Source organism: Pseudoliparis swirei, chromosome 5 (genome assembly GCF_029220125.1).
Source record: "Pseudoliparis swirei isolate HS2019 ecotype Mariana Trench chromosome 5, NWPU_hadal_v1, whole genome shotgun sequence".
Classification (NCBI taxonomy): Eukaryota; Metazoa; Chordata; class Actinopteri; order Perciformes; family Liparidae; genus Pseudoliparis; species Pseudoliparis swirei.
The window spans coordinates 19,528,279-19,600,367 of NC_079392.1; the positions used below are offsets into that span (position 1 = coordinate 19,528,279).

The window sequence follows — 72,089 nt, forward strand, 5'->3', positions numbered from 1 at the left end:
TGTTCTGAAACTTCCAGCTGCTCTTCTATCTTTCGAAATGCAGAAACTGAATTTGGCGGAGACTCATTAAATGTTCTTATGGCTCCTCTGCATCATAATCGTGGGTTTCACAGATTTATATCAACATTTGGATTTATATCGACAGAATCAGAGCAAAAGAAATACAATTTGAAGATACAATGATTTGGGACATGAGCATGAATGTACACAATATTCTCTTAAAATCGGGGTGTTGAAATTGTATCATGCTTTATAATGAATAAATCAGGACCAGTACAGGTTATTTTCAAACTGGTGACATCTGACAGATTACTGATGCATCTTTTATCATCCCCACTTTCATCGCCGTGGTGAGATTTTTGGTTGCAGCGTTATCACTGTGAAAAGAGGCATCTGGCTCCCATCTGGGCTTAGTTGTCTTTCTGCTGCACAAAACATTTTAAAAAAGCAATCAAAAATTGCACAGCTCTCTGCTTGTTTTTACGCATCTGCTTAGCATAGAACTCTGTCAAAACAATCCACACAAACACATTCAAGAGAATATTAAAGAAGACACATCCATTTAGTATGCACATCCAATTAAGCGTAATCAAACTGGTTTCATGTCGCTCACATGTTTTCATGCACGTCCAAAGCTGTCTATTGTGTTTCTGATGTCATGTTGAAACTCCTGAAAGAGGCAGGTGGCAGTGGAAATGGAATAGCCTGGCGGGAGACTGTATACTAATGACGAGACAGAAGAAATGACACATTCATGTTAATACTGCATTCAATAAAAATGTTCAATATAACTGTAGGTGGTGAATGTTTCCACCAATACCTCTGGGAATTTAATGATCACATCGATGCTGTCTGCTGAGGTGGCAATGAATGATGCAGAAATCTCCTGCTTGGCATTTGTCTCATGTTTCTCGTAGAAGTGCAGAAGGAGAGCCATACCTGGGATGTATCTTTCAAATCTGGGAGAGATAAAAAACATCATTGTAACATCATTGTAAACACAGAACATGTTCCCACCATGCTCTGTAAAGCACAGTAAGTGAATCTAAGTCATTCTTCAGCTCAATCTCCTCTTCCTCCTCACATTTAATATTCCTTGATACACACTTCACCTTAATTCCTCTGAGACTCACCTTGTGCAAACCTCTGCCAAACTGTCTGGGACCCTGGTCCACTGTATTTTTGCCTTGATTTTTGGCCGAGCGCCAGGAAAACGGGCAGTATCGGATTTTATTGACATTCCATAGGTCTGACATTCAGCTCCCCATCTAACGTTTGCCTAGACCAAAGACAAGAGATCAATCATGAAGGGAGTGTCTACAATCAAAAGATTTGGTTTCGGCCTCGGTATGCAATATAATAAAAAGAAGAAGTATCATTTTAAAAGTATTTATAACAGTGTATTTGAACTGATTTACTGGGCTAAATGTGTAGTATGCACATGCTACACGATACTGTTCCTTACAATGCTGCCACGAGAAGGACATTGTGTATAGCGGAATATAAAGCACAAGTAATATGTTTGTCAGCATAAATGTAGCCACATGACAGTTAACTAGAGGAACCCGAACAAACAGAAAGAGACATTAAATATGTGAGATTGTATAACTTTGGTGTACAAGTGTATTTTGAGGACTGGATGGATGGATGTAATATATGTAGTTTGTTCATGTTTCTTAAATATTTTTTTAATGGCTAATGCTGATTGTAGTCTTCTCAGGGTATTTGCTGTTCATAGTATAATAATGATATGATAATAATAGTGATATTTGTTCAAGTTCCTTACCATGGCCTCAACATGGGGCTTCACGGACGTGTTGATGCACATCTTCCAGTTGATGTTTTCTCCAACCTGGGACACAATCAGCTGGGTGCTTTTATTTGTTGCATCAGGTGTGTAGTAGAAAACTGCATCGTAACCCTGGGGCTTCTGGTTGGTACTCATGGCAAAGGCATTGACATTGAACACAGCTTCAGGTGTTGAATTCCAGCCCTATTGAATAAGAAAGAAAGCAATCCATTTAGCTGTTATGGGTTTGTGTGCATCGTGTGCAACAGGTGCAGAGAATTGATTTCATGTGTAGACCTAAAGAAACTGTATCTGCTGTATATATGGAGGGTTTTTATGCACCCAAATAGCTGCAGTCTTAAAACATGGACCACTATTTTTTCTGGGGGATGGAATCACGAATCACTAGCACAGCTGAACGATTTGACATAATGACACTGCTCAGTGCACACTGTGCATATTGTTTTGCAGTGTAACACATTATGGGTCAATGGATCTCTGTGCAACAGGTTTAACATACTTCCATTAAGTTCTCATCAGGGCTCTCTTTAGATTCTCCTGAATCAAAGGACAGGCGTACTTTCTGGTTGACTTCCTGTAAACAGGAGAATTTGAATTGATAAAACATGAGAGCAGGTGCACAGATAATAACATTGCAAGGGTAGCCAAATACCTTGGGAAGCCACCTCAGGGCCTCAAGCATGATGACTGAATGTCCGCTCGGGCTGGCATTCACCTCAAAGTGGATTTTGTCAACAGGGTTGATTCCCTGGACTGATACAAGTGCACACGTTACAATAGCAAAGAGTAATACAAACAATGCTTTTACAGGCTGACACAAAAGCATCGTGAAATATTGTGCAAAATGCTGGACCTGTTGTGCATACCTGGTACTACTTTGAATGTCATGTGGGTGTATCCCAGGAAATAGTACAGGGGGTATTCATCATGATAATATTCTCTCCTGAACTCAGACTCCACACACAGACCAACTCCGTAAATGTTACTCTCAGCACACATTTTGGCTTTTTCATTCCAGTTGTTTGTTGTCCAGATCTGTTGGATTGGATGAAAATCCCAAATACATCAATCTGCTTTGAGTTCTGTAAATGTTGATGAGTTAATTAGTTCAATCTGCCAAAGGTTTAGAACTGTACCTGATCTGAGTCAGGTCTCAATGTGACTCTGACTTCAGCATTGGAGTCAATAGGATTTGGTATGATTGGAGTCATTTTAGCCAAATCTGGCTCTTCAATGTTCCTGGTGACTGCGTACACATTGGAGCTGTTGGTTGCAAAGGAAAATAAGAACATCTGGGCTTGGCACGCTGGCTGCATTGTTAAAGGAGCAGTGTGTAGGATTAAGGGGGACTAATTGGCAGAAATGGAATATATTTCCATAACTTTAGTTTTATTAGTCTATAGTCACCTGAAAATAAGTAATATTGTGTTTTTGTTACAGAATACTTCAAGCATTTATATTTACATACAGAGTCCACTGTGTTGCACCAGCATGTTTATACAGTAGCCCAGAATGGACAAACCAAACACCGGTTTTTAGTAAGGACCTGTCAAGCTTTTACATTACCTCAGGGCCACCGTAGTCCTTTAACATGCTTGGAAAGGGAGCGGTGAGAGAAGGGGTAGTCATCACTCGATGCCACTAAGTCTTACACACTGCTGCTTCAATAGCTAAATTGTAGAACAACTTGAACTTTATTTTGACGTTGGTTCGTGAGTCGAGACATAGGTGAGGAGAACTATTTTAACTCCTGCGCAGTGCAACACAGATCATTTATTCATATTTTCAGTCTACTGTTTTGCAGTATGTAAAATGACTGTAAGCAATAAGTCTTGATGTCGTGCTAATGCAGAACTGTCACAGTGCCTTGTTAGGAGGAGGAGCCATGATTTCATGATTGACATTCGAAAATTGCATTAAGAAATTTGACATACTTGACTGAATAGATAGCAATCTCTTTTTTGCATGGAGGGAAGTCAAGTTCAAACTTCTTTTCTGCGATGTTGAGCTTGGTAGCAAACTTCCACGGGACTGCAAGAGGTGCTTTGGCTTTGAACTCGGAACCGCATTGGAACAGCTCCGTGTTGATTCCGTAGTAAACCCATAAATCCTTTGTAAAACTAAAAAGGAAGTGGTTAATTCAGTAGTTGTAAAGCCACATAAGAAATTTAGATAGGCAGTTTGGTTTGCTTTCTATGATAATTACTAAACATGATAGAAGTGTGTGTTCTTTAAATTAAAGGAACATTAAATATTTTACCCAATAACACCATCAGTCTCCAGGGAAATGTCAGAAGTAAGCAGTCGGCTAAGCTGTCCATTCAGTGGTGGAGTTACTGTGCCTTTGGCTATGGAAGAAAAACTGAGTTTAATGATGGTTAAGATAAAAAAAAACACATTATTATCGTCATTCATCAATACTAATATGATTGTGATGTAAGGTGTCATACGCAGTATGGTTTGACTCCTCACCATTTACATTGATTCCATTGAGGGTATGATAATATTTGCTTATTTCCAGTGGGAGACCCAGGATCATAGCTTGGAAGTAGCGAACCTCAGCGATTAGGTAAGGCTTTGTCCAATGCCATGACAGTCCGCTCTGTAGTCTCTCAATCAGGGCCAACATAGGACTGTCTTTCCCTGGAGAAGGACTCATACTCTACAAGTGGGATCGCAAGAGAACAGTATGTAAAAGGCTTTGTACACACATGGTCCGTTTTCTTGACTGAACTGTTTTCACTCATTCTCTCACCTTGATGAGGTCATCGATGGTCTGTTTCTTGAGATCAGCATAGAACCACTCTTGTCCAGAGACCCGTGAATAGGCTGCCACGATGGACTTATCATCGGGCAGAACTTTCCAGTTTTTAAGCTGAAAATGATACAGCACAATGGTCACCCAAACAAATAAAGCCCACACATCAAAGTACAGTTACGATGCTGCCGTTATACTCACCATTTTGAGAACTGCCTGCAAGTCACTGAAACTGAGATCTCCATTAAAACCAGGGATGCCGCTACCAAGCAGCTCGCTGAGTCCCTCGGCACGTATACCCAACTGCGGAACAGCAAGAAGAGATGATTACTGTTCGACACCTAATCTTTAATTAAATCTTCGATGTAAAACACTGTACCTCCAGGAGCTGCACAATTCTACCAATAAAGTAAAATTGTCCTTTCATCATGATGTCAGTCGGAAAGATGTTCGTTGCACTTCTCAGCATGAAGACTTCTGCGGCCGTACCAATTAAGAAATCATCTGTATCGTGGAGAAAAATCAAACTGTCATGAAACAGTCTCAGGGAAACCCAAAGTCTATATTCGGAGCATACCATTGAACCAGTCCATGCGCATTGCTTTGCTGTAGTGATAGCTGAGACGGCCAAATTTAGGGGCCAGGATTTTCACGGCTACATTGCAGGCAGTTGAGCTATTTTAGAGAATAAAAAAAAAAATTATGTTGAAAGCTGGAGATCATTGGAAATGATGTGACTCAAACAATCCCACCCAAGTGGTCCTTATTACATTGTTTTACTCACAGGAAGTGGTTGTTTGGAGTACTGGATCTGGAAAAGCTTTTCAAGTAGGAGTATGCAAAACTAATGACATGGAGGTCGTTTTCCTCCTGTAGATGTACAGTCACTATGGACACCACAGCCATTGAGGGTTTAGTGTCAAACAGGATCATGAATGCCATCATGCGAATCTCAGTGGGAAGCTTCTTCTGCAGGAACAGACTTATGGTGATGTCTTGGACCTGAAAACACAAGTATTATATTAATTAGGACTTTAGAAAGATTGTGTGTTTAACTGCCAACTGTTCAGAGTCTCGTCACATTATTTTCTGAAGCGACGAAGAACTTTAAAAAGGCTGAGGACTGTAATTGTTGTAGATATACATATGGAGAAGTATAATGTGACAATAGCATGATTCACTTGCAATGTTCACATGATGGTTAAAGCTAATATTACCTGCCAAAATAAGGACAATTAAATATGCATTAGAATAGTCTGATGTTCTGAGTAAATGGATAATTAATCTGACTTCCTCAGAAAATGAAATGTTGAACTTGACTATGGAGAGCAGCGCATATACAGTAATGACCAGAAACACAATTTATATAAAAACCTAGTACATCGCTGGTAAAAAAAAGTCTTATTGCTGCATGTTGTATATTATTACCCTCTGAGGTTCCCTGGCAGCTATGAGTCTCATAGACTGCACAGCGGCACTCAGCACAGCGGCACTCAGCACACTAGGTGGCAGATCCACAGGTGTGGCAGCAACTCCGGGGAGGAAGCGCATGATGGTTTTAAGGCTGCCTGGATGACCTGCGTTCCCCAGAGCCTTCAGAACGACGACCATGTCGGTGTCGTTTCCAGAGCTCAGACTTTCCCTGGCCATGTCCAGCAGTGGCTAGAACAGATTAGGATTTTTCCACACAGATAATATGTTGATGCTACCTGACAGCCTTCCTGTTTCTCATCACGTACCAAATTAATTCATGGGATAAAGTGATTTGATTACCTGGACAGCCGCCACAGGACAAGGTGTATAATAGGCACAGTGCTTGTAAACCAGAGAGCCATAGGAAAGCATCACAGTTTGCCACAAATAGACGTTGGATTTACTGAAAGGCATTTTCAGGAATTTCTGTAAAAAAGAGAGACATATTTTGAGATGATCTGGTATCATTGTGTGGTATTGTCATTTGTGCATTATGAGCTAATGGGCCCCTGGGCACAGACATCCCAAAGGCCCCACCACCTCTCTCACGACACAAACATTTTATAGGTGTTTAGCTTTTTTATGTTTAGTGTCTCTTTGTCGTCATTTCTCACGCAAATAATTTATCTCTCTTTATCATTAACTCACTTGAGCCATCTCAACCAGATCAGGGACAGCCTGAAGATGGTCAAATGCCAGCATCAGGGTCTGCAGAGCTTCATTTGCAGACACGTCTTCAGCCTGGAACCTCTTTTCCAGGAACTTCAGGATTCTGCCATCATTGACTTCAACAATCATGTCCAAAAACCAACGTCTGATTATTAGAAAAATGGGAGAAAATGGATAAATCAGACCATACTAAAGATAACAATTAATTGTAATAAAGAGCAAAAAATGCAAGGATAAAAGTGTAAAGGACAAGTTCAGATGTCGCATTTAACTGAACTTGAAATAGGTGTCGACAATGACCTTAATCTCAACGAGCCAGGCATCACCTTCCTGTCACCGTGACTCACATGATGACACGTCGTGTATCATTCATCGATGTTAATGTGCCAGACTAAATCCCTTCTGAACTAAGTAGAAGGAAGCTCTGCAATTAGCTATTCAGTTGAGGGGATTAGTATCATATTTGAGAGATGGTCAAGGACTATTTTCTTCCTATAATAGTACAAAGAAAAGTTTGGTTAAAGGTTATCTACAAAGGCATTTCCCTTTCAAACCTTTCTGCGGTGTTCTCACTGGGCACAAAGACACGCTGAATTAAATCATGTTTGAATTAATGCCTTTCTGGCAAGAGCCATGTTTGAGTAACTGAAATAATTTAGTCAAGGTTAGAGAAGAATCACACGTCTGAGGCGACACTTATAAGCTCCATCTACCACCCAACCTTCCCAGCATGACCTTGTGCTGTACTCCACGACCTTCACATTACTTCCTGAACTAAACCTTTAAATTTCTCGCTCAATGACATCACATTGATGTGATCTGGCTAGAAATTGGTCTCTTCATATATGTTTTGAATTTCCATTTGACAAGTGCTTATTGAATCCCTGTTTACATCTTTGTTATTCATCATTGGTAACCCACTAACCAAGTACTCACCGCTGCTCTTCATTTCCTGCAAATTGCTTCCACAAGACGTCTAATCCTTCATACGGTATCGCTCGTAAGATCTGATACAGCTTTATAGTGTCCTCTGATGTTGTGCTGTCGATCTGGTAGCGATTGACCTCAGCCAGATGCTTGATCAGCTCAGCAGCCTGTAAAGAGGAACAAACGTGATGATTCTTTCATTCGTGTTTGTCTCTCATATTAGCTTCTCTGTGCACACATTATTCTATTTCTTTTGATTTACTTAACTTCTTGAGAAATAGTTTATGCTTTTTATTTCACTTGATTTTCACATCAGGATACATAACAAATACGAATTGTACCAATCTTGTTGAATTGTTTCCTGTTATTTCAATACTTATTATTATTTTATTTTTTTACTTTGTTTTTTTACAGAGCTTCCTGCTACTTCCTGGAGATATTTGATCAACTATGTAGTAGCAGTGTATGCTTATTACCTTTTCTATCGGGTTGTCCAGGTTCTGCATCATAATGGGAACATTGACTTCGGCATCGACAAACTTAAAAACAAGGTCTCCCTTGCTTTCCATTGACGTGGGCGGGAGGGCTCTCGCTGTGTTATTCACGCTGAGCAGCAATATTTCGGTCCTGCAGGCGAGTTTATGCAAATCAGACGATTTGTATAGCAGACAAGCATTGTGGGTAAGCGGGCGTGATGTGCAGTTATTCCCTTGTCTTACGTCGCTTCCATCTTCATGTTGCCTCCCTTCACGTTGAAGGGGCTGAAGTTCTGTTGCTCCAGGCCACGAGCCTTGGTGATGAGACCTCCCTCTGCTGTCGGCTCGACTGTGTAAATACTTCTTACTGTTGAAACGACAGACTCCCCTCTCTAGATCGGTCGACACACAAACACAATTTTCACTGACTTTGGTCTGTTTCAATTCTAATTGTCAGACCAGATGCTGAGGAGCTAAACCGACCTGTCTGGAGATGGGGTCGAGCACAGCGGTGGCCAGTCCTCTGTAGAGAGCTGCCCTCTCCCTGCAGTTATTGACATCCACGACCTGAGTGACGCTCATGTCCTTGGTTTCCCCGTTGATTTCATTCGCATAATTACTCTGACACTTGCCATGGATGCCAGCCTACAAACAAAATCAAACATTATTGTATCTCATTTGTTTTGCAGAAATTAGCTTATTTGTCGGAGGTGACTGACCTCTTCGAGCTCATAGATCCTTTGTGTGGTCTTCACAGTGACTTGGAACGAACCCAGTATCCCTCTCACGATGTTGACGGTAGTGTCAGAAATCTCAGCAGAGGAGCGGATGTTGTCCACGTGTCCGGCGACATAGTCAAACATGAAGGGTTTGACGAGCTGGGAAGCAATACGCTTGGTGAGCTTTGCGGACACGTGAAATTCGTCTCTCCCATCGAAGCCGTTGAACTCTTCAAAGGAAAAATCTGAAACCTTTGAACCAGAGAAGGAAATAGGAAGTTTTATTGCTCATATGCAGCACATTTTCTGGCGAGTTAAAAAGAAATCTCTCTACTTATCAATGTCAGATTAAACATTTTTAACCCACTAGAAAAGGACAAGAACTAGTACACGTCTGCATTGCTCTGCTAAATTGTTAAAGCTAACTTTATTATAATTACAACAATGTTTGCAGCATCTGTTTGTGACTAAAAGCTGACAGAAATTCGGCCAACAAGATGTCTTTGCATTCTGAATGCACAAACAGTCATCTGTGGGTATGCAAAAATGTGTCGCTGACCTGATTTTCAGCACTTTCATTAAGATTCACAAAAGTTCAGCCTCATTAAGTGGTTTACAAAGAACTCTTCATTATTTATGCAATGAAAAGTTATTTTCCCACAGATGCTCATTAAATTGGCCTCAAAAGGATTAATGAGACCTCAATTACTGATTGATATATTTATTTAACTTGATGGATGAATCAGAAATTAATCATTGTTGTTGTTGTTGTTGTTGTTGCTGCTGCTACTCAGTAATAGGTTGCATAACCTTCTGTTGTCAGTCTCACCTGAAGGAGGAAAGTTTGCTCGGACACACCTCGGATCTGGATCTTGCACGAGATTCTCGTACCAGACTGCGCCAGGTTTGCAATACCGAGTCCAAAATTCACGGTTCCCACATATTTGTATTCATATGTTTTGTCCGGATTCAGGCTGAGCTCTGTAAGATTTTTCCAACATGAAATGTTATTTCATTCATTTCTTACGGAAGGTTTTGGGAAAATATGATTTGTAATTTTCTGATGATTAATAAAAGACTCACCATAACGAACACTTTGACTTGCTAAAGGAATACAATTAAAAACATAGCATCACCACCTTTGTGAATATATCAGCACAATTTTGTTATTTATGATTTACAAAGCACTAATACAGCAGGCAGCATGTTACACAGCTAAATTTGCAGATTTTAAAAAAAGAAAAAAATTACCAGCAGAACGGTAAAAATATGACAAAAACGTCAAAAGTAAAATTCCCCTTACTCTATAAGTTATCATAACTCCCCTCTAAAAGTCATTCATGATTGACCAACAACAAGTATATTCATATATATTTTTTCCTGTTCTCCATATTTAAAAACATATTTGTCATTTAATCGTGGAATAAATCACAATTGTAAAAATGTATTTAAAAAATCTGAAGTAATAATAATTAGGAGGCTGGATTGTGAAATTCTATTACAAGTAAATTAAGATGAATGAATCAATGAGAACTTACTGGCCAGAGCCACAAGGCAGCAGAGGAGGAGCCCCTTCATGTCGAAACTGAGGAGGTGAAAGCAATATTTCACCGTTGAACTGTATTTATATCCCATTGAGGGTTTTGGTTGTGGGAACTGGTTGCAGGGAGAGTTTGAGGTTTAGAAGTCAAATCACGCTGTCTGCAATAGAGCCATGTTGACCTGCAACATTGTCACAGCGACACGAGTAACATGTGTTGGATAACTGTTCCGTGTGTATTTTTGAAGGACGAGATTGTTGCATGAACCAATGTTACACAACAAACTGTCGCGCCAAAGATAAAAAGATTGCAGCTGCTGTGATACTACAACATTGGAAATGGAGACATTCCTTATATAAACACAGAACCAGCAGTGGAAGAAGTATTCAGATCCTTTAGATACTATTCAGATACTAATAGCACAATGTGAAAACACTCAACTGCAACAAACCTTACTTAAGTCTCTTCAGTACATAAGTATATGAGTCAAATCTGCTTAATGTATCAAAGGTAAATGTACTTTTTGTGCAGTAAAATGCTCAGTGTCAGTATTTTACTTTTTGTGAGGCATTGAGATTAATATTGCTGCTACATTATTAATGGGTTTGTTGCATTTTGTTGCTGTAGACGTTTAACCCTTGTGTTGCCTTCGGGTCAATCTGACCCGATTCAATGTTTCACCCTCCTGTCGCCTTCGGGTCAATATGACCCGATTCAATGTTTAACCCTCCTGTTACCTTTATATTTACTAACATATTTTACCCTTGAGGTCAATATGACCCCAGCTATGAAAATCTCCAGAAAATTATTAGAATTAATATTGTTTTCCAAGTTTAAGTGTGAGGTACTTTATGTTTGTTTGTTGACTCCCGAAAGAACACCGACATTAAACATTGAATCGGGTCAAATTGACCCGAAGGCAACACAAGGGTTAAGGTTTGTGTGCTCATTGCATCTACTTCATGTGCTGTTGGGTAGTGCAATTTACAGCAATGCATCATATTCTATAAGATCAACATGTATAAACAGCCATGTTTTCATTTTCCAGCTGATCCAAGAGGATACATTATTTATCTTAAAAAGCAGGATAATTGTCTCAACACATAGAGGAACACTTAAACCTTTGATGTATCAGGAAAACTCTAAATCACCACATTTTGAGATACATGTTTTTCAGCAAGGTGATGATACATTTTAACCTGAAAAGTAACTAAAGCTGTCAGACAAATATTTGCCCGAGACATGGAGTACAACTATTAAGTTCTATAAAACGGAAATACTCAAGTAAAGTAAGAGTACCTTGAATGTGTACTTCAGTAAATGAACAATGTCACATTCCACCCATGGACAGAACCCAAAACATGGCTTATTTTGAATAAAAATAAATAAATAACTACGCTGAAAACTTATTTTGAAGGAAATTAAGTAAACAAAGTGTTTTCAAAGCTGAATGATGGGATAAACATCTGTGAAACTCAGCCCTGTGGAGGGATGGCAGAGCAGATGCAGGCCGGTTTACTCTTTTACTCCTTGAATATCTGGAGCAACGTGTAGTATTAACATGTATAAACTGTCCCCTGGCATCACAAGACTCTCCACCCGGATCCAACACAGTCAAAAGTGTGGCAAATCGCTGCTCTTCGTGCCGATTCGACAATCTGCCGCAGCCTTAAGGTCTCCACAAACCACCTTCTTTATACGTGCAGTTTGAGGGTGATGACACCGAGCAGCAATCAGCCAAGAGGGTCTATTCTATCGTATTTTGGGGTTATGTACGGATTGCACAACACAGGAGAGACCCTGGTGTAATCTCACGAAAACCATCCCTCTTGCTTCCCCAGGCTTCACTTTACCTGAACGTCTGCTTTTCCTGTTCTTTATTGAAACTATAGCCAGCAGAGGTCTCCAACATCACATTTTATTTTATCCCTCAATTGAATCGAGAAACTTGTTTCTGAGGACAAACAGGAAAAAAAGCATCCAAAATGCCCTTGAGGATGAGTTGGGTTTAGATCTGAGTGTCAGGAGCACCCTTGTCAGCCAAACCGAGTTATTGCTTGTGAGGAGGGATTTTAGGATCCAGGAGATCTCGTTAATTAGGAGAAACAGATGAGGGAAACTTCTTTGTGTGTGGAAACTTCTTTGTCTTTAACATCTGTCAGTGAATGGGGATAAGTTTTGGGTCCTGATGGGCAGGTGGCACTTTGCATGGTGGCCTCTGCTGCCAGTGTATGAGTGTGTTAGTCTGTGAATTCTGACATGTAGTGTAACGCGCACACATTTTTAATTGACCACAGAGTTTAATATTACCTCCTGATATTTTTTTATGGCTATAAATCAGACGATGTGTAACTGGAATTGTGTTTGCGTCTGTTAATGATGCCTGTTTAAAAAAATATTTTTCAGATGCTACTAACGGTGGTCCCTCTGGAGCGTTTCTTGGTGGCAGCTGCTGTGTGCACTGGGGAATGTTTCATGTGGCGTGGCACCTGCATTTGCAGTGGAGTGGTACATGCTGGTTGTTTGTGTGTGTGGTCGCCTTCTGTTAGGTGAGAAGTGTATTGGGGTTTTAGTAATAATACTTTTAGAATCTCTCTTTGGTGCCAACCTGCTGCACAACTGTCCTCTCTCTCTTCAGGCTCTCCTTGAGAAAGACCAGCAGATAGTTTTGTCAATTTTAATAAAACTGCTTGTGACAGCACTTGAACTCGTTATTTTGACTGTCGTTTAATCAGAACTAGATACAGCTGTATTCACTGTTATGTTTTGTCGCCATACCTCAGGCTACAAGAGTGCATTCTGTATCCCTGTATTGTGTTTGCGAAAACCAGACATTCAAAACTACGACGATACAAAACTATACATTACTTTTACTACTTAAAAGATTTATGAAAATACGCCTATAGTATTTGCAAGCATTTTTGCACATAATTTATTCAGAATATGTCTTTGTGCATTTTTCGATTCAGAAAATTTATGAATAAAATGTAACAAACACATTTAGTGTCGATAGTAAGATTGATACCATAGTTTGTTGTCAACACTAGACAACACTCTGCAGCCCAGAAAACTGCTCGGTGATCACAATCTGGCAAAAAACACTGCAGAAAAGAAAAAAATCAACCACAATATTTATTTCTGTACATCCCAGTATAAAAAGGCCTTAAAGGGCTACAACATAGCTCATATGGACCAACATGCTACACACATTAACTAATACACAACGAGGAGCTAGTGCAGCGGAATCAAAGCTTTGCCAGCTTTGGGTCATATGTGGTTCCTCATTGTGTCCAGTAGAGGGGGCTAGTGACCTTCGGCAATGCCCTCGTGTGAAACCATCCTGTCAATTCAACTGAAATATACTGTGTGATCTTCATAAAAGGGAGGTGGAGAATGCATTAAACAAGGCTTTTGATTTTGCGCATACAAGTGAGCAGCAGAGATGCCAGAGTTTGCCACATTCATTTTAAATAATTTACAGATCAATTTAAAACACCAGAAAGGAACAGAGCCAACACACTGTGTTATTTGAAGTGTAATGCCAGAAACCGCAGAGGCGTTAAATTAAACAGGAACAAAAAACTTTTGCTTTACACTCAGTAGTATGTATAATGTGAAAATGTTGATACAGAAGTCTAGTTCTATTGTATGTATTACAAATGTATAGAGCAGTCTTTAAAAGAGGCAAAAAGACCATTACGAATTACAAGTGCTCATTTGTAAGACATCTGTTCTAAATTCCTCCCGTACTGTTTTTTTAAACTGAAAGCGTCGACTATTATTGTACAGTATAAGGGATCAGGCTTCGGTCGCGGTCCTTCATCTCAGGCATTCAAAACAACACGGCACGTTTTTGAAAAGTCTGTAGTACTCCTCCTGAATCTGCAATGACACATTCAAGAAGGTCAGAATTGAATAAAAAATGGAGAATTTAAATACCATGAGTTACTTGAGTATTGACATTTTATCAATCTATATTCCTGTTCCTAATTTTTAGTGGGGAAATTGTGTTTTATTCTGCTCAAAATGTAACAATACAGAAACTATAACACATCACAATGGGTCAATTTCGCATGAGTAATTTTGTTTAAATTAATTCAGTAATTTAATAAGACACATGTAGTTTTAAATACTAGAGAATTTTTTTTCTTTCTGGTATTGATACTTTAACAAACCATACAGTATCTTCATGCTTCTTCTTTTACCTACTGTTATACAATAACATATTAAAATGTAATTTTCTACATGGTAAATTGATGTTTTATTTCCTCTATCAACATCATATCATGATGCTCATTAGCAACTCATTTACCTTCCATTGTCTTGGTGTAAACCGCTTACTGTCCAACGATAGCCACACGAATAATATTGAATAGATACATCTTATAAAACACAATTCAAGGGACCAAAGGGTTATTACCTTTCTAGACAAGACACAGAGGAAGATGAAGATGAACATGCCCTGGAAGGTGTTGGCGATGGTGAACAGATAGGCAGTGAGGGTGGTCTCATTGAGGATGTGAAGGACTCCTAAAGTCCAGGTGGCTCCCAGCACAAACAGCAGAGCCAAGCCACCACGGGCACAGGACCTGAGTGGGATGACACTGATTTTAGCTGAGAGATTGCAAAAAACACATCTTCATTTTAAGTCAACAAACGACTCATTGGTATAAGATGCTACAAGGGCACAACATGAAACCATTCTAATCCCCTAGAAGAGTAAATTACTGTTTGATTTTCAATATTCTTTCACTTTCTCAACAAGAGTACGGATTATCCTACCTGATATTTTCGTAGTGGCTGATTTCTGGCTTTTTCACAGCAGTATGCCGGTACACTTTGTAGATGATCACTCCAAAAGCCAAGAGATTAACCTGTGGGGGAGAGCGACCAAAACAAACATGACAACAAGCTCGACAAACCAGTCGGACTAAATGGATATCAATCTTTAAAACGATCCCTATTTGATGATTGTAATGAATACTCCAACAGTTGTTATATTACCAGAATGATCAAACACGCCGGCCCAATGAAGCTCCATATGAAGTGGTTTTCTGTGCTCAGCCAACACCTGTAACACAAATCCTGTTATTGAACAAACACTTTTATGTGTGTGTTTTAGATGCAATAATCCCTCCTCCTACAGCAGCAATGCCCTCCATCGCTTCACTTCAGTCCAATCTAGCCTCATCTTAATTATGATGCACTATTGTATGGGCTACATAATGTTCTTATCTTCCAAGCACACAAACAATTGGTTCGAAAAAGCTACCTCTGCTCATGGGAATGAACAATCAGCACTTATTTTTTGCATAACCTCAATCTTTTAATTATATTTTACATTAATAAACAAAAGATTTTCTTGTATTTATGTATTTTTTATTTAAACTCTCCATGGTACCCAACACCTCTCAGCATTTTTTTATAATACTTATTACCTAACAGGGCATTTCGAGCATCTTCTACTTCCTTTATGTCCCCGCAGGCCAACTTTAATCTCTGCCCCAATGTATATATAATTAATGTAATTTGCTTTTCTTTCTTCCAAGACAAATGCTGAATGAGATAGGAAAAAGAGATATTTGTATAAAAACATGTGTCTCCCCCTTCATCTCTCTTTACACTTACACTTTGTCAGTGCCGTAATACTTGGAGCCGAGTGTTGCCGAGATGGCCACCACCACCGCGGGGCTCCCATAGCCGAAGATGTAGAAGTTGCGGTGCAGGAAGCCTTTGTTGTAGATGACGCCGACCACGATTAAGTACAGATGGATGCCCTCGATGCACATCCAGGCAAAGGCGGCGAGGAAGAAATAGTGCAGCAACCCGGCAATAACCGAGCAGAAAAGCTGCCATGAGACAGACGGAAGAGGAGAGATAAAGATTCATTTAAAAAGTAAGATGTGTAAAAGAACAGCTATTTTATACCTTGACGTAAGAATGGTCTTATGCGTTTCTCTTTTGCCTGATTCATGACATGTATTGCAAATATGTAAGCAGTTTCACGTCAAAGAGATGAACCGATATTATTCTGTTGTGGTTCTGTTAACCCAAAAGGCAAGTGAAAGTAGGCGGAGTCGAATGAGAAGTGTTTTAATCAATGACATGACAGAATAGTGTCTCTCACGCCTCGGTTTCACCGCCTTAATTTACCTGGAAGCTCACCTTATGTGTGTTCATGTTGATCCCCACCAGGAAGATGAACTCGGCCATGAAGAGGCTGCAGCACAGGTTCTTGTGGATGGTGGTTCTGGTGCTCTGGATCTCACTGAAGAACCAGAAGGTGAAGATGCACATGGACAGACAGATGAGGGAGATGATCATCCCCAGCTGGGTGATCCGGGTCAGGATGGTGTAGTGGGCCACCAGCTGAGAAGCAAATGGAAAGAGAGGCGTTTCATTCACGGTGTCATGGTACGCTGAAGTGGAATTCTTTGTGTTTTCCGCTTGGAGTCATTCGATATATAACATGAGGGGGTAGGCTGGGGTTACACCAATATGTTGGGTTGCAGATATTTTCGGTTCTGGTCCTGCTGTATCAGATGATATCTTACAGAAATAGGGTCGTAAAAAAGTTCATTTTAATTTACTTTATTTACAAAATTATTTTATATTTATAGATACACTCTGTGTTTTTGTTAAAGCAGTGCTCTGACATCCCTACAGAACATGTACACATTTGAGGGCACTATTAAGCGCTCTAAAACAACAGGGAGTGTATCTTTACAGGGAGTGTATCTTTAAAGAGTGTGGGTGGAAATCGCCGACATTTCTTTTTGCCTTTTTTAATATGTAGTGAGTCACATTGCCTTTAGAAGCTTCATTGTTTTTTGGATTGGACATTTTGTGTCTTGCAACTTATCAAAAAATTTATGCTGAGTGGAAATGAATAAAATAGCAATAAGTGGTTGTATTTTATTACAAGCTAGTAACATTGTGTTGACAATCAGCATCTCCTCCACAAAATAATGGTGTTCAGAAACAGATCAGAAAGTGTTTGATAAAACAACAAAGATTTTACATTTGAAGACCATAAGATTCTGAACTGAGAACATTGTTATCCTCTGCTTGATCAATCTTCTTCCTTTCAACTAATTTGATAAATAATGTAAAACCGCTGTGTAGAAATGTGAAAAAATAAGAAAAGAAAATGCATGCACAGTTGTATTTTTAGTGTATGATTACTCACATTGGCTCGCCCAGAGGACATGAGGATGGCAAAGTGTGTGAGGTGATTGCAGGAGCAGGTGGTTGCATTGCTGTTGACGTGGACGGTCTTGCAGCCGTGAGTGGCCCAGTGGCCCCGCAGGCTCTCCGGCTCGTACTCCCAGAAAGCACACATAGTCACATCAGCTGTCGTGTCGACGGGCTTCAGGAGAGAGAGAGGAACAAAACGCTGATAACTGTTCATGGCGCTGTTCGGTATTCCTTTGTGTTCTACGCTGTGCGGTGACATCACAACGGGGGGGTTGAAAACAGATTATACATAAATTACCATACATGCAAAGTTCAAATGCATCAGACATGATATTTAGAAGGTTACTTTAGTGTTATTTTCATGTTTAAAAAATCAAAACAAATGTTTTGCTTTGTTTGCATTGGCTTTTCGTACAATTCTTATTGTTTCACAATTCTATGACTTATTATTAGAACTATATCATGTCATATAATTATCATGCACCACTTTGGCTCAAAACTCCACAGGGGGCAGGTCGTTAAGTGCAGTCATGTGCTGCAGCTCACTGTTTTTATGAAATAAAAATTTACATGAACACATTGAAAACAGGGGTAAAACTATTTCCATAAATTGCTGTTGTTTAATTTAAATTGAATTACAAAAATCCAGACTTCACTATCTTGCATAAATGAATAAAATGCAAATGTGTTTTAGTTTTAGTATTTTTAGGTTACTTTTTATTTTCTAAATCTATGCTGCCATTCAATTCGATCTGTATTCAGACCAGTTGGTGTAGTCTTTATTTTTTTATAATATATATTTTTTCTTCAGCAATTAGTAATGTATTTAAATGACAAAAATGGTCTATCAAATGAATATGTGCAGTATGTCCCAAGAACAGGTGGAAGCAATGAAAATAAAAATACTACAAGCAGAAAGAATCTGCATGAAAATGGAGCCCAAATTATTGATTGTTGCTCTTTAAAGGCAATTTAAAGAAGATTTTCATTGCTCAACATAAATCATCACCTCCTTTGTTAGGCTTAACCCTCAAGGGTACAACAAAAATAATGATTTCACTTTCTCATACATTTTAATTATCTGAAAAGAAAGAAATACCAGTACATTAACTTTTAGGGTTATTTCCCTCATTACTCCGCTTTCCTCCATCCTCTATTCACCTTTCCTCTTCAATTTCTTCTTAACTGAGAGGTCATTGGAAGAAATATATTACAATTTCATAAAAACCTAACACAAAGCGCTAACTATTCCTCCCGTTTGAGTTTGTTTGAATTGAACTTTTATGGAAACTATTATCAAGTTTCTTTGACATCAGATAGAAATAGAAATAGAAATACATATTTGTAATAAGAACGATGCTACTTTGGTCTCACGATGAATTTTAAAAAGCTGCTTTTATGAATCTAGTCGATAATAGACTGCATAGGGAAGAACAAAGATCCAACATAAATACATTTGGGAGGTCTATGCTGTCGAGTCTTTACCTCGCTGTGCCTCAGAGTGAAGGAGACGTGGTCGAGCTGGTAAACGTTGGCAGGTTTGACGGCAGCAGCGATGACTTGGGAGTTGACAGTGATTTCCCCAGCCTCTGCATAGCGAGAGTAGTCGGTGACACCCGGGTCGCTGCTCGGCTTCAGGATGTCACCGATGCTGTCGTATCGCACAAACACCACTGACACACTTCCTGATGGACAACAAAAGTTGAACAAAAAAGTATGTTACTGTATTTTGTATCAAACTCTGTCAGTCAATTACAACTTTGTTATAGATCCCGCAGAGCAGCAAGCTGATTTGGAAATATCATGCAATACGTTTTCTGATCTGACCAACTGTGTCAAGCTCAATGTGTATATTCAACCAATTTACTGACAGTAACTTGAATGTACAAGAAAGAAAAGAAAAACATAGAAAAATGAGTTTGATTGTTTGATCTGTTTTTGCATGTAACCATCTACCTGATGAAGAATCGTTGTTTCTGTTATGCTGCATGTTTAACTGTTGCCATAAGACAGATTTTGAGATTGGTGTTTATACTTGCTCAGATGTTATTGTAGCAAATTCTAACATGTGCACCTGAAGGCATCAGCAACAAAATCACAAAGATAATATGATGATGCTGTACAGCCAAGGCGCAGATAGTGATATATGTGACCTTCCATTAAACATGTAAAGTCAGCTACTTTACCATTTCTATCCTCCTCTGGTCTTAGTTTTGGAGTTAGCTGTATATGATCGCCACCCATTGACGCGGACAGTTTGGCTTTTATGTGAAGAGCATCAAAGGTAAAGAGTTTCAGTTCTGTGGTTGAGGAGAAAAAAAGAATTGATATGAAAAATGTAAAAGTATTAAAATGACAATTATCCGAAAACTCACTGCACACAGGTGGTAATGAATGGCAGGACAATTTAATATAATTGGAGTGTCTGTGAGAGCGCTCTGCGTTAATAATTATCTCACCCATTTCTGTGGCTTTGATTTGGAGCTCAGCTGGAGTTTTGTAGTTGTTAGCCAGATACAGAGCACTTTCCTCTACAGTGTGTAGCAGCTTGGTGATGGTGCGTTCCCGTTGCTCTTCCTCCATTCGGCTCCAAGCCACCAGTTCATCCTTCTCCACTAAGTTGTTTACTGCTTCCACTAATTTCTGATGAAAAGCAGATTTATCAGTGTGACGTGTGTGTGATAGTTTAGCATGTAGCATATGTGTGTACTTCGACCTAATTCTTTATCACGGTTAGAACATTATGTTTATCTAGGTTTGTCTCTGTTGACCTCTTAATAATTACTCCATATGGTGTCGCTTTTATTATTTTGGGGCACATTGTAACCATGGTAACCCATCGCAGGTATTTCTCCACTATTAGGTTAAACCATAGTCAACTTTTAAAGAGAACAATAAATAAATACATTGACATACAATTCTAAAGATATCATATTGGCGCAAAAAACCCCAGCTTGTACCTTTACAACTAAAGTATTGAAGTGTCTGATTTGTCTTTCTCAGAACTGCACAGCACAATAAGAAATACGATGGGTTGCAGCGCCTCTTTTACCCCAAAACCAGTTCAAAGCAAAACTCAAATTGTTGATTGAGAAGGAAGAATGTTAAACAAAGATTACTGTAAGAGTGGAGTTGATGACGGATGGTTTGACAGTGTAATCCTTTCCTCCGGCGGCCAGTGTTGATGCGGATCGACTCAAGGCCTCAACATATGCGATCACTTCCACTGAGGTGAGTTCGCCGGACGTCTGCTTGGCAATTTCCTCCAGCAGACTCTGGGGCTCCGTGAGGTTGCTCATCTGGGATTGGTGGACGAGTAAGAGTATTTTTATGATAATACATTCCTGCAACATATTACATCAAGTCCTTCATGGTTTATTGAAACATATTGATATATTTCTGTTGATACAGACTTTGAATTGTCCACAATTGATCACATTTTTCTGGTATCGAGCTCACTCAAACTCAATAAAGTGCATATCCGTATTGAGCAGGTTGGATGTTCCCCACAGGGAGGAGCTGTTTGGTCATTCTCAGAACACAATTTCTCCACCTATCATCAAAAGTGTAGTTTTTTTCATTTTTTCTGCTGCTCCTTTAATGTGTGTGTTTCGTAAAATAAAAGTGGCGGAGCATTCTCATACAATATACTTAACTGGAGATTGGCCTTCTATACATACTCAGAACCATTAAAGAATAAAGATGGAACATAAAAACACAGGAAACCAAAGTAATGCAAGTAGCCACTAAGTAGTGCTACTTATTTTTGTTATTGTTATTCATCAAACATTTCATATTTTTATGAAAGCTCTTTTGACAAAAATTGATTTTCAGAAATGACATCTCATCTCGTGAGGAAAGAGCCTGGAAGACGTCAAAATGAGGGAGTAAAAAGTATAAAATCAATACCCACAATTGTACACAATATTTTTTTACCTGCTGTCAAATTCGTATTTACACCATTTCAAGCCTTCACAGCCTCTCCTACACTCAAGCCTCAGTGAGTCCCTGAGGGCCGAGAGTTTAAGGCCCCAGGGGGATTGGGCCCTTGCAACTTAAAATATTGTTTAATTTCATGTTCTTCATGTTCTCTCCAACAGAGGGCAGTGTCATCATATCTATTTGACCATATTTGGCTGAAATCCCGAGGAGGGGTACTTACAAATTCGAGAGTTTTGTTGACGGTCTGTGTGATGCACCCGATGTTGTCATGGCAGTATTTTTGGGGATGCTCTGAAAAAACGTTAGGCATCTCTTTGATTGCTGACTTTTTCCCAATATTTCACCAGGATAAAGGCTATTACACCAAAGTCTGAATTGCATAACACCTGCACAGAAATAACATCAGATGGCTCTCTGTGTGATCAGCATTAACACAACGGTACATTTAAGATTGCCCCGTTAACTTGATGTATTGCATAATAGATTCTTCTACAGAAATGTCAATCGGCTCTTTGTTGTGTGTGACAGAATAAGGGAGGAGGGGAGGGGGGAAGATGAAGAAATGTGTATGTCCTTGGATGAAAGTACCAGTGTGTGTGCGTGTGTTTGCGTGCATGTGGGTGTGCGTGTGAGTGTGTGTGAGTGTGAGTGAGTGTGAGTGTGTGTGTTTGCAGGTGAGCTTTTCCATCCTCATACCGACCTTTACATCGTACACCTCCCTCTGGGTGAAAGTGCTTAGTGCCTGAAGTTGGGATGTAATCACGCTGACAGTTGCAATAGAAAGATCCATTCGTATTCTGGCAGTGTGAGTTTGGTCCACACACCTGTCCGTACTTGCATTCATCTTTATCTGAAAGGTGCACATAAAGAGTTCAGCTCCACTTTAAGATAAACACATGATGATTAAAGTCACTCTATCAACAGAGCATAACAAAATGCAAACAACTGAATTGATACATACAGACTTCAACAGAGATATTTATTTATGTCTCTACAATATGTCCATCTCAAACATTTGTAAAAGGGATGCTGGAAGTCAATATTCTATCTTCAATCAATAACGATTGTGGCAAAAATAGCTCCATGCATTATACTTATTACACTGTATAATTTACTTTGGAAAAGAAACTGACATTCTTGCATGCGTGTTACACAACTGAATATTCATTAAACAGCTTCTAAAATCTGAAAGCGGCACGCTTCTGCACGGCATTAAATGATGTGCATCGCCGAGTTGGATATCAGCATGAATACTTTGTACTCCAACATGGGGTAAAGGTGTTGTTGTTTTTCTGCAAATAAAGCAGAAGATGTTGGATGGTTGCTCAGAATAGCAGATGGGAAGGAGGTGAAAGGCCGAAGGGTAAAAGCAGCTCCAGCACGTTCATCCTCCTCAGCGCCACGAGAGAGAACACAGTTCACACACAACCCTGGCGCTCTCCCAGCTGTGTGGTAACTGCTTTCCCACATATACACCGCACCTTGCTACGTCAGGTCCTCTGTCAGTATGTGTGTCTGTGACCAAAACACATTTCTCTCCATCTAAAGTACCGAGCCACGGAATCGTACATTACCGATGCATTCAGTGCCGTCGTTGGGCTGGAACTCAGCCAGTCCCGTTGATGTGTATCCAGAGACACATGTACAGTAGTAGCTGCCCGCGGTGTTGGTGCAGCTCCCCCTGTCCCCACAGATGTTAGTCACATTCTGGCACTCATTGTCATCTGTGGTGAGCGCATAAAGGAAGAAGGTAAACTGGGTTAATTGCAAGATAAAATAATTTAAAAAAAGGCTGAAGAAATCAAATTGTAGTGATGCTTTCATGTTGCAATATGAAAGCATCACTACTTAGGCTTATTCTCATTCTTGGCTCAAATACAAATGTATGATACGTATTTACATCGACACAAATGTACTAATTCAGGAAGTTAAAACTCCTCTTTATCCAACCCTATATCTAGACAATGATATATTTGTTTGTCCTCTGACACTATATTATTGATTTAGATGTTTTATGCATTATTTACAGGATGCTCTTAAATGAATTCCCATCTTCTTCTTCTTCTTCTTCTTCTTCTTCTTCTTCTTCTTCTTCTTCTTTAAATATAGCTCATTGCAGAACAATATAGAAATCTCTGTTTCTTCCTTGACTGCACAGCGTTATGCAACATGACTGGACCTTCAGAGAGCTCTGGCAAAACCTGATTGTAATCCTTTATGTTTAGCTCAAAATCATGCAGTAAATTATCTGCTTGAGGAAAAGGCTACAAACAGCAGAATTAGCATGACGTGCTTGGATTTTTTTTTATAGATTCACATTTGTTTTCCAAAAACAGAAGAGAGTACTAAAACTTCTGATGCCTTTCACCATCAACTAAGAAATTAGGACTTGGTTGGATTATTGAGGCGAAACTAACCCCACACAATCACCATAGCAGCATATTTAATCTTTTTTCGGCGGAGGCTTTGAGCGCATGTTCACAAAAATGTTGTCTTCATTGAACCTCCACAATTTAATCACTATTGAAAACACTTTGATTTGATCCTGATCAAATGTGTTTGAGGAGTTTGAACTTGATGAGGCTCCATTGTGGTCTCGTCTCAGGCTCCACTAATTTAGTCTAGTCTTGATTAAAGCCTTGGCCATGGCTTCTATGCAATTTGTATTGTTGACATTTGTGATTGCTGAGCAGTTATGTGCCTTTGTTTGATTTCGATAAAGTCAAATTGTTGCCCAGATTTAGAAAGTACCAGATACAGAGCAGTTTGCTGATGATGCTGTTTTGGTCCACACATTATAGAAAGTGCCGTCTCTGCTCGCTCAGTTTATTGGAAATGACCTGGGAAGACTTTCCACTGATGTTTTCACTTGTCTGCGATGGACGCTGTGCTCTTCCTCTCTCTGTACTTTTTGCACAAAAGCTGTCCGGGAAAGGAAATCCTCTGCTCTGAAGAGAGAGGTGATTATATTCAAAAGGGAAATACCACCAGAACACACAGGACCTTTGGGCTGTCACTTCTGCGTAAACACTGTCCCACATATGTTATGATTCACTTTCAAGTCTTTGTGTGATCTGTACAAAAGTAGAGAGTGCTTTTGTCACTTTGTTTAAAAAATTTGAAAAAGTTATAAAAATACTGAATTGCTCAGATTAACAAATCTATAAATTCTTTTTTGGGCATTCGTTTCACCTTTTAATTACATATACAACAAAAAGTGAAGGGATTCTGAACTGATTCATGGCTCAAACCTTTACTAACAATCTCACGACTGGTACCATATTCACTGATTGTTTTGCATTAAATGAACTCACACACCAAATAAACAGAATACCGCACAATGAACCCTTTAACCTTGAACCTCCGTGTACCTTTTTGTTTGCCACAGTGTTTTATGTCACTCACAGTTTGATTTAATTTTGGCTCTTGAAATATGTAAGCTGCACTGTGATTGTGCTCAGGTCTGGTCAGGAAACAAAAAGAGCTCCAGGAATTATAAACAGCCCAGAAACAAAACAGGAGTAACAATGCAGACGGAGACAACGCTATAGCCATCAAACATGTTACTCACAGAGCTCTATCGTGAGGACGTCTTTAACACTGCAATGTATTGCCTGTAAAAATCTCTCAGCTGTGAGCGAGCAGCTAGCTGTTTATGGCGGACAACAAAACCCACATGGTGCCTTCACGCATTGAAATGGACATTTAGCTCACTCACAATAATTAAAAGCAACATTTTACGATAATAATGTTTTTTTAAATAAAGTAGGTTACTTCCATTGTGTGGACTAAGACATGCAGCACACTGGCTTTACCATTGTAGAAAATATTGTGTATTTTGAGGCATGGATAATAAGATAAACAGTTGCAGAAGAGCAATTAAAAAATAAAACACCCTGATTTGCGTTGATCAAATGACCATAGTTAGCATTTTGGTGTTTATGTGCATCCTATTTTAAATGTTTTTTTCTGTCATAAGCAGGCATCTTAAGAAGCTTTAATATAGTTTTTAACTGCATACATCAAACCTGTTTTGCATTATAGTTAATCACCATTTTCTAACATTTTTTAATGAATGTGTCATCATAGAACATACTTATTCACACATGGGCGGTGTGTTTATATTCACCATTGCAAAATGAAGTTCCATCTCCAGTATATCCATTGTTGCAGAAGCAGGCATCGTTTGATCCGTTGAGGGCCTTGCACGTTGCGAGTTGGTGACAAGAATCACAAATGTCAGAGAGGCTGCATGGGTCCATCAGACTGGAGAGCCATGCTGCGTGGACACAAACACCACACACACAGGAGTGTGTATGTTTACTCATACCATGAAAGAAATTGTCCAAATCCTTTAGTGATGCAACTGCTGCCTGCGTGATTCTAGTGAAAATGTCATTCTTATCTCGGGCTCTCTGGTTAACCACACGGTACCCACTGAAGTAATCAATTAAACCACAGTACGAACACGTTTGAATACAGTTTATGTCGCAAAACAATCTGTTGTTAGTGAAAAAGACCATTGCAACACCAATCATAAAACAAACAAACACATTGGATATCAAGTTGAATTGTGTCCCCATCACAGAGCCCAAACCCATCATAGCCAACTCGAAGAACCCATACAGTAAATACAAATACAACTACTGCTGTCTCACTATTAGACACCTGCCGTGCTGGAGGATAGATAAGTTCACGTACCTGTCAAAAGCACAAGCTTCATTGGTGACTTGAGCGAGGAGGACTCCATACTTGCTCTGCGTTGTCGATTCTACTTTGAGCTCAGACTGTGGTGGGCAGGCTGCTGACGTGGTCCACTTCCTGGCATCAGTTTTCCTGTTTCCCTAAACCTGGCCCTTCCTGTCTTGATCTTTCATTTGTTTAAAAAAAAAACGCAGCCCTTTAACAAACCGCTCCAACACACAGAACCTAACAATTTCTCATTGTGTGTCACTGTACACCCGATTTGAATGAAGTCTGAGCAGCATTGGGTCCCTTTTGCGCTGCGTGGTTGATACTGTGACTTATGTCGCCATTTTGGAAGCCTCCTCCCCATTGTTCTCACTTGAACACGTACAGCAGGCTGTGTAAACACAGGCCGAAACAACACTGACTGACTTTATGGAAGGACGACCCCCTCCCTTCCGCAAAGGACGGTACACAAATTCTCACTCACATTCCAGTGCTGTGTGTCTTCCAGTGGCCGTATCAGTGTTCTTCAGACAGACGCTGATGTATCCGTATTTCCTCCAGGTTTTTGCTGGTCAAACAAACTGGGGATACAAGCCTTCACATTTAATTGTATATACTGAATAATGTAATGCAGATTCTTTAGTGTAGTGTTTGTTGTATAGAGTTTCACACTGCTTTTAATATTATAAACAACTACATTATTGCCTTATTGGGTCATATACAGGATATATGAGTCACACTTTGTTTAAATGAGAAAAAGAAAAAAAAGCGAAAGAAAATATTTCATCTCTGGTCATAGCAATGGCTGAACTCATATTTAGATCAAAAGGTTTGGTCTTTTTGACCTTTTCTTTTCAACTGTCTGGTAGTACACACATTTCCTCTAAAACAGTGATATATTGAATAAACCATGTTCCATTTAAAGTTAAAATGTTCACATTGCTATGAATAGTGTCTTAAAAAGACAATTATATATATATCAGCATGGTTGAAGTAACAGTGGTTTTGTACCAATATGGTTATATAAACTGCATGTTAAGGCCCTTTGTACTGCAGTTATGAGCCTTTGAAGATAAGCGATAGACATATTTGATTTTTGTTTCTTTGACACCTGTCATGGACTAATGAGCCCATTCTTTGTACAGGAAACAGGCAGGGCTGGGTTTTTTAGTTTTTTGCTGGTGGGTTACGGACCTACACTAAACAAAGTTATGTTGGGTTGCCGAATGGCAGATGTCACTTTTAAGTCTTTTTTTAAAGCATCACGCATCAAGTGCATATATTTACAGGAACATTTAGCTCATCCAAAACACCCATGAATGTCCTTCTTATTTCTTTAAAGAAGAATTTAACTCTCAGTGGCAGTTAGGAAACAGGTGAATTCACATGTGAAACAGCGACAATAGTCCAAAAAGAGAAGTGGCCATTCAGGTGTAACTGGGGTCTTTTCAAACTGCCTTTACTTTTGGCACACAAACACATTCATTGATGAATAGTTTCACTCTGAAGATAAGTTCTTTGTTGACTGTACGGCAATCTGTGGAGGCGGTTTGAATTGCTTAGGCAAGGCGTTCAGTTTATTGCTGAGAAAGGCAGCTGCTTTGAATGACACCATTAGAATTGCACAGCATTACTGTCCTGGGAAAGTGCTGGATGGAAACCACATCTGAATGTCTCGCTCCGACACTCTCTTAATGCTAAGGAAGGAAGCGATGTTGTCGAGAACAAACCTGGACTGATTGCACCCTTCTTCCTTTGCGTTTTTGTCTCAGGAAATCTCTCATTTAATTTGTAAAGCTCACAGGAGCTTGACATTGTAAAAAAAGACACCTAAGAGAAAAGATCTCTTCAACTATGTGGAGGCAGTCTTGTGTAAATGTTTCCTCTTTTCCTTTGCTCTCTTATGGATATAGATATTCTTACTCTGCAGTAGTAGAATTTTGCGTGGGTTATTGTGTATGTGAGCAATTGAGGAATGTTGTTTACGGTATTCAGGCGATATTGAGATTTGCAATACAAAGTATTGAGTATTCTCACACATATATTCTAATGTTGGCCTTATGTTCCGCCGTGATGTGAGAACTGAACGATGGGGCACAGATGGCAGCAACTGTCTCATAAACTTGGAGCTCTTGAATATTCCAGTACACAAGGTTGAAGACACAAAGTACGCTCTCTGCTGAGGTTCAGAGATGACAGCTGTTGTGCGACAGGAGAACTCTACAATATTTACGTTACACTTAAGGATAGATGCTGCTGGTTTAACAAAACAGTCTACAACTCATTCAGACGGAATATCCATCCAAACAGGTACGTGCACAGACATTTTGGGGGGCAGGTGCTCAAACCAAAAAAAAGGGCATCCAATGGCAAAAAAAAATTCTGACAGTTGAAGCATTAGCAGCAATACACTGATGATGCAATACATCCTCGACCTGCGTTTCCTCTGGGCAGCATCAGACTGCTAGCTTACATTTTCTTTCTGAATAAAGATGAATTATTATATAGCAACAACAGTACAAACGTTCTGATTGGCTAATGGGTCGTCATGCCAGCCACGTATTGCCCTCCTCGCTGGTCTGATACGGATCCGTATTGCCCTCTTACGTCATTTTCAAAATGAGCGATATTGATAGACATCAACAGCCAAGAGCAGTGGTCCTCAAACTAAGGCCCGCGGGCCGGATACGGCCCGCCTCCACATTTGGCCCGGCCCTCTGAACAAGAGAGGCCGTATGATTTTTTTTTCAGTCTGGCCACGCAAATCCTAGACTAGCCCCTGTTGAATAGAACAGAATAAGAATTCTCTCTCTCTCTCTCTCTCTCTCTCTCTCTCTCTCTCTCTCTCTCTCTCTCTCTCTCCTCTCTCTCTCTCTCTCTCTCTCTCTCCTCTCTCTCCCTCTCTCTATTCTCTAAACATAACTAACGTCAGTAAACAGCTGGACGAGGCTTTGAAATCACGGAGTTTTTGTATGTTTATTTTTTTAGGAAACGTCGGACCAGTTGTGACGTCATGTTTTCAGCAGCGCTAATGTTGTGGTTGATTTATCACAAAACAACGTCAGGGGACAAACCGTCATGATCTGTTTGCAGGGCTCTCAAGTGTCACGCATTGAGCGTGACAGTCACGCATTTCGGTCTTAAGTCACACACTCCCGCCACACGTCGTATTTCTTACGCTGAAAAAAACTCTCGGCTATTTAATGTTTTAATGTGCCGCAGCGCGCCAACATGAGCCGCGCTGCCCTCACCGTGGAGGAATCAAGCGCTCCCCTGGAGTTCTGCTGTGAGGTGCCGCTTATCAGCCGATCCAAAAAAAAGAAATGGGCCAATCAGAAAAAAACCGAATCTGTTGTATCTGGGTAAAATTTAATCCAGCAACCAATGAAAATAAAGCATCCTGGAATTGCGAGCGTCGCGGAGCATGTCGGGGCGAAATTCTCACAAGAACTCAAATAAATGCCCCGTCGGATATTAAAACACATTTGGGGGGAGTTTATGACAGAGAGAGAAACTTTTATTCTTAAATACTGATGAATGAAAAAAGTGTGCTCCAGCAAAAAGGGCACTTTGCTCATCCAGGGCAAAGGGGCTGGTGCTTGAGCACCACTAGGGCTCTATCTGTGCACGTGCCTGCATCCAAATATTACCTGACGACAAGAGTGAAAGGCAGTACCTTGGGGTTTGTCGGGCATTTGGTCAGGGGAAGATAAGAGGATCACGAATATCCTCTTATAAAGTCAACAAATCAAACAAACAATCAGGAGTCTTCGACAAGCTATTTGTCTGACCAGTAAAACAAGAAAACTGTACTTTTGGGGAGCAAAAACTCTCCTACATATAGAGGCTGATTTTATATAACAGGACAATACCCATTTGCCCTGCTGCATTATAAACCATATAAGTGATATACAATATAATATAACTGAACAAAATGTGTGAATGTTAATACCAACGTTATTGTGTAAAGCAAAGCTGCATTATGTGATCTCGTACACAAACTAACATATAACTGTTAGTATTGAAAGAACAGTGTTTACACTGTAAGGACCATACATTAGGACATAAGAGACACAACAATATCAGAGAACGTACTTCTTCAAAAAGAAACAATTTGACTGAATACAATTACCACAGTTGTTTAATATATTCCTTTGAATAGCTTTAAAAAAAAATCTTATATAAGGACCTGAAGCAAGAATAATGCAATTTTTAATGGGTTTTCTGGGGTCCTGCAAATTGTTTTTGTTCAGTTTAGTGAATGTTGACACCAATTTGCATCATTGACCAATAGCAAACAGTTTTGACAGTGACGATGACCTTTGAGATAAGTCCACAATGGAGGAAGCTAACATAGCTACCTGTACATGGGTGTATAGCTGTTCCCCACTATTATTTAAGCCACCTCTTCTTATAAAATAAAAAAAGCCCAAAAGTTTGAGTTGGAGTTATGTGACAGGAGTCGACGTGAGATTATTGAAAACACTCATGTGACTTTATCGTCAATTTAGCCCCATAACTAGCTCTTTATTAAATGAAATAATGTGATGTCAGCATTACGCTCAATTAAAATGCCAAGGGGAGAAAACATCCCTGTACAGAAAAACTAGAAACACGTTTGGAAACGTTAACGTTACCTGGAGTGGACGAGGATGGACAGCAGCTCGACAAACAGTAGAACACTGTGCATTTCTAGATTCATATTCTGCTTGATGGCCAAATGTTTTGACAGACACAGAAACAGTTTCCAACGCTGCTTTATTCTCCATGGAGATCTCACTCCGTAACTTCGAAAGTAACGACAGCAGAACCGTTAGCTCTGGACCTTATTGATACTCCGGGTATTTACTCCTGTGTTATCGGTTCCCATTTAGACCAAAGGGGGGGTGTAATTATCACAAGATTACACTTTTCTTAAAGACTTAAACACTGAGGCATAATTAAAGAGCTTGGAGATGTGTAACCAGCAGGTGGTAACCTCATGTTCTGAAAAGTGAAGCCAGTGCGAAAGTGCCTTACGATTGCATTCCATCTAATAGTCCGCATGGAGACTCCATTCTTTGCAAAAATAAGTCCACTTGCATATCATAATCTCAGTAAACAATGTAAAACATAGGTTTATGGTTTAAAATGCTACTTTCAAGTCTTGTGCAATAGTAAACTTGTATTTCTTGGCGTGCAAGGCCCCATGTGGCGTTGTTGGTCTCTTTCATTTCCCCCTCTCTTAAGGCTTCACCACACATGACATCCTTGGTGGCAATATATGGACGACAGGAAAAAAAATGTTGTACTCAAATTTCTCAACTAACTTTATGGTGACATTTAAATCAATCTATAATGTACACGATGGTCATTTGATAAATGATGGTTCCATTTTGAGTAAATAGATGCTAACGCAGGCAGGGTATGTTTTAGGGCGTGGCTACCCTGTAATTGACAAGTTCTCAGTTCAAGAGTTAATTGTAACATGTTGTTCACTTAAGTGTCTAATGTAGTGTTTATTTGAACTGAGCAAAAAATAGTGTCCATGGCATGGACTTCCTGCTAACATCTCTACAATGCATCACATCTCAAAGATGCAAAGACATTTTTACAGAAGTGCAACATTATACCTGTTGAATGCCCATTTTTTTTCAAGGTTTCTAAAATGGCAACTTACTGTTCACTTTATCTATTGAATCTTGATTGTGCAGGTAGCAGGGAACGAGATAATGATCGCATTTTCAATGAAATTGGTAGAAATAAATCAATGACACGTGATGTTTAATTTATTTTCACGTGGAATGTTGTTGGGAAGTGGTTTTGCATTCTGTGTTTATTTCACTGCTACTGTAGATGAGAGGGCAGAGAGGAACTTGTGACGTGAAGGTGGTGTGCCATAAGTGTATCTTTACCACCCACACACTATTGTTTCTTAGATTTATAGATGGAGTGGAAAAGGGAGTTCTTGGCTCACGGTTCAAGTCGCTGCCTGGTTGTCAGGACTCAGGTTATGTCTGCTTCCTCTCACATCCGCACAATAGGAACAGAGCAGCCGACAGCATTTTCCTCTTCAGCGTGTGAGAGTGCCATATTGCTTTCATATGTAGTGTCAAGGGCCTTATTATTATATAACTAAATACTAAGAGTCTTCAACTCAGGCTTTTGACCTCGATGAATGATTGATTTAAATGTCACCATAAAGTTAGTTGACTACTAAATTTGACTACATTTAATATGAAGTACAACATTTTGTTTTCCTATCTTCCATATATTGCCACCAAGGACGTCATGTGTAGTGAGGCCTTAAGGGAGGGGGAAATGAAAGAGACCAACAACGCCACTACAAGTGTCATGATCTGGAGTTTGTGTTAGTTTTGTGTCTTGTTTGGAAGTCCTTGTGTCGTCTGTCTCCCTGTGATTGTCTGCCCTGGCCCTGATTGTTTCCTTCTGTGATTGCTGCCCCCCCCCTCATTGTGTCCACCTGTGTCTCTGTCCAATCCTCTCACCTTGCCTGTGTATGTAAACCCTGTTCGTCTCATTCCCAGTGTGGCTTCGTACTGTTTGGTCCGTGTGTTTTGTTGTCCTGTTCTGGTTTCTTGGAGTAAAGATTGTTTTGTGCAATAATGTCGGTCCTCTACAACCTGGACTGACAGAACGAAGCCACCAAGAATGGACCCAGCCTTCAGTTTCCACTGCACGTTCCTGCCGGGCCAACTAAGTTTCAGGTACTTCTGGGAGGAGATGTGGAGTCCTCCGGGGTCCTGTGCAGTCCCGATGCTCCAGATCCAGTCCACGATGTTCCAGTCCCGGTGTTCTGTCGCGGTTCTGGTCTGCCAGCCTTCCATGAGGTGCATCTCCACAACATGTGTCCCTCCGGCGGTCCCCGTGTTGTCCCGTGTTCTGTTCCGTCCAGTCCCCGATGTTCCGTCCCCGATGTTCCGGTTCCAGTCCCCGTGTTCCGTTCCAGTCCCCCGTTCTTCTAGTCCCTGATGTTCCGTCCCGGTGTTCCGGTTCCCGATGTTCCGGTCCCGATGTTCCGTCCGGTTCCTGGTCTGGCCAGCCTTCCATCACAACATGTGGAGTCCCTCCTTGGCCCTCCGTTCCGTCCCCGATGTTCCGCCGGTTCTAGTCCCTGTTCCGGTCCCGGTGTTCTGTATGTTCCCCCCGGTGTTCCGCGCCGTTCCAGTCCCCGGTTCGTTCCAGTGTTCCGGTCCCGGTGTTCCGGATCCAGAACCCGACGTTCGGTCCGGTTCCAGTGTTCCAGTCCCGATGTTCCGTCTGGCCAGCCTTCCATGAGGTGCATCTCCACAACATGTGGAGTCCTCCGGCCCTTGGCCCTGTGCCAGTCCCCAATGTTCTCCAGACCCGGGTTCCAGTCACAATGTTCGGTTCCGTCACAGGCTCCAGACCCCGAGGTTCCAGTTCCGTTCCAGGTTCCAGTCCACGATGTTTCCAGTCCCGGTGTTCGTCCAGTCCGCCCTGATGTTCCAGTTCCCCGGTGTTCTCCAGTCCCTCCAGTCCCTGGTGTTCCAGTCCCCCCTTCCCTTCATCCGCCCGTCCCGCCGTCCAGCCCTGGTTCCCCATGTCCGCCTGGTCCTGGTCCCACTCCTGTCCCTAGCCCCGCTCTTGTCCTCCGCCCGCCCCTCAGCGCGCCCCTCGCTTCTGCAGCCTCCTCCTCCGGCTCCCTCCACCCACCCTTGTGGAACCGTGCCTGGAATTCGTCCCTTGAGGGGGTGGAGTTTGTGTTAGTTTTGTGTCTTGTTTGAAGTCTGTTCTGATTGTTTCCTTCTGTGATTGCTGCTCATTGTGTCCACCTGTGTCTCGTTGTCCACCTCCTGTGTATTAAACCTTCGTTTTGTTGTCCGTGGTGTTTTGTTGTCCTGTTCTGGTTTCTTGGGTAAAGATTGTTTTGTGCAATAATGTCCTCCTGGACTATGACAACAAGTTTACAACTCAAATATATAAATTAATTGTACAGACACAGAATCGTTTTGCCATTATTAGGCCAGAGACGTGTTTTAGTAGAATTAAAAGAGAAGTTTATTACAGGAAAATAAGATGATCTAAAACAAAACAATTAAAAGCTAAAAACATGCAAGAACAATTAACCGTAACCAAACCATGCAAAAACAAATAAAATAGTAGCAGGAAAACCTATGGATGGTAAACAGAGATTAAAGGTACCTCCATGCTGCAAAATACAAAGAGTGTGACTAAAAAATGTTTGGCACTCTACAAGAGTGAGGCAGGCCAAAAGGGAGTGAGGCAAAGGCAACAGGTGCATTTTATATACTGCCACTGATTGGGGCGGAGCCAGCCGAAGGGCTGCGTTCAAAATCCCTATACCCTTCCTTCTCTGGGGAGCGTTCCCCACTAAACATGCATGGGCTAGTTCTATGTAGCACTCACAGAGTAATATAATAAATGAGATACTCAACATTTATGGAATTTAATGCAGTAGTTAATTGGTCATTTTGAATAGTAAGAGCTATAATCTCAAAACTTTTATCCACTGACTTTTCAAACAGTTTTTCAGACGTAAGTGGGCCGAAGCCTGCATGTTATTTACAGACGAACGCCATCGTATACAGCCAGCATATACAGCCAGCATACAATCAGGATTCTTCAACCGAGTTAAGCTAAAGAGGCTACCCGTGTCCATTTGTTACACTGAAGTGTCAAAGCCTGTGAAGCTACTTTTTGCTAAATTGTTTCTTGAGTCAAAGTGGATGTCCCTGGAAATATCAGACAGGTTTTGATTAACGCATTTAAAACCACTTGCCGTGATTTTAAAGTAATTGGTAAGATGAATCACTATTTTAAAGTCCTTGTGTGTGACTAAGGAGAGTGGAATAGTGTCAGTTGTTGTGTGCAACTGACCAACCAAGTCCATAAAAAGTTCTTCATTTCACATCAGAGGGAAAAGGACTTAAACAACTACAACTAAGTGGCTCAATATTATTGCTTTTTCTTCCCTTTCTTGATTTCTAACTTTAGTTTGACCGGGTCAGACTCAAGTTGCTATATCGAGTGAATAACACTGGAGTTCAGCATTTTTAAAATTAGATATTTCTCTTTCACTGTTACGTTGGATAAAGCGACTGCATCCACATAGAATATGCATCTCTTGATAAATTAACCAACAATATATTCCAATAAAAACTTTTTTTTTTTAAATACAAAATGGCAGATTTCTAAAAGTCACGTTCAACATGATGAACTGAAATAAACTCAACTCAGATGAAATCCATGTGCAGATATATGAAACAGGCTTTGCTCTGTGTCAATTCTACATCTGGACTTGAATTTGAAAAAGGAGCAATTTCTCCAAAAATAGGGTGCAATTTACAAATGAATTTCCTTCACACTTGACTGCTTCATGAAGGAATTTGTACTGACTCAGATTGAACACAGCTGAATGATCCAATACATATTCCCGACTTCTTTACAAGACAATGTTTTCCATTTTCTCAAACACAGAAGTCAAACATTTCCATGTTCTCAGGTGCAACAAGTGTTACTGATTGGGCTTTTTTTTTGTCACCAACCTCTTGTTAGCTTACTGACTGGAACAAAATGACACGGGGAAGAGCTTGTGCTCTTTCAAGGATAAAGAGGACCCTATTGAGGTGACACATCTTTACACTGACACTTCACAACTGCACAAAATAGCGTGATGTGTATTGCTTTTATGGTATGTTTTTGAACAGTTTTCAAATAGAAATAGTTGCAGAATAATCATGGAATAAAAAGTCATCAATATATCAAACCAGATATAGCAAATGCTTTTTCACTTCCAATAAAATGAGGATATTGCTTTTACAAAGTCTTATTTGCACATTTGAATGTATTTAGAGCTGCAACTAATACATTATTGTTCATTAATCTGTACATGATTTTTCAGACTCATTGAGTGATTATTTGGTTAAAGAAATACTGAAGACAGAAAGCTTCTTCAAATGGCTTGTTTTAACCAACCAACAGTTATTACCCAAATATATTCATTAAACTAATGTATTAAAACAGAATGAATGAAAAGAATGCCCATGTTTTATTAGATGCTGGAACCAGAACATGTTTAGCAATTTTAGATGATGAATGACTACAGCTTTGTTTAAACTCATGAACAGAGGCTTTTATACTTTCTGCGCTGTGCGTTGCATCATTCTTCAAAATGCCAGATGGCTTACGAATAAAATGAACTTTAAAGAATCAAAAAGACAACAGGTACTCATAGATCAGCACATTGTAGGTGTAATCGGCAAAAAGCCATAAACTAACCACCACAATTGTGATTATCTGTACATTCATATTTCATATCCATGGATATATACTCAAATTATGATTTTTAAGAACCTGTATCGAAAGCATCTCAAAATAAATGTCACTATTTTTCATGACCCTGAGACTTGCAAAAAGTGTTTTTATCAACCCTAAAAAAATTCAGAGGTCCGACTGTGATTATGTAATTGTTTGGCCTCGCGCCGGCTTCACTAGAGCGAATACAAACTAAACTTTATTCAATGAATACATTATCCAAATATGTGCATATTGATTTTCGATTGACTTATCATTTCAACTCCCTTGTAGATTTAGTTTATTATTATTATTATTATTAATAAATATGTATTCTTATGTTTTATTCTTAATTGTAAGTATGCTATATGCAATATAAACCAATATCAGTTAGATATATACGATTATAGTTGTATATACATTACATGATATAGTAGATGGTATATTGCTTTTACTGTAATCAAATGTCTGTGCAAAAATAAAGGTATACACAAACTTTCTCCTTTATGACCTCATACACCTGCCATTCACACTTCCACAATTACGACATGTTATGATGTTAAAAACTGCATTGATACATCCTGGCATGATGTGTTCTAACCTTTGGTGCAATTGATTTATTCAAAGCTAAAGGTGAAGCCATTAGTTTCTGGTATGAGATCCCTCTGTGAGGCCGATTCTGAATTTATAAAATTTCAAGGAGCTCTGATAATTTAATTTGGAGTGCCCTTTTATAGGTTAGATCACCTGCAGCGCGCCCAGCAAATTGAATAAAGAACAGTAATAGAAAACAGGATGTCAGGTGGGCTCCCTGCTTATAAAATCATTAACAACAGTGTGTCTTTTCTCATAAAGGAACCCATTTAGTCTGAGTAGGAAATGTTATGAAAGTGTAGGGAGCAACTCAATTTATTTTTCATTAGGAATTACCGCAAGAAAATCACTGAGAGGGTTAATAGCTGTATATGGACATCAGCAGTGTGAACTAATAGGTTTGGGGGAAGGCCCGTTCAGATGACTGCTGTACAATTTCTTTAAATAATGCTCTCACTTGATGTGCCTTTTAAGTAAAATGTAGTCACTACATACTATATTAGTTAAAAGCATTTAAATATTTCATGTGTGGTGTTAATTGTTCACAAATTCCTTTCTGAAGGTATTGCCTATTAACATTCCAGAGATTATCTTGTTAATGATGTCTATATATTCATAATAAAGAGGGAGGATAAGAGACAGACACAAACTGCCCCCCTGTTCTGGTCCCATGCTGATGGCTTTGTTTGGGTCATATCGGAAGAATGCAGCAGCGAGGTCAAATCCTCTCCTTCCTCACCAGACGACCACAGAGCTCCTGGTGCTCCCAGCATGACTCAGGCCGTGTACCGCAGGAGGTAAAAACCCTGCCTAATCCCTTGAGTGCTTTTACAAATATCTATATATCCTCACTAAGGAGAGCTAAAGATTACTGCTCCAGCCCATGAGTCTGTGGACAATGTGTTATTATTGTACCCACTTGGTGTTTTTTCATAGGCACAGCAATCTGTTTCACGGTACAAGCTGCTTTTTTGACACAGATTTTGGGAAGACAGTAAAACGCATTGCAGCAGCTGCAAGTCTCAAAGTGGTTTGTGTTTTGGGTTTCCAGGTACACGTTGGCTATTGTTTGGCCAAACACCAGGAGCAATATTTGTTTCTCTTTACTTTTAAAAGGAAATATTGAAACAAAGTTTCAAACTATTTGTTGTTAATAGAGCAGGTTTGGAATAAGGATGTTGGGATTACCGATGTTTTTGCTATTGCCAAGTTCGTAAAACTTCACGGTTTCAAGACCGAAGGATTTCTTGAAGCTTTGATCTTGATTCCTGCATTGTTGCCGTAGGAAAGCGTGTCTTGCGAGACTCGTTTGTTTGTGCAATGAAATTTCCTCTTGTGTGAGTCACGTAACACAACATTGTGCGCTGGTTTGTTTTGTGTGTGTGAAGCATTGAGAAGAATAGCTGTGAAAAGGGAACTGACATTCCAACATTATAAGGTGCTTTAAATCTGCAATGTGGGAGCATTTTAGAAACATAAGATAAACATGCAGTCATGTGAACAACGGAATAATTACACTATCAGTGTGCATTTTTTATACTGCCGATCGTTATCGGTCCTATTCACTCGAAATATGCAATCAGGAGATTGGCATCAATGTTGACTATAGTCGTACAACTTCAAATCTGTCTTGAAATTGCCAGGTTGAGGGCCCGTAATGTTTGCAGCAATATCTTACAGCTGTTGTAATATTGTACAGAGGTTGAATTTAGTTAAAGCAACATTCATCTATAATTTTGTTCTGGACAAAAGTCAATAATAATGTTATCATGATGTGTCCACATTTATGTCTCTTGTAAAATTTAGCTTTAGTGAGAAACTTAAATAAATACAGTTGTTTGGAGGAAATCTTTTCACAGCAATATAAAATAGATATTAGAGATGGAATTATGACCTGTTTGACTTCCTATCATTCAGATTTCCTCATCATATGACTTGCTTGTTTTTTATGCCAATAAATAGATGACGGTTACAAGGTAAACATATTGTGTTGATGGTAATGCACTATTTAGTTTATTTGCGATAGGCCTATTAGTTATATTCAGATCTAAAAAAAAAGGGAAATTTCGTAATATCAAAATATCTTATCTTGACACCTCTATTTGGGGGGAAAGTATTTCTGAAAGTTATGATTTATGACTGTTTACATGGCGGTTTAGCATTTCTCTACTGCAATTTATTGTTAATCATTTTCCACATACATGTTAGATTATTGGTTGGGCTTTCCTTCTCGTGATAATCTAATATAGTCATTGACAAACCTCTCTGGTGATTAGACAATGATGACATATTAGGTTATATGATCAATATATAGGAACATTTTATAAATATTTCGATTAATTGTTGACTTCTAACCATTTTATCTTGATTCGTTGATTCATAATTTAGTCATAAATGCTGGTTCAAGCTCATCAAATATTAAGATTTGATGTTTCTCTTTGTCATATATCATAATAACAATTATTATTAATAATAATAATACATAGTAAATTGTCTTAGGGTTTTGGAGTGATCACACACTTATCAGAATAATCAGTAGTAAAAATAATTCTTACTTACTTAGTTACAATGTCATCACCTGAACACAGCAATATGGACATACTGTCTCCATAACTTACTTTAGTTAGTCAGTTAGCCCATCTAAACTAAAGAACTCATACAAATTCCTGGCTTTATTTTCCCTGCCTCTGCAGATGAAGTATCTTTAAAAAAACTGCATAACAATGAACAGATGTTTAACACACTGTCATCTACATACATCATGATATTGAATACAGTTGATCCCGGTACTCCCCAGAGTTAATGTATGTTTTCATTTGAATATTGTGTAATGATCGATGCTTATAGTATAAGATTGAACTTTGTATACACATATGGGTTATTCATGCAGGTTGTGTATTAATTAGTGTTGTGCCTCTCTGGTGTGTTTCATTAGGGGCTGGTCGTTTGAAGTGTTTCTTTACCGGCAGAGGATGCTCATGGCATTGCAGCCATCTTGGAAGAAGAGCCTCTCTTCCCTTTTCCCTGGAAGTTACCCACCAGGGACGCTCTACTCATAAGTTCCCTCGGCTAAACTCAACCTGTTTTCTGCCTCATCCACAACAATACAGACACAAATAAAGATGCAGTTACTCTTGTAGCCTTTTCACTAGTAGTCAACAGTTGTACAACATAGATTTAAGAGTTGCAACCCTAGTATGAAATATAAATGTATTTTCACATGTTTTTCTTGCCATGGGTGTTTTTATCCATCTCCGTTAATTTTTTTCTTCTTCTCAGTACTTTTCTGTGAGCATGATGTTTGTTGACACATGTTTGGACAGAGCAGAGCCTCTTCTATCAGTGGAAGGTGTCCACATGCTTGTGAAGTTATCACCTCCAACAGATCAAAGACAGTCGGGACATTACTTATGCGTTGGTGAAAGGTGAGGTATTCAGTTGATGTCGGGCAGCAAGGGATCGCTAGCCCTTATTCTGAAGTAATGACTTCCTCTTGACAGAGTGCTCACAGTCAAATACAGAGGCACTGCTTTGTGTCCCTTTTGCTTTGTTCTGTGTGAAAGGTATGGCACACGAGTCCCTGAGAAGTATCACCAAACAGTATCGTGTATTCTCCTTCCAAAACTTCACAACTGGCTATTTTCGCAGAGTAGCATTATTAAATGTAAAGCACGATGTCAGACCAAAGGACTTTACTCTATTCTTTTCATAGAGAATAATCTTTTAAAAAATGTACAATTACAGAAATTATGAATTGAACAAATACACAGGCCTAACATCGAGGTGACGTTCTCCAGATGTTGATGATTCTTTAAAGAAAACATGTTATAGAAACCAAACAGTGGTGAGCCCGAGGCCTGAGATCCTCTTTACTCTGAGGCCTACGGCAACAACATTGGTCCGTACATTTCTACATCTCTTTAAATCAGATGGGAGATATATGTATACCGTGTCTTCATTTATTGATTATCTTCACTGTTAAATCATCAGCTAATCAAGGTATAGCTCATGGTCATGTCAGATGTGTAACATGTACCCATAAAGAGTTCTGGTACTGGACATCTCTCCCTCAAAGGAAATCAGGATGCGATGGATTCAGTTAAACAATATTTAATGGCAAGAAGTTTCACAAACAATTAAAGCTCACGATCGTGGGTCCGAACTGACCGATGCTCCACAGGCTCCACCTAGAAAACAAAGGCGAGCAGGTCTAACTAACACAGGTCAAGAACGAGAGAGCAGTTGTCCCCAGTACAAACAATATATTAATGTTCCACAGCCAATCACCTATCCTTAAAGATGAGTATTTCTGTTATTCAGACATGCAACACCTTCTCGTTGGCTAAAGCTAGGTATCAAAATGGAAGGGTTAAACGTCACGACTCGGGGTCACAATGTCACACTTCCGGTTGTCATGATCTGGAGTTTGTGTCTTGTTTTGAAGTCCTGTTGTCATCTGTCTCCCTGTGATTGTCTGCCCTGGTCCTGATTGTTTCCTTCTGTGTGATTGCTGGCCCCGCCCTCATTGTGTCCACCTGTGTCTCGTTCCCCGTTGTCCAATCCTCTCACCTTGCCTCTGTATTTAAACCCTGTTTGTCTCATTCCTGGCGTGGCTTTGTACCGTTTGGTCCACGTGTTGTTGTTCTGTCTAGTTTGTTGGATTAAATATTGTTTTTTGCAGTCATGTCTGCATTTGGGTCCTCTCTCGCTGTGACACCTCATGACAGAACGAAGCCACCAAACCCCAGAATATGGACTCAGCAGGCTTCAGTTGCCGCAGTTTCCACTGCAAGGTTCCAGTCTGGCCAGCTCACGCTGACGTTCTTCTCGAGGATGTGGGAGTCCCTCCGGGCCCTTGAGTCAATGACCTCAGCTCCAGTCTCCAATGTTCGTGTTCTGTCGCCGGTTCCAGTCCCCGGTGTTACGCCTCTGTCCCGCCGGCCCCGTGTCCCCATGTCCCGTCCAGTCCAGGTTCCCCATGTCCAGTCCCGGTTCCCCGTGAGCCGTCCCGTCCAGCCCCGGTTCCCAGTGACCCGTCCCCTCCTGTCACAGTTCCCCATCTCTCGTCGCCTGGTTCCGGTCCCACAGAGCCCCCATCCCCAGACCCCGGTACCCCTATATGTCGGCATTTGGGTCCTCTCTCGCAGTGACATCCGTGACACCTCATGACACTGGTAAGCTGACTAAAAAGTTCCTTCACAATAAAAGTCGAGTACGTTACTTTCTGGATTAAAGTAACGTCAAAGGCTTCAACCGGCTTCCATTTCATGCAACATCTCTGAAATAATAAACTAACATTCATTCCCATGAGGCATACATATAAACATTAACTCACACATATAAACATGAACTCTTGCCATTTACATTTTATCATTACATGAAGTCAATACAGAAACCAGTGTCTTTCCCTTTTGCTTTGTAATACATACATAATATTCTTCCTAATATTTCCTATTTATATTATCTTTATATATGCATTATTTTTAAGTACAAGACTTCCTCTATGTACTTGTGCAGAATCAAAATAAACTATTACAACCTAACATACCCCAGATAACAAGAGTTTAAATGGTCCTGCCAACTGTTTTGTTTGTCAGCAGTTTTTACTGAAACAATAATAAAGGAACTGCACTACTTTAAAAAAAAATTCTGACGACCAATATAAGCAGATTTAAGCATTTTGCTCACTAAGGTCTATTTTCACTCAAAGGTCAACCAGGATAAGTGGGGAGGAGGAGGTACACCTCGTCACTTTTTGAAGGACTAAGTGTTCTGCTCTGAAATGGTCCATTGGGAGACTCAAATGACTCAAAAGGCTATATCAGCGAGCACTTGTGGTCGATGTTATTTATTTATTAATTTGAGGCCTGTCTACTGACACATCTGAGTGGTCTAATTGCTGTGAATTGACACCGGTTACTGTCCATAATGGGAGCTTGGGAGTCTTTGCTAACCGCGGTTCATTCAGCCGCCCCTCGCTGCAGTTTAACTGCCCTAAAAATGTCTGATTGCAACACGGGAGCTGTGGGGCGAGACAGGATTATCAGTCTTTGTTGTGTGACTGTCTATTATCCTGACCTCTATTCACAGTGGGCCCTTAGGAGTGTCGCTTCCAGCCACACAGCAAACTACCCCATCCACGACAAACAACAAGTGAACCAGAGATCTCCCCCTGTCCCAATGCACTAGACACTTACAGCTCCAACGCTGGGCAAAGCACTCCGCTGCAGGTAAGGCTATCAAATCCCTATTGATTTAATAAAGATTGAAGGCACTTCCTTTCAATGTTATTGCAGCAGAATCGATTGATTGTGTGTGTTGACTGGTGATATTGTCACCGAGCTGGGTAACAACCGTTAGTTTAGGAAGTTCATTACTAGTGAAGAGCTGCTGGTAAAGTCTTTCATCGGGAGATAAAATGCAGGCAGGATGTTTGGGCTGCTCGTACTGTTCTGTGATGTTATGAACTGTGTAAGCCCTGTAGCCGTGTGTGTGTGTGTGTGTGTGTTTGGGAGTGTGTGTGTGTGCGCATGCATGTGATTTGGGGGTGTTTCTTTTGCCCAAAAGGTTTGCATGTGTGTTATTTATTTGGTATCCTTTTATAGTATTTTTGTTCTGGTATTTAGTTATTGTGGAGTGTTTTTTCTAATTAGGACAATGTAATTGAGAATGTAACTGGTTGTGTTTAGGGATATATAATTCGATTACATTTTATTTCAGTTTTAATGTAGGTTTAATGTTTTGTTTTTTTATGTCCCCCTAAAAATAATTTAATGAGGAAATACAGATAAAATCACTAGATATTAACCGTATTTGTGTTAAACAGAACAATTGAATGCAGTTTGAGTCATATGTCTTAATAAATACATTAAGTGTTTCATTGTTATCTTAAGCTTTTATTTAACATGTATTCTGTTGACCAATATTTGATTAAACATTTGAGGATTGATTGCAAAAAGTGACAATCTTGACAGTGTACCTCAGTTGGAGGGGAAACATGTCTATGAATAAACCCAAATCAGGAAATTAAACTAGTTATCTCTATAATTTCATGAAATAAGTATTATCTGTGGTCACCTTTTGTGGACAACATTTCATATAGTTATTTTTCTTGAATGAAAATTAGGTTGCTATGTAGAGAAAATAAAAAGCCTTTTCTCTTTGTGCCACTGACATACGGTAAGAATAGTGATGAACTAGCCAGAGGACACAGATAAGGATCCTCGTGGCTGCTCCCAGAGTTTTGTGGATTGAGGTCGTACACAACACAAAGGCGTCGTAAGCTTTGGGATACAGTTCCATAAATTCTTCCCCATTAAAGCTCAACTAATTAATTCATCATGTTTATTTTCACGGTGGATGTCATGTTGCCTACACATACACTTTCTATAATCATAAATATCTCAAGGCGGCAAAAGTTTTTAGGGCTTCTGTGGCATATTTTCAATATTAAATTTGACCTCAAACCTAAATACGCACATGATGAATGAAGGGTAAAGAGAGACAATGGAATTTCCCCCATTATTTTGCTTTTAGTATTCGCATAGTCGATTGAAATGTCTATGCTGTCATGGCAGGTTAAAAAGAGATGCTTTGTATAAAACCAAATATGGTCGTGCTTTGGCTTTTCTTGAGCCTATTTTGTTCGAGATACAGTGTGAGCATATTCTTCTCCATCTGTCTTGAGAAGTTTCAACCACAGCAAGTGTGAATTCAATTTATTTATGTGTGCCCTGATTCACCGCAAATTGCTTAATGGTTTGAAACTCACTCCTGACACGACCATTAGTGACTTGTACGGAGATAATTTCCAGTGAGGGCCATTAGAGATGTTTTGTTCTTTACGTATTTTTTTACTGAAGAGTATTGAAATGGGTGCATCATACAATCGTGCTCTGTTGGACCAAAGTGGAAAAGAAAATGTAAACCACAGAACAGAATGCTATTTACAAAAACCACAGCTTTTAAATGCACACAAAAAAAACAGCCAAATAAATAGACGAGATGCCCCCATCTGGAGAGCGTTTTTTTACATCTTGCGTACATGGTGTTTAATTTGTTCAGTGTTTTTTCTTTTTACGCAAACTATGACTAAACAATTACTATTTCCTGTCCTGTGCACGTCATGTCAGGACTTTAAACGCAGCTCAGACAAGAGGACTCACTTACTTTACTTATGTTAGAGTTCACAATGACAGCAACAGGGCTTGGGAGACTAAATGTTCAATATAATCAGATGACTAAAGGAAACCAAGAAGTTTTCATTGACGATTCAGAAATAATACTCACATCGTTAAGCTGTTCATTAACTAATTCCACACTAAATTGCCCAAACAGGATATGGATCCATTTAGCACATGACGAAGATTAAATGGAAAGATGGCTTTAGCTAAATTAGAGACAATTTTACACAATTTTATATAAGTTATTGCTGATGTTTTGGCATCCGTTGGTTGCAGGAAATAACTGTTTAAACGTACTTGATAGATTGTTATTGCTAAAGTTATCTCAAACTTGTCCCACTGTCAAACAGAGCTGTTGGTGGACTGTGAAGCCTCACTTATCCTCCCTCAGCCCACTACATCAGATGGGGATGATTGCAGTCTTGAAATCAATAAAACCACAAACCTTCCTGATAATATTCCCTCTTGGGGTGCGGTGGCAGTTACAGTTTTGGCACTATTTACCCATCCATTCAGAGTCTATACTGGAGACATTTGTGGGCTATGTTTGTGAACTGTACTTAATGATTTGATGCCGAAATCTGCATGTTTACCAAAACTGTTTGAAGGTTTGAGTGGCACAGACTTCATTTGATTGAGAGAAAAATCATTTCATGATACCAATGTTAATCAATCAATGTTATATTGTTTTATGTATTTTGGTTTTTAACAGTGAGTTAGAATGCTTAGATGTTGCTACAATTTGGACTTTAGTGTTAAGAGGAACACTACGTGATGACATTTTGTTCTTTGGTTTTGTGAGTACTTGCCCCCCTCCGGAGAAACATCCACAGATCTCTAAATGGACCGATTTGACAATATAAAAGTCTCTCAAGCCCTACGATCAATCATTGCTTCCCCCTGGATTATTCCCCAAACAATAAAAAGACAATATCAGATTAATATACAGTCTGTTCTTGGCTGGGATTTATTCTTGTGGGGCGGGCGACATATCCTTGTCTGATGTCACCGAGCAGTAAGAAGGATTGGGTTGACAGGGCACAGTGGGCCCTGAGATGTCACTGCATTTGAGGTCACTGGATAGCAAAGTTATCTAGAGCCCTAGTTTGCGTCCCCCCACCCCCACAATCCCAGAGTGAGTGTCAGAGATTAGTGGTGCATCCATCCGCCGTGACCTCCAGGAGCTAAAGAGATGCTGCGTTGCCATCTTGTGACGTGTCAAACAATGCAAGGGCAAGACTGCCATTTCAATGCCACGCTACGCCACTGGATGGCCCTTTTGTTAAATGCTTTATAATTGTGGCCTTTTATGTAATTTCAGCCAGTATGCATTATCAAGGGCACCTTCCCCCCATCCCCTGAATTGGCTAGAAGAGACGCAAATGTTGTTCTGCAGAGGCAGATACTGTAGTGGTATCACTCAGAGTAGGAATGAACTCCAGTTGTGTGGGGAGCTTGAGTGTGTCCTCTTGGGAGATCACATGATAATCTTATGATGCTACTCAGTGCTTTTTAGACAATGTGATTGTGAGAAACAGTTTGTTGTGATCTACCAATTTGACAATTCATCTTTCTTTCTTTATCTTACATTTTCTGTTATGTTACATTTTCAACATGTAATTTTCAACATGTAATTTTAACCCGTCTGATGTCCATGTTTACAAAAAGGAGCCACTGACTTCTTACTGACTCATTCACGATCGCTGACTTATCAGAAACCATTTACCCAAACCTAAAAGTCAATTCTAATCATACAAAACAAAACTATTGTGGAAAAATCTGTCATTTGGGTCTGACATGTTTTAGCCTAATTGGTTATTTGATAAAGGTCCATAGTCTAATTAATTGACGGACCTTCACGCACGATTAATCTACCGTTTTTTGATCTTCAGACTTAAGATTCCAGCTTCTCTCTCACTTTGACTGACACCAGTGGTGAAAATAGACAAAACTAATAGAAGTACTGTCAACATGTCAAGCAGACGATCTCTGAGAACATCAACAAAATGTCTGTATGACACATCTCTCTGCGGCCTCAGTATTTCCCGACCCAAACCACAGAACTCAATAAAACCAGAAAGTTGGCATAGAAACCTCAGCCAATTATCTGCCATTCCTATTTCTGAGGCTGTCAGGCCTTCTCCTGGTTCAGGCATAGTATGATGTATACATTGTTCCCCTCAGGAAGTGGAGTTACTCAAACACCATAGTTTGCATACACAAGTGACACATTTTCGCTGATAAATGAAATCCCTGTAACAAAAAGGAAGAACAGCAGAAAGTCACCCGTTTTCTGAATGCCATCCATCCAAATGCTCCCGATGAATAAATTGTGTCTATTGTATGAGAATGGCTGTTAAAGTCCACTGTCGTCATATTCAGATAGATCTCCTATCCTTTCACTTTATCATTATCGTCTGTCATATGTAAAATGAAAAGCATGTATTGTTAATGGTTTGGCCAGTACATATATGGCCCAAAGTAAAACTCATAAACTCCTCTCAGTAGGGACAGGCAGAGCCGACTGAAGGGGCAAGTGCTTAAATATAAAACAGGAAATCCCCTTTCCTTTGTTTCCCCAACATTTATTCAGATGTATTCTCTGTGTGCATCTGATAAGCAGTTCTTTCACTAAATCTTGATCTGAATAACGAAATGTAGGTCTCCAAAATGACTATCTATTTTGGAAAATAGTCAAATGAAAAGAAAAATCATGAACTCAGGTTAACTCATGCAATGAGCTGCAACTCCCTTCAGCAATAAATCAACAGCACTGTCTATCCGAAGGAGAGATTTTTCATTTTAAGAATAATTAGTTGCATTGCATTATATGTTTCAAAGAGTAATAGGCAACTTATGGATTTAAATGAAAAATAGTTCAGTTTTAGAAGTGAACTCGAGGTGATAAAGAGTTTTTTTTAAATAAGATGTTAAGCTTTAGACATTTCTACAGATCATTTACAGTTTCTCACTGCTTGATGTGAATGGAGCGCAGAAATAATAATTCGGCAGTACGAATTCAATTTGGTTTTCATCATCGATATATAATATATTGATGACTTTAAGGGCTCAGAATTCAATTACACTCGGGGTCGTTACTTCTTTTTAGGATGAGAAGGGCACTGTTCACTCGATGGCCAATATTTTCGTTCAAAGTGTTTTACATTTTCTTATCTTCTGTCTCTTTCATGGGCATTCGAGCACACTGAGAGAATATATATCAAGCATTGTTTTCTTAAATAGAAATAGAAATATCACACAGAGTTGTTTAGATATAACAAAAATTGACAACATGATTTAATGGAAACTATAACATGTAAACTAAGATTGTCTGGGATTATGTTCTTTTCAAATTGGTATCATTTCGGCACTTCCGTAAGCGGTAACTACTTTCACAAGTCAAGTTTGACACATTTAGGGCAAACGTTTGTCACTGGCATGGAACGGTATTTGTGAGTTGGTACGTATTGATTCCAATGATCTGAAAAGAAGCCGACATATCTAATCTGATTGATTCATACATATTGTATGAGTGACATGGACATTTAAGTTGAAACAGTTTGTCACTCTGGCAGTGTTTATCGGAGTCTTTGTGGGAGGAAGTGGAAGAAATGACAGGCTTGAGAGCATGCTTTACCTATAGTACATATTCTGGGTGAAGTAAAATAGGAGTTACTTTTCATTATGCCCGTGCTCATGTTTATTGTGAAAGTGTCAGCAGGTCCATACAGCCAGACTGGACTGGTGTAATAACCATATCATTTGAGTTGTCAGCCCCTTTCCACGATGCAACACAGAGACGGAGCTGTCCATCAAGTGCTGCAGCTTTCCTTTGAAATGACCCTTTTCAAGTGATGCTAGCTGCTCGAGCACTTGCGTTCCAGCTTCATGCATGGCACTTTCATTACATTACAATTTGAAGAGCACTTTGAGCGCTGTTTAAGTAGTGTTTAAAAGGAAACCATTCATATTACTCTTAACTGAGTGGAACAGACGGTCAGGAATTGCAGGAGTCATAGCACCAATGATACGGCCTTGCCCCAAAATGGGCTCTAACAATATGCCTGGCAGTCGGGAGTTAATGATGAGTATTGGAAGGAAAAAACATTATCTGCTTGGTGTTCATCTCCAATAGCGCTGCCACATAATGTGCTACCTGGGCCCAAAGCAGAATCAGTGTTCATACCTAGATAGGACCCCAGCTGTGTGTTCCACTGAGATAGCAAACCACGAAAGTAGCCGTGACCAAAATGCTGATAATGGAATCTGTGACATTTGATGTCAGTTTAATCCTTCCACTTTGAGACTCACTCTCTTTATTTATCAATTCATTTTGTGGATTTGCTCCATCTTGCATGAGAAGGGTTTGGATTTGTGGCTGCAGGAGGACTTTTGTTTGATTGATATGTTATTCATATAACACATGTCTTGATTCAATGTTTGTAACTATTCTGCCCTCAAGGAAAGGGATTGACATTTAATGTTTTAGCCTGCTATTTTTTATTTATTTATGTGTATCTTCACTTGATAAAGAAACTATTTGTGTGACCCATTTTTCAGGTCCAAAAATGCTAATTGTTGCTCTCTGTCAGAGCGGTTGCTGTATGATTGATTTTAAATATTTGTTAATTTGACAGTGTGGAGGCTCATTTATGAACATAAAAATAAATGACACTTTAAAGGCTCATTTTTATTCATTGTCCCTTGCCAATTATCAAAAAGGCACCCTAAAATGTAATACAAAGACTTAATATACACATGATACGTTGGCAAAAAATGGTAGAGTGAATATACACGATATGTTTGGGTTTGTAAGAGCATTGAGATGCCAAGATGTGACATTAAATAGGATTTTATTAGACTTTTCCGACAAAAGAATATGTCTACTGTCTAAACGTATAGGTATTGGGAATTTCTCCATATGAAGGGCAATGTCTTTTGGTCAAGAGAAGAATTTCAAAATGTCCCATTATTGTTATATTCATTATAATTAGCGATTTTGCAGCATTACCAGCAAGCTTTATTAGATCAATTTTGAGACACTTTGTACATTTTTCCTATTGCCAGCCATAATGTCACTTATCTTATCAGCATTTATCATCGTAAAATAACTCCAGAAAATAAAATATTCAACTACATTACAATTAAATCATTCATTAATGAGAAAAGAAGCCTCAACAAGGAAATAGAAGATGCTGAATATAAACAAAACATGTATAAACTTTATACTACATCCCAGATATCATAGGCTGTGACTGTACATGCAGTTTATTTGAGCTGCATGAGATTACTATGCAAGAACAGAGAGCTTTCTTCCTTGATTCGACTTCAGAACAGACTGTTTTCAGATAGCTCTCCAAGTTCTACCACATGCCATGGTTAATTCAGCCGTAATGTATGTAAATGTATGTTAATCTGTGTCACTGATATGCTAATGAATACCTAACTCCCACAATCCAACTTGTCCGCTTCGGCAGCACACACTCACTCGTAGAAGGAGGTATCATTTTGATATTCTGACGAAGGATCATTTCATATTGTATTTATACGTTAGGCCTGTGCTGCATTGGAAGATGTTTGTTGTAAACACAAGGCTTTCCCTGAATACTGTCCAATATTTCCTCAAAGTCATGACGTGAAAACACTGGACTATTACTGTAAGACTATAGTAATACAAATGTAATTAATGTGAAATAAGTTCGTGACAGTTTCAGGGAGTTTTTATTGTCTGTGTTTGAAAAAATGTCAGATTTTTGTTGTTGTTGTTGAAGACTTGAGTTTTGTTTTTTACGTGTAACCCAATACAATAAACAAAAGAAGGGTTCATAGAAGTTCAAATATGTTACTTCAAATCTCAGCTGACCTATTCTGATTTATTTTCTTTTTAAATGGATGTAAATCCCCAAAGCATTATTATCTCTATTTTAACAGTAGATGGCACCAAGTCATCGTGATGCTATTATTTTGAATCTAGTTCCACCATGAATAATTACGTTATGGGGGAAAAGAGAAATACAATATATCTGCCCATCTAACTCTATGGTATGGAATACTTTTCCCATATCAGTTTTGTATTTTAAACTTCCATATTTAGAAATGAAGACATGAGATAACGTTGCAATTCATAGCTCATCTGAAGAGGAAAACAAGAAAAAAACTCACTGTAATCAAATCAGTCTGGTATTGTTTGGGAGCCGCCATGCTGATATTATTATTATGCAGGTGACGTTTATTAGAGCTAAAAGCTCATGATTTGTGTTGATGCTCATTTGAAAGATTACACGGGTGTTTACAACTACACCAAAATACAATCACTGTAAAATAAGTTGGTCGAATGTCGGGGACAGAGTGAAGGTTTGGGCTGGAGATAACTCTCTTTGAACCTTGACCAGGCTTCCTGGCTGTTGTTACTTGCTGCATTGTATAAGGCCTGCATGCCTTGATGGTATCAGTTTGACATTCTACAGCTGTGATGCATTTTTGAAGAAAATAAACAAAGAAAAAAACAACAACAACATGACACATTTCTCCTAATGGACTTTATATGCGTTGTTCCTTACCTTAAAGTTCATTGTCAAGTTACCTTGTCTCGACGAGGAGACCTGCATCTGTGTGAAAATGACTTTGAAATGAATAATCATTTGGCCAACACCTGAGTGAATATTTTATGATTCTATTCCACTCTATTTGTCTTACTTGGTGACAATCAAGCCATTGGAAACCAGCTATCAATTATTCACATTTGCTCAACAAGTTCATCAAAATTGATCAGGATTTCAAATGACAAGACACCTACTAATACAGCAAAAAGCTGTTGTACATTTTTCTTTTCATAATGAAGTTTTTGAAGACAATGTGAAAACAATTAATGAGGACAAGATACACGATATCTGATAATGGGGTCGCAGTGAGCAAGGACAATATTATCAGTGAATTGTTCAAAGAGAAGATTGAACTTATACAGTACATCACACCATCATACTTGTATCATGTTTATCCATAACTTGTAATGTCCTGACCACCATGACTTGCACTACGATATTTCGTGGGCATAATCAAACATTATCTGAGCTGATAGAATTCATCTTAAGTTTGGTTAAATATCATTTTATAGTATCATTGTCAGTGTTTAATTTCATAATAAAAGCTCTTTGAAAAATAGTTCACCGACAAATAATTAAATTTTAACTTTCTGTTTGCACCTGTGTGTGAAGCAATTCTTATTTGTACATATATATATATATTATTTTTCTTTTGTAAACTATTAATAATCAGGAAAACACAGATTCCTCCAAAAACAGACTCTGGCCATTTGCTTAGTCAATGCTGTAAAAGATAATGACATGTTGAAAATAAATGAGGCCTCTCATAGTCATGCCTAATCTGCCATTGCAGGCCCTTCTTGCGACAGACATTAATCACTTCTGCATCCAGGAGGGTATTTTACTTGCAATGCCTCCGGATAGGTAAGTGAGTGAAGACACTTCAGCCAGATTTGAGTTGCACTGACTATAATACAATGACCATTAATTGCTAATTATGAAATCCTCTGATTGGTACAAGCACAGTGAGTCCATTACATTATTGTTTATTCCTCATTAAGTTGAACTTGGTGCTAATGACTCCATTTCATTCACAGCACATACACTGAAGGGTTTCCCTACTGTCTCTGTGCTGGATATAGTCATTGCACATAGGTCAAGACTGCACACAAACAAAGCTTTAAAAGTACGGTTTTCAACAGCTCCATTTTATAGTCTTAATTGAATTTAAACGATTGTTTACTTAGAGGACCATAAAGTCCCTCAACAAAATCTATCTAGAATAGAGCCATAACATCAAATGAAGTCTTTAAAACAGTCAAGGAAACATAACAACAAATCTTTGAACAGCTCAACTGTAAAAACTAATTGTTATTGTTTGTGGAAAAACTCTCACACAAAGCAATTCTGCTTTGAATCACGATGAGATTTAAGCAAATATATGGAATGGAATTTTACAGCTTAGTTGTGTATCTGCAATCCCCAAATGATCACCCTCCGGATACACTAAAGACTGCAACGCAGCAGGGCCACTAATGGCTCTAATAGTTTTGCCGTTGTGAAAATACTGCTCAGCAACCAGCACTGATCATACTATCTGAGCTTTTTAACATGCAGCGCAGGCAATTACTGCATATCGATGCCTTAATACCTAGAGTCTCACAGTAGGCACCTGCCACATGTTTCCCGGGAGGCTCGGAGGCATCGAATACAGTAGATCACCCTCGCAGGGCCACTCATCAGCACTTCTGCTGCAGGACAGTATCATTACTAATGACTCCTAAACCTGTCATCAATTTCCTTCAGACCATCTGCTTGCTGCCCATTACACATAAGAGGTTCATGTAAAAGTCCTTAAATCTATTTAGATGTAGAGAAGTATGAGTCAATAACATAAATGTGGGAGGGAGCTACATCTCACTCGGTCAGTGTTGATCTTCCTTAACCCTTGTGTTGCTTTAGGGTCATTTTGACCCGAATCAATATTACACCCTCCCCCCGCCGTTGGGTCATTTTGACCCGATTCAATGTTTCACCCTCCGGTTACCTTTATATTTACGAACATATTTTACCCTTTGGGTTCAATTTGACGCCAGCAATTAAAACCTCCAGAAAATTATTAGAATTAATATTGTTTTCCAAGTTTAAGTGTGAGGCACTTTATGTTTGTTTGTTGACTACCGAAAGAACACCGACATTAAACATTGAATGGGGTCAAATTAATCCTAAGGCGGGGGGAGGGTGTAATATTGATTCGGGTCAAAATGACCCTAAGGCAACACAAGGGTTAATTCGTACTTTTTAAAAATTGTGTTGAAGGCAACGATCTTGATCTACATATGAGTATACAGTATATGCAGTGAATTTGAAGGACATTTCTAAAGTGTGCTTCAAAAAGCAATCATTTGGTTACTTTGAACCCGCTAATGTGTCTCCAATTGACTTTGTCAAAACATGTTTGTGCGTGTAGTTGCATAAGGATATTTGAAGTTGTGATGATCTGGGGCAAGGGATTTCTTTGCAAGCATATGAGCTTCAGCTCATTTATTAAAGTAGGACACCCCCGCACAGCCTCCCGCTCTGCTCTGCAGTGTTAATGTACAGTACAAGACGCGTGACGTGACAAGAATAGCAATTTGTTCAAGGAGGTATTTTGCTCTGTGATTGACAGTAACTTCTTTATTAGGTATATTGCCTCATGCTTTTAGGGCATCTACCAAGTGTTTTAAGGGAAACTGCTCCAGTCAGGTTCATTCCTCCACTGTTCTTGTGTTAGAGAAGCCAACTTGCGAACTACTGTACAAGATAGGACCATTTGGACATTAATCAACATGCCCTGTAAACCTTTTGAAACGTAAGCATTTCCCTGTAGCATTAAATGTGTGTGACTAGCAAAGCATCAATTTAAAGTTAGTTATTAAATGCTGTAAAAAACATCCTAATGATTATTTTTTAATCGTCGAACACTTTAGGTAATGTGCTGTGTGGGTGTCAATCAGATTTGATTGACATTGGCATAAGGAAACAACCTCACAAGTGTCATCAAATTCTCTTTCATATTTGGCTCAATCCTGATTGGTGCATGCAAGTATGTGTCATCACATATTTTCAACTGATCCCTGCCCACTTCAGACTGCTGAGAGAAGCACAGAAACATATGAAAGACATTCAGGAATCTCTCACATGAATAAATCAAAACTTTTGGCAGATAAAAGTGTGATCTTGGACATCACACAGAGTAAGAAACGGTTTGAGAAAATCGGTTTTCAGGGCATTTAAAGGTTGGAATCGGTAGTCAACGGGCTGGAGGTGCTTGTTTGACCATTTCATATTCCACACGGTTCACGCTTGCAGCTTTAATACCTCTGCCCTGCTATACGTCTGCTGAAAGCTGGATCAAATGATAAGGTATATATTCCTGGATTTGGATTAAATTGAGAGCAAATTCAATTAAAAAGGGAATTTCTTTGGAGCTTTTTTGCAAAGAACATTGGACGTTCCTCCAAAGTACAGACCAAAGCTACAGGACTGTCTCAGAAAATTAGAATATTGTGATGAAGTTCTTTATTTTCTGTAATGCAATTAAAAAAACAAAAATGTCATGCATTCTGGATTCATTACAAATCAACTGAAATATTGCAAGCCTTTTATTCTTTTAATATTGCTGATTATGGCTTACAGCTTAAGAAAACTCTAAAATCCTATCTCATAAAATTTTAATATTTCCTCAGACCAAGTTAAAAAAAAGATTTATAACAGCTGAGTGTTTGTCAAGGCTCAGGAAACCCTTGCAGGTGTTTCGAGTTAATTAGACAATTCAAGTGATTTGTTTAATACCCTACTAGTATACTTTTTCATGATATTCTAATATTTAGAGATAGGATATTTGAGTTTTCTTAAGCTGTAAGCCATAATCAGCAATATTAAAAGAATAAAAGGCTTGCAATATTTCAGTTGATTTGTAATGAATCCAGAATGCATGACATTTTTGTTTTTTTAATTGCATTGCAGAAAATAAAGAACTTCATCACAATATTCTAATTTTCTGAGACAGTCCTGTACAGTACATGTAACATTATTCCAATAATCCATGGGATTGTCTGAATCAATTTAGTGTCACCTGGCAAATGAATTGCATTCAAATGACCAGGAAGTAAAGCTAATTTAAATACAGGAGAGTTGATGTTTGTTTCACCCTTTGCTCTTGAGTGGGCATTCAATTATACATCCTCGTTAGCGGTGGCGCTCTGCTGTCAAGGGGATGTGCAGTATCTAGTGTCAGGTGTCATTGTGGGGTCAGAAAGCCCACGACACTCCCGTCCAATTGAGTATTCTCCAGAATTACATATATTTTCATCAATGATTTTGCATGTTTGTCTTTACTGAAAACTTCAGTGCAAAAATGTGCTGCAGAAGTGTATGGCATTCAAAAGCAAGGGCAGTGATTAAGAGGGTGGTGTTTTATATGTTTTAAAAGTTGGAAGCTCCGAGTAGTTTTTCAGATTACTTTCTTATTGACAGTAAAATTATCTCTGTTCAATTTGTCTGAATCGGACGGAAAGGGGCTAACATGCATTTCATGTGGCATTTACAACACCGTGAGATACAGTATCTCATATCATCCAGCCGTCCATCTTTTAATTTTTTATGTAATTGCTTAAGGGTAAAGAATGAAGAACAGGATTCAATTGCAGTTTGATTTTTTAGGTTTTCAAGAAGAGAATATTCTTTTTTTATTATCAAGTTGGCGATGGGTATAATTTGATTGAATTCTGCCATCAGCTCAACTATTGTATTCTAAAACACTTCTGTTCTTCTATACTTATTCATTTCTGACAGTCCAATTATCTTTGTATCAATCATTAAAATCTATTAACATTCATGTCTTTTTATGGATTATCATATACTACAGTTTTACTCTTAATGCATTTTTTTCCTGACTGAATAAAAAATGTACCGCTCATTACATTTGATTCTGTCATTATATCAGGCAACTTCCAAATATACTTATCCCCTTAATTATTATAGCAGTATCTTTTGTTTTATGGCTTCTTTCACCTTTTATACAATTTAGAAGTAAATGTATTTTTGCATTTTTGTCTGAAGCTTATATGGTTTGAATGTGAGCTCTGATTTAGGATACATGCAGTATTACATCTGAAGCAGGTTAAAACGTGTACATTGTATGTACACTGGGGCTGCACATACTGATATATATATATATATAGCAAATCTCAAGGACTGCATTATTTCATCTACGTAATATTAAAAAAATCAGGCACATCTTGTCTCAAAAAGATGCAGAAAAATTGGTTCACGCGTTCGTTACTTCGAGACTGGATTACTGCAACTCCTTATTATCAGGCTGCTCTAATAAGTCTCTTAGGTCCCTCCAGTTGATCCAGAATGCTGCAGCTCGTGTTCTCACTAAAACTAAGAACAGAGATCACATCACTCCTGCACTAGCTGCTCTGCACTGGCTCCCCGTAAAATCTAGAATCACTTTTGAAATTCTTCTCTTAACCTACAAAGCCTTGATTGGTGATGCACCATCATATCTTAAGGAGCTTGTAGTACCATATTGCCCCACTAGAGCTGCGCTCACTAAATGCGGGACTACTTGTAGTTCCTAGAGTCTTAAAAAGTAGACTGGGAGCCAGAGCCTTTAGTTATCAAGCTCCTCTTTTATGGAACCAGCTTCCAATTTCAGTCCGGGAGGCAGACACAGTCACCTCGTTTAAGAGTAGACTTAAGACCTTCCTCTTTGACAGAGCTTATAGTTAGGGCTGAATCAGGTTTGCCCTGGTCCAGCCCCTTGATATGCTGCTATAGGCTTATAGCTGCCGGGGGACGTTTTAGGATACACTGAGCACCTATCTCCTCTTTTCTCTCCTTAGGGATGAATTTTCATCTCTCAATCACACGTTACTAACTCTGCTTTCTCCCCGGATTCCTTGTGACTTCACGTCTCATAGGGTCATCGGACCCTATGAGACGACATAGATCCTATCTGCCTGATGGATCATCGAGGTCTGGGTCGTGGAATTCCTGCTACCGACCACGCCACTGCCCTGTTGAGACTCCGCCCACTGTTGAGACTCCTTCCACTCCTCCTCTCTACCTCCATCTGCCTGATGGATCGTGGAGGTCTCCATCGTGGAATATGCCTACTTTGAACTATTCATACACTGTCATATTCATTGAATGTATTTTAACTCTAAATCTGTCCTTCTGTACACATTACATCTATTGCACCTGTCCATCCTGGAGAGGGATCCTCCTCTGTTGCTCTCCTGGGATGTCTATGTGTACAGATTGTAAAGCACTCCGAGACAAATTTGTAATTTGTGAAATTGGGCTATACAAATAAACTGAATTGAATTGAATATATATATAAATATTAATATTATATTAATTGTTTTGTATATAATTTGTAAGATAGTTACGAAATGGTCCAACCTGATGTTTTTAAATGTCGTGTTTTTGTTGGACCGGTAGTCGCAAGCCAAATATGAGAAAAAGCAGAAAATCCTCACATTGGAGAAGCTGGGATCAGAGAATATTTAGCTTTTTTTGCTTGAAAAACAACTTCAGCAATTATCAATACGTATGTCAGTTCACTTTCTATTGGGTGAATGATGGATTAATAACCTAACTATAAACTAAATGTATTTAACCAGTGCAATCCCTGACACTTTATGCCAAATATCCTGAAACATTTAATAATGTAATCCTCGTTTTAATTTCACTTCCACTCGTCCATTTACTTGACATGTCAATGCTTTTGTCCGAATATTTGTTCCCATTCCTTCTGAAACTGTCACTCTTTGGGTTACTTTCCAGAGAAACCTCGTGGTAAGATCCATTACAGCCAGGAAGGGATCAGTGCTGAATAACCAGCTCGTGGTGGCTTTTAAAGGCCTCCAACCTCCGCAACAACAGGAACCTGAAACTCTAGACCATACCCATTAAGTGCATAACTTATGGTGGACAACACCTCAACTGGATGGACTTGAAAGGATTGTATTTGTCAGCAGAGGATTGGTGTCAGGGTTAGACTGGGTCAAATTTCAGGTATCGTGTAGATTCGGAGTTCAATAAAGTCAGAAGTTAGAGGTACATTTTCCAACGGGATGGTTTGGGACAATTTGAAAATTGAAACGTTATATACCACAAGATATTCAAATGATATAAGAGGAAGTTGCAGCTCACTTTTTCAATGCGATACGACGACTTGGGGAATGTAACAACATGTATTTAGTAAAGTACTCTACCTGTGTAACAATTATTGGGGGTAGTTAAGTATTTACATCAGATCCTTCCAAGTCCTCTGCACTTCAGAAAGGAAATGTTGTACTTTGTGCATTACATTTTGTAAAGCAGTCACTAGTTCCTCGACAATTTTATTTTATTGTAATCCTTTTTATAAAAGATTCGGCATTATTATTTAAGTAATTAGAATCTTCCCCACCCTGAGCAGCCTCATCAAAATGCTGTTTTTAACCAAATCAATAATGTATAATAGTTGTAAGTTAACACTGTAATACGACGGTAGGGCAGCGACGCTGACAGGCTCACAGTGTCCGGTTCTGTTTGTACTTGCCCTTGGCTCCGCAGCCCAAGCGCTTAAGCTCCGAGCGTGCAAGGAGGCGTTTATACTCGCTTCGCAGTTCATTGCATTATCATCTGAAACGCCAGAGGAAATGCAAACAAAATTAACTTTCAAGAATCCAAAAGACAAATGGTGTAATCCATAGACTGTAGGTGTAACCGGCAAAAAGCCAGAAACCAACCTCCACAATGCCGAGGAGGGCTTGAAATTCGTCTCATATTCATAGACCACTGTGCCTGAGTACAAAACAAGAAGTCAAGTCTTACAGGCCTTTTAAAAAAGTGAAGGTTGATTATCCTGTAAACAATATGATTTTGCTGGTAAAATATATTCTCAAATGCAAGATTTTAAGACCAACTGTTCCAAATCCATCTAAAAATAAATTGTCCTTTTTTTGTATCATACCAAGACATGTAAATCGTGCTTTTATCAGTGGAATATTCGTGACGGTTGTGCTCCCCGGGTGGCAAGTTACAACAATTCAAAGGTGCATGACCACGTGCCGGCCGTCATTAAGTCACTTTCTGGCACGCGCGTCTCGTGCCGGCTCTACTACGGCGAGTGTAAACTAATCTCCATTATGGAAGTGTCGGGTGGGTGCTACACCTCGGGGCGCCATTAACTGCTGCAACTAACAAGCGAGTACAGAGCGATGGACTTGAGCACGCTCACATGCACCAAAAGGCATATGTGTGGGGGCCCGGCTATATAAACAACATACAGAGAAGCAAGGTCTTCATCCTCTGCTCAGGTAGACTTCACGCCATGAAATCGTTATCCTGCAAATAGTTGTTTGCTGCTGTATTAATGCTCTGAATAACAAACAGAGAAGATTTGAATAATATCTTCAATGTCGGACTTGTGTTGCAAATACGTGTTCAGTACTTCAACTTGAGGAATGGAACGCATTATAAAACATCCACTAGCGCGGTGTGACACCACCGTTTCATGAGAGAAATACCATATTCTTATATTTTTCTTGAAAATACGTGTAAGTTGAAGTGATTCATTTGATCATTTGCTGCTGCCAATGTCTCCCGTGCATAGGTTCACACACATACCTGCACTCTTCAAAGAAAGGCCACAAAGGCCCTTCTCGGGAGAGGAGCATGTTATGTATGAGCTATAGCTTTTCACTGAAACAAAAATAGTTCTGAAATTGAGTTAGTCAAATAAATCAGAATGAAAGAATATCCTTGGGAAAATAATGCATTCTACTTTTACTTAAGTAATGAAAAAACCCTCAGCTTAGTGCCAGTCAAGGAGATTGATTTCCATGTTCAGAGGGGGGTCAGCTTTCCTATCAAAGATGCTGAGATGTGATTTTGATTATGACTGCTTCAGTGCCACCCTACTGGGATAATGTTTTGGTTGCTGTCTCAGAAATTTTAATTTGCAAACAACAAAATAAACTGACAAACAGAAAGACAAACAGACATTCAAGAGAGCAGATAAAGGAGTACCACCTATTTCTTCTGAAGCGACCTTTCAAATGTAACTTAAGTTATTAAGTGGTTGTATGGTATTCAGAGTTTACAAAAGTTCTAATGTCAATGTCAACCAATAGTAGTGTTTATTGGAATAATGAAAGGGTAGTGGCATTCTTAGTGTCCTCTTTTGTATTGCAACAGAGACCTCTGAATGCTTCTGTGAAGACATCCAATTAAAATCAGAAAATATGGCCATTGAGCAGCTGGAGGTTACTGCTCCCAATGGTGTTCTACAAACCATTTATAAATGGGCAAATGTCTGTCGATGGAAATATACATCACTCACAGGGTTCGGCAAATTCGATGGCTTTGTGTGTATGCCTCCAAATCAAGGCAGATCCGATTGCATCTCAGTATTTGTTTCCGTAGCGTGGTTATGGTTGTAACAACATAACACGTTGATGAAGAGCACGCTCCTAGAGTTTGGTGGTTCAATCAGATGAGTTGATGAAGTGTTTTATCCTGTAGAGTAGAAAACCGTGGCTGATAAGGACGATGGTGAAAATCCACAACTACACGAGCGTGCTTCAGTGCGGGCTGTGATTACCTTCCTTCTCAAGATTCATGGCTTCAGTTGTGAGCTTGTGCGTATAATTAATCATCTCAAATTGAATTCATGTTGATGAAGTCATTATGAGATTGATCATTTTAAAAACTGAGGTCACTGTGGTCCCTGTAAATCAGTGGATCTATCACAAATATCTCAGCCATAATGGTTATGGTTAAATACAACGGGCGCTCCAACAGTAAACTGACCGACATTTGGTCTGCGAATGCTTTACACCTTGTATGAATTAGTTCAGCTTTGCCTCCATGCCTGTAATTACTGCCCCCATCTGAATGAGCTTAGCGGGCTAGTGTGAAGGAGTCCCAGTGGGGCCCAGCGTGGGTCCTTTCAGCTTTGTATATTCCAGCCGTGCCATTTCAAAAAAATGTATTACCGCCTTGCAGCTCTGGTAAATGTCATGCCATTCTCTCCTGTGTGGGAGGAATTGCTGCCATGGCGGTGGTCAAAGAACCCCAACTCTGAAACCAACAGGAGGCCGGGCATTTCGAAAAATGGAAATAGATGAACAAACAATATATCTTGTTCTTTTTTCTTGTCCAGAGAGAGAAGGAGAGCGAGAGAGGGAGAATGAGAAAGGAGAGAGGGAGAGAGAATGAGTACGAGAGAGAGAGAATTTTTATGGGTGAAACAGAAATTTGCACGTGGTCCTTTTTTAAGAGCCAGATTTTATAGGGGTGTACATAAACACTGACTCCTAGAATTTACATTAATATAGTACAAATTCGTTTTGCACACTTTTGAAGAAAATGTAATTGCTGCATGGATTAGTTGACATAGTTGGGGTACAAAGTGCAGGAGGTTATGTTTTTCGGCTACTGACAATTTGGCTGTCATGTCTTTTTTGTAATTTCTAACAAAGATCACAATCTTTACTTAAACACAAAAACAAGTTGTCATGTTTTAGAGGGCACAATCGGATATTGCATTGTTATGCTCGATTACAATCAGGAGAAAAAGATGAAATATATCAGTTATCGTTTATATTGAATTCTTTCAGTCTATGAGCTCCTCCACATCGGTGGTAATTCGAGGCAGTTTGACAGTGAAGACGTCAGAAGGCAATTTCCACTTTCCACTGGAATTTCCTCCAAAACAAGCTGAACAAGCCACCATAAACTCCTGTAGTTGAAACGTGGCTAACTAAAGATTATCCCGACTCAGGACTGGCTAATTATAACCGACCTAATGAACGGACGTTAATACAAAGCTAGCTTGGCTAGCAATATTAAGGATACTAAAAACCCAGAATGCACTGGTATTCTCTTCATTGAAGACATTTGTAAATGTGCAGTCCTCAAATTGTATTCAACCCTTGGCTGCTGATCACTCTTCATGAGAGTATATGTTGGGGTTTTCAGAGCTGATCTCTTAGCTCTTCTCATTTGAATACCACTGAACTGTTGGGACCCTGACATTTTCAAAGAGGTATATAGAGTAACTTGGCTATGTGGATGATGTATGATGTCATGTCATGTCACACTGAGCCTGAGGAATAACTTGTAACACAAATGAATGAGGCCTTGTGGTTTATACACAGACAGAAAAAACACACCCGATTGCCGGAGGTAATTGCAGCATTTTAACTCCTTCTTAATCTCAATGCACATGAAATGGACATGTTGCAAAACTCAAGTAGCATAAAGCATTATAAGCATGGAGTGTTTGTTTGTTTGTATCGGTGCGAGAAGTCAATATTTTACAAACATCATTAAAAAAAAAGTATGTGAATTTGTAGATGCGTTCCAGCTAGGAATATTAATTAGAAAGAACAAATTAATTATCTGTATATGCCAAGGCAATGAGGCAAGCAAGTAGGTATCCTGTGTGCCAAAAGAGTATAGGAGTGTATTTTTACTCAAAGATTAGCATTCATGACACCAGAGCTTGGTTTTCTGATGAGTTAAATAGCTCTGAAAATACTTTCACCTGACCCCTTCAACCCGCACTAAAACAATAACTAGGGGATACGTTATAGGTCTGTGTTGTGTGTTCTTAGCGGACTGGATAAACATTTTAGCGCTGAGAACAAAGCGGAAACATTTCAGTTTTATTTGCAAAGAATTTAACATTCACTACCAGCACATCAGTAACAACAATGTATTTTTTTATTTGAAGAATATGCAACAAAAAAAACTCCACCACCATGTTATTCAACAACGCTACTGCTGTTTCTGCAACTACCACATTCAACTTATTTTTTATATCAAATAAAAACACTGTTGCCAAGGCTTGGAAAAAAAAATCCGTTGTGAATTTTCCAGGAAATATCTACACCTGATTTTACAAAGATTTCTTGGTTTAAAATGTTAAGTTAAAGTAGCAATAAACACATTTCCTGCTTTAACTTATCATTATCAAGTAAATGTATGCACAAAGAGCTTTTCTTTTCCTCTGTAGCAATTATAGCTATCCCCAGTTACCAAAGAGTTTAAATGCAAGTTTAACATATATATATATATGAAAAGATAGATATTCTCAAAGTAATAACATATATTTTCCTCCATAATCAGGGATTTAAAAGCTTGTACTTAATAGGCTAACCTTAAAAGTTCTCACATCAATCATGTTCTGTAAATAGTAAAAGCAGAACACGATGCTTTAAAATGACTTTCTTCAGAAATCATTATATCTGTCATATTTGTGAAGGCTAAACTGTAGCTTCATGCAGAGGAGGATCATATGCAATATTACAGTATATAATATCATTGCTTAATTTGCAATTCAAAATAGTACATCATGTGGTTTAGTCAGACCTCCATTCAGACAAAAAGACATCTGTGGATTTGTTTTACTCAGGACAAGTAGAAAAATAAATGAATTCCCGAAGGTAAAACATTTCTTTTTACAGAAAATGTCTTCTTAGAATTACACACTAGAAAGTCTTATGGAAGCAATATAAAGTAGCGGATACAAAACTTAATACCACAACCCTACATGGAGACTACTTTGTTAAGATATTTCATTTCTGCTGCGACAGAAGTGTAAGAGATTGTTTTTTTTAACCCTTGTACCTACTGAAGGTGGACAGAAACTCATCTCACCATAATTAAATAAAGAAATGTGATATTCTGCATCATATTTTTGGAGCCTGATGGCTAGAATCGTCGGCACTTCCCAAGCTTCAGGGCATTGAGATACCACTCAAAGAGTGTGTCTGTTTCAGACGCTTGTTTACAGGGAGGGTGAAACAAAGGTTATTGAAGCTCTTCAATATTTTACGGGGAACCTCTCCCGTGCCATAATTAGACAGATTACCTGTAAGCCATGCTCTAGTGTGCAGAAATGTTTAAACAGATCTATCCTCCAGGCAAATGGAACGGAAAGTCAAAAAGAATTACACGCTGTCCGAGCAACAGTTTATGCGCTATTAATTCGCTGCAGCCATGCAAAAGAAAAGAAAAAGACGTACTCATGTTGAGTAGTGATTAATTTTTAACTGGTTGGAGTCCAAAAGGTTTGGTTAAAAATTTAAAGGCCTTGTGGCTGACAGTGGCAGTTAGATGTCGAGACAGCTCAATCCATAAAACGCAGGCTGTTTGTGTGCTGTAGCTCCGCATGGGCCTCACAACCAGGGTCAATCATTTGCATCTGAAGTACACAATTGCAATACAATGCAACAACATAGATACAAATGTGCAAAACTTAAAAAACAAACAGGCATGCATTTTTATTCCCATAACTCTGGCTTTTGTTTTTATTTATTGCATCTAATTGTGTAGTAGGACATTGGGTCATGGAGTCCACTGACGTTTACTAACTCAAAAGCAGCGCCTTTTAATGCCTCAAAGCCAGCATCAGCCGAGGCCAAAGGCATTTCAATGTTGTATTGGTCTTCCGTCCGTTTGTCCCGCTATACCATATCGCACACTCTCAGACAGGAACACCTGGTGGGAAAATCTCCAAATTTGGCACATATGTCCACTTAGACTTAATGGTGACCTCATTAGAATTTGGTGTTTAAAGGTTAAAGTCTCTATTACCACAAGTCTGTCCTAATCTCCTGAAAGCAATATCTCAGGTATAGCTTGAGGAACGTTTATGAATTTGGAAAAAAACGCCCACTCGGACTACAGGCTGACTTCTAAAAACATTGTTTCATGATCAATTGCTGAAGTGATGACACTTTCTGGACAGCCATGCATGTGAACTGCAAATTAATTGGATGGAAGAAGCGGTAATTCAAGTTAAATAGAAGAATCACCTCAGGGAAACTTTAAGCTGATCAGAAAAGCAAGCTGTGATATAAACAGTGCTCAGTGTAGACATTCTGAATCCTTTAGCACATGGGGGACCTCGTTGTGTGCCTGCTGCTCTATATGGATACAAATATTTGAATGATTTACAGAGATACTTTCAAATCCTCAATCTCCAATTGATCGAAATGAGCTTTCGATAACCTTTGTAGTCAAAAGCAGGATCAGCGGTTCCCGCAGTGTTTTCTCTACTCTACACCCTCACCGGCTTGCTCAGGTTTGGAAGAAAAAACTCTATCCAGGAACATGCAGCAGCACTTTTCCAGACACCATGGAGATGACGGAGAAACAACAGAACTGGAAAATCCTCCTACTGCCATGAACTTCGCCCGCTGTGGCAGCATTTTGACTTTCCTGAGAGCGATGTACACAACGAATGTCTCACTGACTATAAAACACTACAGTTTGCAGAAGATTTGCAAAATGCAGCAACCAATGTACAACTTACAATAAAGACTGCTACTTACACTTAAAATCCCTACGTATAGTGAAGTATGTGAGAGCGTACAGTTTGGTTTTAGACTTCTTACCTATATGTTTATTTATTGCATGGTAATGAAGTTTCTAAAACGGTCCTTGTTAGTGTGTACACACATAGATTTGAGAATTGTGAGAGATGAGTTATAAAATCCCATCTCCAAGATCGTTGAGAAAGTGGTCGCAAATCAGTTGTGTGACTTTCTACATCATAATTGATTATTTGAGGAGTTTCAGTCTGGATTTAGAAAACACCACAGCACCGAGACAGCACTGGTGAAAATTACAAATGACCTCTTAATGGCAGCAGATAAAGGACTCATCTCTGTACTGGTCTTGTTAGACCTTAGTGCTGCATTCGACACCATTGACCATGACATCCTATCACAGAGACTGGAGCAGTCGATTGGCATTTCAGGCACGGCACTAAGTTGGTTTAAATCCTATTTATCAGATCGATCTCAGTTTGTATTTGTAAACGATGACGCCTCGATAACCACCAACGTTAGTCACGGAGTTCCACAAGGTTCTGTGCTTGGACCAATTTTATTTACCTTATACATGCTTCCTTTGGGCAATATTATCAGGAAACACTCCATAAACTTTCATTGCTATGCAGATGATACTCAACTATATCTATCGATAAAACCAGAGGAAACCAACCAACTAAGTAAAATTCAAGCATGTCTTAAAGACATAAAAACATGGATGACCTGCAACTTCTTGATGTTAAACTCAGACAAAACCGAAGTAATTTTACTCGGCCCAGAGCACCTCAGAGATCAATGATCTGGTGATGTGGTTTCTGTAGACGGCATTGCCCTGGCATCCAACACCACTGTAAAGAATCTTGGCGTTATCTTTGATCGGGACTTGTCCTTTAACGACCACGTAAAGCAAATCTCAAGGACTGCATTCTTTCATCTACGTAATATTTCAAAAATCAGGCACATCTTGTCTCAAAAAGATAGAGAGAAATTGGTTCACCCGTTCGTTACTTCGAGACTGGATTACTGCAACTCCTTATTATCAGGCTGCTCTAATAAGTCTCTTAGGTCCCTCCAGTTGATCCAGAATGCTGCAGCTCGTGTTCTCACTAAAACTAAGAAAAGAGATCACATCACTCCTGCACTAGCTGCTCTACACTGGCTCCCAGTAAAATCAAGAATCACTTTTAAAATTCATCTCTTAACGTACAAAGCCTTGATTGGTGGCGCGGCTGTGTGTTGGTGGCGCGGCTGTGTCCAGTCGCCGTCGCGGCAGCTCCGCGGAGATTGTGCGCTCTTTTAGTTTTTGTGTTTATTTTTAATATTTTCTTTGCCACAAACACATCGGCACTAACAACATACGACCGCAGCACACTTTTGGACATAAACTTTTGCGCAAAACAAGGGTTTTTGTCCACTTTTTCCATCGATCCAGCGTGGCCGGCAGAGATCGTACGAGCGAACCACAACAACAGCAGTGGAGCCGCTACTACGGGGAGACGACGAAAACATCGAGGGAAACGGAGCGGAATTCGGAACAGACTGAGAGTTCAAGCCCACCGTCCACCTTTGCCCAGCATCCTTCTTGCTAACGTCCAGTCTCTGGAAAATAAGATGGATGATTTTAGGGCAAGGATCAGATTCCAACGGGACATGCGGGATTGTAACATCTTTTGTCTGACGGAAACTTGGCTGACCCCGCTGGTGCCGGATCGAGTCATATGTCCAACCGAGTCCTTCTCTGTTTTCCGTGCAGACAGAACGGAAGAGTCTGGTAAATCTAAGGGTGGATGGGTCTGCTTCATGACAAACAACATGTGGTGCGACCCCAAGAACATTAAGACTCTTTCTCGTTCCTGCTCGCCGAACCTGGAACATCTGACGATCTCATGCCGTCCATTCTACCTCCCCGGGAGTTCAGCTCGGTCATCACCACAGCCGTCTACATTCCACCACAAGCGGACACCGACGTAGCACTATCGGACCTACATGATGTGTTATGTCGGCATCAGAACAAGTATCCCGACGCGCTGTGGTGGTGGCTGGGGACTTTAACAAGGCAAACCTAAAAAAAGTCATGCCGAACTTTCACCAGCACATTACGTGTGCTACCAGAGGGGAAAGAACGTTGGACCACTGCTATACGCCATTCAAGAGAGGCTACAAGGCTGTCTCTCTCCCTCCGTTAGGGAAATCAGACCATGCCGCCATTTTTCTGCTTCCGGAGTATAAACAAAGGATCGCGCGGGAAGCGGTAGTGACGAGGAACGTAAAGCGGTGGTCTGACCAATCAGAGGCTGAGCTACAGGACGCTCTGAGTATCGTTGACTGGGACATGATCCAATCCAGTTCCAGTGACGTCAGCGAGTTTATGGAAGTAGCAATGAGCCTCATAGCAACGCTTAACGGACACCATCGTCCCCACGGTAAAAGTTAGGGTCTTTCCTAATCAAAAGCCGTGGGTTGATAGATCCATCCGTGAAGCTGTGAACGCCTGCATTGCTGCCTATAACTCCGGTCTTGTATCCGGCAACATGGACGAGTACAAGGCAGCGGTCTATGGACTGAGGAGGCGGTGAAGGACGCCAAAAGAAGGTACCGAGACAGAGTGGAATCACAGATGGAGCAGCGCGACACCAGGCGCCTATGGCAGGGCTACGGACTATCACAAACTACCAGAGCAGACCACGCGCAATGGTGAGTGCCGACGCATCCCTAGCGGACGACCTGAACTCATTTTATGCACGGTTTGAGGCTAGCAACAACAGCGCTAGCTCGCCGGCTAACAACAACACCGTTAAGCGTAGCCGAGGTGAGTTCTACCGCTGGGGATGAACACACACTCTCTGTGACCGAGCACAGTGTGAGGAGGGCTCTGTTGAGGGTGAACACCAGGAAAGCTGCAGGTCCAGATGGCATATCTGGGCGAGTACTGAAGACCTGTGCTAACCAGCTAGCTCCAGTGTTCACCACAATATTCAACCTCTCCTGGCTGAGTCCGTGGTCCCCGCCTGCTTCAAGAGATCCACTATTGTCCCTGTGCCCAAGAATGCTTCTCCAGCATGTATGAATGACTACCGACCGTGGCCCTCACCTCGGTGGTCATGAAATGCTTTGAGAGGCTGATAAAGGACTACATCTGCGCCTTCCTCCCTTCCTCCATGGACCCGCTGCAGTTTGCTTATCGCCCAAACAGATCCACGGATGATGCTGTCTCCCAGGTACTGCACACCACACTCTCTCATCTGGACAGCCAGAGGGGGCTATGTGAGACTACTGTTCATTGATTATAGTTCAGCTTTCAACACCATAGTCCCTCCAGACTGGCGGCAAGCTGATTGAGCTGGGACTGAACACCCCTGTGTGCTTGGATCCTGGACTTCCTGACCGCCAGGCCACAGGTGGTCAGGGTGGGCAGACACACCTCCAAATCCCTCACCCTGAACACAGGATCCCCCAGGGTTGCGTCCTCAGCCCCTACTGTACTCCCTGTACACACATGACTGTGTGGCCAGGTTCAACTCAATACCATCATCAAGTTTGCGGATGACACAGTGGTGGTGGGCCTGATCTCCGACAACGACGAGAAGGCCTACCTGGAGGAAGTTGCTGATCTGTCACTCTGGTGCCAGGACAACAGCCTCATCATGAATGTCACCAAAACTAAGGAGCTGATTGTGGACTTTAGGAAGGTACAACAACAGAGGACGTACTCACCACTGGGGATTAACGGGACTACTGTGGAGAGGGTGAGCGGGTATAAATACCTGGGAGTCCACATCACCGAGGATCTGACATGGTCAACAAACACAGACACTCTGGTGAGAAAGGCAAGGCAGCGCCTCTACCACCTCAGGCAGCTGAGGAAATTTAAAGTTTCCCAGAGGATCCTTCAGTCCTTCTACTCTGGAGCTGTAGAGGCGTCCTGACAGGAAGCATCACAGCCTGGTTTGGCAACTGCTCCGCTCAGGACAGGAAGGCTCTGCAGAGAGTAGTGCGTTCGGCTGAGCGCACTATTGGAACTACACTCCCCACCCTGCAGGACTTGTACACCAGGAGGTGCAGAACCAGAGCCGGCAGGATCATGAAGGATCCTCACCACCCCAACAACAGACTGTTTCAGCTGCTGCGGTCAGGCAGGCGCCTCCGTAGTCACGCTGCAAGAACAGAGAGACTGAGACGGAGTTTCTTTCCTCAGGCCATCAGGACTGTGAACTCCGACCTCACCAGGACCCCCACATAGACCCACACAACTGCCCCTCTTAGGCACACACACACACACACACACACACACACACACACACACACTTACTGTAAATATTGTGTTGTTTTTTATTTGTAAATAGTGTGTACTTGTTGCCCTTGCACATTCCTGCTGAGCATTGCCACTTTCATTTCACTGCACACCCTGTGTGTGTATGTGACAAATAAAACATCTTGAATCTTGAATCTTGAATCTTGGTGATGCACCATCATATCTTAAGGAGCTTGTAGTACCATATTGCCCCACTAGAGAGCTGCGCTCACTAAATGCGGGACTACTTGTAGTTCCTAGAGTCTTAAAAAGTAGAATGGGAGCCAGAGCCTTTAGTTATCAAGCTCCTCTTTTATGGAACCAGCTTCCAATTTCAGTCCGGGAGGCAGACACAGTCACCTCATTTAAGAGTAGACTTAAGACTTTCCTCTTTGACAGAGCTTCTAGTTAGGGCTGAATCAGGTTCACCTGGTCCAGCCCCTGGATATGCTGCTATAGGCTTATAGCTGCCGGGGGACGTTTTAGGATGCACTGAGTACCTATCTCCTCTTTTTCTCTCTCCTTAGAGATGAATTTTCATCTCTCAATCACACGTTACTAACTCTGCTTTCTCCCCGGAGTCCTTTTGACTTCACGTCTCATGGGGTCATCGGACCCTATGAGACGATATAGATCCTATCTGCCTGATGGATCATCGAGGTCTGGGTCGTGGAATTCCTGCTACCGACTACGCCACTGTCCTGTTGAGACTCCGCCCACTGTTGAGACTCCGCCCACTCCTCCTCCCCACCGCCATCTGCCTGATGGATCTGCCTGATGGATCGTGGAGGTCTCCATCGTGGAATGAACTATTCATACACTCTGTCATATTCATTGAATGTATTTTAACTCTAAATCTGTCCTTCTGTACACATGACATCTATTGCACCTGTCCATCCTGGAGAGGGATCCTCCTCTGTTGCTCTCCTGAAGGTTTCTTCCCTTTTTTTCCCCCTGAAGGGTTATTTGGGAGTTTTTCCTGATCCGATGCAAGGTTTTGGGGCAGGGATGTCTATGTGTACAGATTGTAAAGCACTCCGAGACAAATTTGTAATTTGTGAAATTGGGCTATACAAATAAACTGAATTGAATTGAATCTCTGAGATTTATGAGCTCTACATTTACAAACAATGAATGCCCAGTCCATCTATTAAACTTAATCCATTAATCTTTGCGCTTTTTACATTTTTAATGAGTGATAAAAAGGGAGAGCATTCACAAAGCTTCTGAATGAGTTGTAATTGTGTCCCTGAAGGTATGTTTACCTTCACAGGGCATTGCAATCCTTCAGTAATGGAATTGGAAACTGTAATTAGATTGGACTTTTAGTTTTTTTATCAAAATGTTTAAAGTGAAGCTTTTTATTTTGTTCTAAAATAAGGATTTCAGTGGTCTGTCTATTCTTATAATCAAACTGATATCTCTGAGCTGTAGGGAATGAAGTCATTATGAGGTTCACCTTTCTTAAAAGGTTCCATAAATGCCATTTAATATACTTCATTGTATGAAGTGAAAAGTATTTCCCGAATACAGTGCTGGAGTAATTAATTGCTTCATACTTTTCAAATATAATCACTTATGCTATATATAAACCAAGTACAGTCTGT

General features: G+C 39.9%; 2 protein-coding genes across 4 annotated transcripts; both read right to left on the reverse strand.

Moving 5' to 3' along the window:
* Nucleotides 1–232: 232 nt before the first annotated feature.
* On the reverse strand, nt 233–10,454 carry vtg3 (vitellogenin 3, phosvitinless). 3 transcript variants are annotated; one of them, XM_056413910.1, is made up of 28 exons: nt 10,371–10,454; nt 9,916–9,936; nt 9,662–9,813; nt 8,833–9,084; nt 8,597–8,758; nt 8,357–8,505; nt 8,114–8,264; nt 7,647–7,804; nt 6,690–6,855; nt 6,342–6,467; nt 5,997–6,230; nt 5,353–5,570; nt 5,146–5,243; nt 4,948–5,072; nt 4,770–4,871; nt 4,566–4,685; nt 4,283–4,472; nt 4,071–4,158; nt 3,745–3,930; nt 2,947–3,073; nt 2,677–2,845; nt 2,463–2,563; nt 2,310–2,384; nt 1,787–1,993; nt 1,134–1,279; nt 821–959; nt 614–723; nt 233–422 (listed from the first exon to the last, which is right to left on the reverse strand). In XM_056413910.1, exons 1-27 carry the CDS (start codon nt 10,408–10,410, stop codon nt 640–642), a joined length of 3,786 nt encoding a protein of 1,261 aa, XP_056269885.1. In that variant the 5' UTR covers nt 10,411–10,454; the 3' UTR covers nt 233–422; nt 614–639. The 3 variants fall into 3 exon arrangements, with proteins under 3 accessions (XP_056269885.1, XP_056269884.1, XP_056269886.1); XM_056413909.1 differs by having other exon boundaries at nt 233–425; XM_056413911.1 differs by having other exon boundaries at nt 416–505.
* Nucleotides 10,455–13,487: 3,033 nt separating this feature from the next.
* On the reverse strand, nt 13,488–26,335 carry adgrl4 (adhesion G protein-coupled receptor L4). The gene is made up of 16 exons (XM_056413914.1): nt 26,214–26,335; nt 25,642–25,791; nt 23,087–23,236; nt 22,213–22,362; nt 21,733–21,803; nt 20,690–20,869; nt 20,030–20,213; nt 19,757–19,870; nt 19,056–19,255; nt 17,563–17,742; nt 16,539–16,742; nt 16,002–16,222; nt 15,378–15,444; nt 15,156–15,247; nt 14,794–14,962; nt 13,488–14,255 (listed from the first exon to the last, which is right to left on the reverse strand). The coding sequence occupies exons 1-16, from the start codon at nt 26,260–26,262 to the stop codon at nt 14,193–14,195; spliced, it is 2,244 nt and encodes a 747-aa protein (XP_056269889.1). The 5' UTR covers nt 26,263–26,335; the 3' UTR covers nt 13,488–14,192.
* Between the last annotated feature and the right edge of the window lie 45,754 nt (nt 26,336–72,089).

Coding starts and splice junctions, on each gene's coding strand:
- adgrl4 (XM_056413914.1), bottom strand. CDS start 26,262: ATGGAGTCCTCCTCGCTCAAGTCACCAATGAAGCTTGTGCTTTTGACA. Junction 23,237..25,641: donor TGGAACTTCATTTTGCAATG/GTGAATATAAAC, acceptor CGCTCACCACAG/ATGACAATGAGTGCCAGAAT. Junction 16,743..17,562: donor TGTCCTCTGGGCGAGCCAAT/GTGAGTAATCAT, acceptor TTTGCTTCTCAG/CTGGTGGCCCACTACACCAT.
- vtg3 (XM_056413910.1), bottom strand. CDS start 10,410: ATGAAGGGGCTCCTCCTCTGCTGCCTTGTGGCTCTGGCCA. Junction 2,564..2,676: donor GACATTCAAAGTAGTACCAG/GTATGCACAACA, acceptor CACTTGTATCAG/TCCAGGGAATCAACCCTGTT. Junction 2,385..2,462: donor CCCTGAGGTGGCTTCCCAAG/GTATTTGGCTAC, acceptor TCCTGTTTACAG/GAAGTCAACCAGAAAGTACG.